Genomic DNA, 72,089 nt, shown 5'->3' on the forward strand with positions numbered 1-72,089 from the left:
ATAAAGCTTTTGAAATTATGCCAAGTAAAAGTCTCAACTCCATTAACCTCTCATGTAATTGAAAGTATTTAAAGTTTAAGGTTTCACTCATGGAGTTGGAAAAGAAGTAAGCACTCATCAAATGGTTATATATTTAGGACAAACTCATAAATAATTATTGAAACGAAGATAGGAAATAAACTATTTGGACAACCACCATAAAGAGTACCACAAAACCAGTTTTTCGGGATTTTAAGTTAAATAGACATTCTTTACATTTATTCTAAGAGCCATAAAATAAAACATGAAATTAATAAACACACTTTTTTATTTTTTTTTGGACACAAGAGACAACATAATTGAAAATGATAGAAATATTGCTTTGGTGTCTTTCTCCTTTTTTTTATATATATATTTTTTTTCTTCTTTTTTTTTTCTTTTCTCTTTTCTTCTTTTTTTTTTTCTTTTTCATTTTTTTTTTCATGAACAACATAATAAAAGGCTCTCTAATAAGATTTGTCTATAGAAAATATTATCCCTAAAACATCATCCATTCATACCACAATACCTTGTCCAAATAATTATAACCATCTCTAAGAATCAATCAAAATTTAAAAGTTGTTTTCTCAAGTCTCACTTCTCACACAAAAGAATGAATTACTTAAACATGGCAAATTTCTAAGCAAATATGTGCTAACAACCATCTTACCACAACAATTGGCATGTGCATTAGGTAACTCTAGAGAAACTCTTAGTAATACAGATAACAAAAATTGACTCAAAAGTAACATTTTGCAAAAATAAATAAGTAATTTTTTAAAAAAAATTGGCCGTGAAAATATTATTATGACAAAAATCAACATGAACGTGCATGAATATGCTCACCACCCCCAACCAAAATCTGACAGTGTCCTCAATGTCTCAAAAGATAATAAATGTAAAAGAGCAGGGAAAGAGAACACCTGGATAGCGAGCGTCGAGTGATAGAGCGAATATTGATTCTCTAAAACATGAAAAACTGAAAACACAAAATGATAACAAATAAAATAAAATGACAAAAGGGAAATAAACAGAAAACAAACCTATGTACAAACAATTTGGAACACTACTGAGACTTGGTAAACCGGTTCCACGAGAGTGACTTCTTCAGGCTGGGTCACCCTCTCTATGTAGTGTTTCAGTCGTTGGCCATTTACTTTGAATTCTCTCCCATCAGTTGGGTCTATGACCTCAACAGCACCGTTGGGAAAGGCAGATTTCACAACATATGGGCCAGTCCACCTTGATCTCAGCTTGCCAGGGTGGATATGCAGACGAGAGTCATAAAGATGCACTCGTTGGTTTGGCTCAAATTCTTTTCTTAGGATTTGCTTGTCATGGGTCGCTTTCATTTTAGCCTTGTAAATCCTAGAGTTGTCATAAGAATCGTTCCTTAACTCTTCAATTTCTGACAACTGAAGTTTACGATTGAGTCCTTCCGCCTTGAGATCAAAATTTAGGCTTTTAACTGCCCAATAAGCTTTGTGTTCCAGCTCAACAGGTAGGTGGCAGGCTTTACCATAGACTAGCCTATAAGGAGACATACCAAGTTGAGTTTTGTAAGCAGTGCGGTATGCCCAGAGAGCATCAAGAAGTCGTGAGGACCAATCTTTGCGGTCAGGATTAACTGTCTTTTCTAAAATTTGTTTAATTTCTCGGTTGGCTAACTCAGCTTGGCCATTTGTCTGTGGGTGATAAGGCAATGCAACCTTATGAATTACACCATATTTTTGCATTAAGGTCTCGAAAGAATAGTTGCAAAAATGGGTGCCTTGATCACTTATGATAGCGCAAGGTGTGCCAAACCTAGATAACACATTTTCCTTTAAGAATTTCACAATAGTTGTGTTATTATTATTTTGACAAGGCACGGCTTCCACCCATTTTGAGACATAGTCTATGGTGAGAAGAATGTAAAGGTAGCCAGAAGAAGGTGGAAATGGTCCCATAAAGTCTATCCCCCAACAATCGAATATTTCTATCACAAGAATTGGGTTTAATGGCATCATATGTCGTCGGGATAGGGCACCTAATTTCTGACACCTTTCACATGATCGACAGAAATTGTTAATGTCTTTGAACAAAGTGGGCCAATAAAGACCACACTGTAAGATTTTTGCAGCAATCTTTTTCATAGAAAAATGATCACCACAAGCTTCATTATGACAAAAGTTCAAAACACTAAAAGTTTCATCATCTGGAATGCAACGTCTCATAATTTGGTCGGGGCAATACTTGAAAAGATATGGGTCGTCCCAATAAAAGTTACGAACCTCGACCAAAAATTTATGTTTATCTTGTGCACTCCATGCAGTTGGAAGTTCGCCAGTCGCTAAGTAATTGACGATATGAGCGTACCATGGCAACTTAGTGATTGCGAAGAGATGTTCATCAGGGAAGTCATCTCGAATGGCTGGGCCATCAGCGGAATCAGAAAATTCAAGACGAGATAAGTGGTCTGCTACCACATTTTCAACTCCTTTCTTGTCTTTTATGGTCAGATCAAATTCCTGTAACAGAAGGATCCACCTAATTAAATGTGCCTTAGCATCCTTTTTGGAAAGGAGGTATTTTAAGGCAGAATGGTCTGTAAAGACTGTTACAGGTGAACCAATTAGGTAGGAATGAAACTTGTCAAGTATGAATACTACAGCAAGTATGTAACGCCCTGGTTACCCCAGAACTGTTACGGTGAACGGTGAACCGGAAATTTGACCCGCTACCCGAGTCCTTTGGTTAAAAACGTGATCTAAGTGTTAATATCAGGTTAAGGTGAAAAACCAGCAAAAAGGAAATGGGACATTTCGTTAAGTAAACAAACTGCTCATGAGCCTTTCAAAATGTTTAAAAGTAGTTTGTAATACAAAAGAGTCGCTACAGTTCCAAATTTACAAACTCCGCCGGCCTAAGCGGCAAAAATAGGGTAAACCCCTAGTCCCTCTGAGAACTCCTTGACCGTGGCGGTCAAGCGACCCTGTATGTACACAACATCGCCCAAGCTCTCCACTCAGGGCTGGTTAAGCTTTTCCTTCCCTTTACCTGCACCACGTAGCACCCATGAGCCGAGGCCCAGCAAGAAAACACAATAAAACGTGATGTAATATCAACAGCGATCATAATAACCATTCAGGTCTATCAGTCCAGCAAATAGGTGACAATAGCCAAAAGTCACAATAATGAGCATCGCTCCCTCTAGCCATGTGAGGATAGGGTCACCAGGGCTTAACTGGTAAGTGATTCTTTCATAAGCTTGTTTAGGACAGGTGCATGGTGATTGGTCACCAACATAACCTTCCTTACGACTCTAGAGTCGAAACTATGGACAACGTCCCTTAGCCACGTGACAAACGGTCACCGGGGTCATATACCTTGGCTATAGTCTTCTGGTCGTAGACCAGGCAAGCGCTTATAAGTTCTTCGACCTTAGGGTCGATCCTGCATTAATGCCATAGAGCCATTCAATGCGTGATCATCGACTTTAGAGTCGGTCCCTGACTAGTCAGTGTCTCAAACAGGTAATCAGCATTCATTAGCATTTAATATGCAATCCACGTTCACATATATCAACCAACATGCCTCAATATCAAACCATGCATGTCATGTACCTGTACAGGGTGCAACTGTATCCATACACTGTTTTCTTACCTCAAGTTCGAGCGAGAAGTATGATAAAGACGACCCCCGAGAACGATCGATCTTTTAGTTCCTTAGCGGTTACCTAATCACAACCAATTATAACCTCCATTAATGAGAATCCACAATAATAGGGTCTTAACCTAAGCACCACCGTCGGGACCTCGAAACATGCCCATGTGGTGAGTAGATTCGATCCCGGGACTTAAGGATTGAAACCCCAATTCAAAAACCCTTAAAAACACTCAAAACGGGGTTTGGAAGGAACAGGGTAGCGCTACAGCACTTAACCCCTAGCGCCACAGCGCTCTACTCAGAACCTCCCAAGCGCCAGAAAGCCTCCTAAGGAGTGCTATAGCGCCCTAGGGTGGGCGCTGTAGCACTACCTCCAGGCCCAAACTCCCCTGAACCGACCTTCTTCAACTCCTTCGATTCTAACTCGATTTCCAAGCTTCCAAATCCTATTCTTGATGCCAAATGAACCCAAAAACCATCCCAACACACCCCAAACATCACAAGCATGGGAACCCTAGCCAAAACTCCCCACAAAACCATGAATTCACCCTAAACATCTCAGCTACAAAATAACACCAGAACAGGGCAAACCAGAGAAAACCATGGTTAGAAACTTACCCAAAGCTTGGCTTATGATGGTCTTCAATGGTGGAACACACTCCCAAACTCCCAAGGCTTGCTTCCTAAGCTTGAATCCTCAAAATTGGTTCAAAAACCACAAAGAACAGTGAGGAGAAGAAGGTACGGGAGAACTCCTTGCATACTCTGTTTTTTTCCACTATTTTTCTCAGCTATCAAAGGTTATATCTATCCTAGGGGTGAAATGTCCATTTTACCCCTAGGTCAATTAATACTTTCTAAAGGCTCCCAAGGGAAAATTTTGTACTTTCCTCCTATCCCGTTAATCATAATTAACGCTCTCCAATTCCCACTATTCTCAATGTTCTCAAATACCAATAATTCACAACCCGTTACCCTCTATCTCCCGGTAACGCTCTAACCATTAAAATCACCCCGAGACTCAACCCAAGTCCCGACACTTACACCTGTTGTGACTAAACCGCTAATCAATATTCTACGATCGTCTCATGTCGAATAGCTCGAACAAACCCACATCATAATGTGGTCTCAACATATATCACCGACATGCATACAATTAACATTATATTATAACATAATTCTCATAAACACGCATAAACACATTAAATGGCATATTTAAACAATTATGGCCTTCCCGGCCTACAAATCCAGTCGTTAAACCACATTAGGGAATCCGGGGCATTACAAAGTAACTTTTTTTCAGTGGTAGAATAGTTCATCTGAGCACTATTAAGAGTTATACTTGCGTAATAAACAACGAAGGGCTTCCCTTCCCTTCTTTGACCTAAGACGGCCCTTATAGCATAATTGCTAGCATCACACATGATTTCGAACGGTAAGTTCCAATCTGGTGGCTGAATGATAGGGGCGGAAGTGAGTTTTGCAACGAGCGTTCGAAAAGATTCCTCACACTCAAGTGTCCAACTAACCACAACATCTTTTGCTAGGAGGTTTGACAAAGGGCGAGCGATTGTCGAAAAATTTTGTATGAACCTCCTATAGAATCCTGCATGCCCAAGAAAAGATCGAATGTCTTTAACAGTCTTGGGGGTGGGCAGCTTTGATATGAGTTCAATCTTTGATTGATCAACCTCAATTCCTAGTTCCGACACGACATGCCCCAAGACTATGCTTGATGGCACCATGAAATGACACTTTTCCGAGTTGAGTACCAAGCCTTTCTCTTTGCAACGTTTAAGCACAGACTCTAAATTGAGAAGGCTTGATTCAAAGGAATCTCCGAAGACTGTCAAATCATCCATGAATACCTCCATACATTTCTCGATCATATCACTAAATATGCTCATCATGCATCGCTGGAAAGTGGCTGGAGCATTGCACAGGCCAAATGGCATGCGCCGAAAGGAAAAAGTACCAAAAGGACAAGTGAATGTGGTCTTGTCCTGATCTTCTAAGGCAATCTCGATTTGGTAATACCCTGAATAACCATCGAGAAAACTATAGAAAGGATGACCTGCCACACGTTCCAATATTTGATCGATGAATGGAAGTGGAAAATGGTCTTTGCGGGTGGCTGGATTTAATTTTCTATAATCAATGCACATGCGCCACCCAATTGTGACCTTGGTAGGAACAAGTTCTCCTTTTTCATTTTGTACCACTGTTACCCCAGATTTCTTAGGAACAACCTGAGTTGGGCTGACCCATTTACTATCAGCAACAGGATAGATTATGCCAGAATCAAGAAGTTTCAAGACTTCCGTCTTAACTACTTCCTTCATCATTGGGTTCAATCTTCTTTGAGGGTCACCACGTGGTATAGCCCCTTCTTCCAATTGAATGTGATGGGAGTAAATTAAAGGACTAATACCTTTGATGTCAGCTATCGTCCATCCTAATGCATCTTTTTGTTCTTGCAACACATTGACGAGTTGACACTCTTGTGTGGCAGTGATCTTGGAGGATATTATGACAGGAAAAGTGTTGTCAGCTCCCAAGAAAACATGCTTAAGACCGTCAGGAAGTTGGCCCAACTTTGGTTTAGGAGCTTGTTCAATGGATGGTTTTGGTGTTTCTCGATCTTGAGGGAGTTCCTCAAAGATTGGATTCCAAAACATGGTTCTTCTGGCCTGTGAGTGTTTGATGATTTCAGGGTTGATTACAGACTCATCGGGCTCAGAACTTTCTGAAATTTGGAAGAGGTGATTAAAATGACTAGAAGTGTATTTCGATTCGACCTCTTCTGAAATAAGTGTATCGATCAGATAGGATTGGGAACACTCATCATTATCAGGTGGTTGTTGGCCGATGTGGAAAACATTCACTTCTAGAGTCATGTTCCCGAAAGAGATTTTCATGAGACCATTCCTACAGTTAATGAGTGCATTAGCTGTTGCGAGGAAAGGTCTACCAAGAATGATGGGAATTTTGGACTCTATACTCACTTCAGATTGAGTGTCCAAGATGAGAAAATCAACAGAGTAATAGAATTTTTCAATTTGAATCAAAACGTCTTCTACTATTCCCCGAGGTTTCTTAACTGATCGATCAGCCAGTTGTAGCACCATAGATGTGGGCTTGAGTTCTCCTAGACCTAATTACAAGTATATTGAATATGTCATGAGATTTACACTTACTCCTAAGTCTAGAAGTGCTTGACCAAATTCCTGTTCCCCTATTTGGCATGAGATGGTGGGACAACCAGGATCTTTGTACTTAGGCGGTGTTTTGCAGTCAATTACCGCGCTAGCTTGTTCTGCCAAGAATGCAGTTTTCTTGACATGGTACTTTCTTTTAATGGTGCACAAATCCTTGATAACCTTGGCATAAGCCGGCACTTGTTTGATCACATGGAACAATGGCAAATTGATCTTCACTTGTGTTAAAAGGTCTAGGATTTCACCATGATTTTCCAGTACCTTTCCAGTAGATTTCAAAGCTTGAGGAAATGGTGCCTTTACTGGAATGCTTATTGACAGATCATCATCTGGAGTGGGCATTGACGTACTCGTTGTCTTAGTTAACGGTGAAACCATTCTCTGACCACTTCGAGTAGTGATGGCATTAACCTCTTTAAAATTTGTATCTGCAGAGGAGGAGGTTTGTGCCATGTGTTGCCCTTTTTGATGGATTGGAGGTTGAGCGGGAAGTCTCCCATGCTCTTGAATCGCCAAAGTAGTGTTTAGCTTTGTCATTTGGATTTTCATGTCCTTCATTTCCTCTACCATTTGTGTGAAACAAGATTTGAGCTCTTGAGTTGAGGCTATCTGAGTTTGCGCAAGCATTTGCAAAGTATTCTCAAGAGAATTACTTGACTGCATGTTATTTTGAGGAGCGTTGTATGATTTTGGTGGTTGTTGCTGCTCAGGCCTCCATTGGCTTCCAGATGTTTGGTTCGAATCCTTCCAGCTGAAATTTGGATGGTTGCACCAACCAGGATTGTAAGTGTTTGAGAAAGGGTTATAAGGCTTCTTGTAATCCCCTAAAACATTGCAGTGTTCCTCATTTCCTCCTCTTAGCTCACCAAGAGTTGGGCACTCTTGCGGTTGATGTTCCGTCCCTCCACAGATGAAGCATGGATCTCGTGTCTCTACCTTTGCAGCCATGTGGATTCCTCTACCTTCTTGAGATTTGAAAGCACTACTACAAAACTGTACTTAGACGACATACATGAGACAACAGTTTTCGTAGAACTATCGTCTCGTGTCAGAAATTGGCATAACACAACAGTAGCCCTCGAACTATCGTGCCATGCAAAATAAAACATCCATGAGACGACAATTCTAGTAAGACTGTCGTAACATATCTACTTTTAACACAAAACAACATTTTTACGAAAACTGTTGTCTCATCCAATACAATTTTTTTAACCAAGTAATAATAAATTTTTTAACTTTTTAAATATAATTTAGTATAATATATAAATATATTCATAAAATGTATTAATTAATAATTTACGATATAGATTACTTATTAGTTAAAAAATATGTTTGTTTAATAATTTGTAATATTAATTGTTAATTCAATTAGTTATTATATATTTAGTAAAAGAAGTTTTTTTAAATAAAAATTCATTAATGTTACTTATTATGATGATGTTGTAGTATAAATTTTCTTCTAAATCTAATAAAATTTATTTTTTAATATTTTAATTATTTTATTTTAATTTAAAACAAATTAAATTTAAAATATGCTATGAATATTAAAAAACAATAATACATACTTAAAAAAAATTAAACAAACTAAATTTAAAATATGCTATAAATTTAAATATGAGTCATATTTTAAAGAAATACATCCTATAAATTAAATTTAAAAAAATTTAAAAAAATAAATTTAAAATATGCTTTAAATAAAATATGGGTCATATTCTAATTGGGGCTTAATTAGGATCAGGGATTCATTTTTTCTCTGCATAAAGAAGAAGAAAAGACTATGGATGGGTCCTCTGCACCCGTGCTTCTCACTGACGTCGCCTACTACAAACGGAGGTGAGGGTGAAGGCGACGACGACGACAATGACGCCTACTACAGAGGGAGGTGAATTCGACGACGACGTTGCTGGGGTTCTCCGCACCTGGGGTCCGTCAAAGTCACCTGTTCCGTTCTTCCCTTCCGTCGAAGTCAAGACCCAACAAGTATTGAATCCTCTCTCTCACGGTAAACTTATATCTCTGAAAGTTTTTGAAACTTTAATCTCTAAAACTTTTTGAAACATTAATCTCTAAAACTTTTTGAAAATTTGTTCATAGGGAACCTTTCTAACCTATGGCAGACTTACTCATTACTCAAAGCTTATTGTGCAAATCGAAATCGTGAAGTTCCAAAAATAAGAAGAGACTTTGATTGCATCTTTAATTCTTTATCATTATTTTCTTACGATATTTATAATCTATTTTCCTTCAATCAATGGCTTATTATTAAGAGAAGTCTTTTGCTCTGAATTAGATTCTTTTCTTCTCCAACTCTTTGGACCCAAGGAAAAAAAACCGTAGTTGTTGTCCTCCTCTCCTTCTCTCCTTCGATTTCCGATTTTCCCATTTTTGTAGAATTAATGATGCTTATTTTGTAGGTTAATTGCTTACTCTTTGATGTAGATCATTGCGATAGAACTATGTAAACTTATTGCTTTGTTCTTGTTTGTTTTGATTATGATTAGAAGTTGTTACTTGTTACAGACCTTGACTTGCTCTGTGTTGGTTTGGTTCTTGAATATGATTTCAGATAAAAGTTCACTAGAAAAGAAAATATCACTGACACCAACTCTTTTGTTAAGCTGGAAATGTGTCATTGGCAGTAACTTAAAGTTGGAAATGTAATCTTAAAATTAGGCCAAAGTTATCAGGTTTTCTTTGTAATTGGATTTTTTTGGCTTTAGGTAGGTTGTTTGTATAAAAGGTGTGTGTACGAATAAAAGAACTCATAATTTATAGGTGAATTATATTTTATTTTCAAGAATGAAAATATTAATTTTTTTTTATTCCTTAGGCTATGAAGGAAGGTGTGTGTACGAATAAAAGAACTCATAATTTATAGGTGAATTACATTTTATTTTCAAGAATGAAAATATTAATTTTTTTTTATTCCTTAGGCTATGAAGGAAAGAATGAGCGATCTTGCCCGGAGTTTAGGAATGCCTCAAGGCCTCAATGATGTGCTGAAGTAATTATTTCTCCCCCTTGTACTTGTCTAGTCAATTTTGTATACAAACCAGACATAAGTGATAACTTTGTAAGGGCGATAAGTTAAGCATTGTTTAATTTACTCTTTGAATGGAAAGATAGGTTTTTGAACTAATATATCTATGGTCTCAATACCAATAATGAATGTTTCATATTTTTTTCACTATTTTGAACTAACTTGATCATCAGCAGTAGCACCATACAACTTAGAAAGAACACAGTAGAGTGGATGTGAGCAAGAAATTGCCAATGGCTTTTCCTCCTCTCCTGGTAGTTCATTTTGACTAATTAGATTTTCTTTTATTTTTGTGACGTAAGAAGTGAATTATATATTTATTTGGTACTGAAATACTACTTTTTCTGCCTATGCACATTACTCTTGATTATTACCATTTCACGGACGCTATACTTTCTGCATTCGAATGTGGTGTGGGCATTTTTGGTGATTGAAAAATGTCTTGCATTGAAGAATTTTTCTAATGTTTGAATTTAAATTTCTGTCTTGCATTCCCAGTTTATCATAATATACAAGACAGAAGTGAATTACATGAGAATATAATTACTGAACTTGAATGAATGGTCACGAATCATTCACAAACTTGAGGTCAAGGGGTTCAGGGTTATGTGATATTGCAATTTTGGTTGTGGATATTATGCACGACTTAGAACCACAAACAATCGAGTCATTGAATCTTTTGAAAATGAGGAATACTGAGTTTATTGTGGCATTGAACAAGGTGCACACTATAGCTGACCAGTACTGGGTGTCTTCCTTCACCATTTGCTTCACATTTTACTCATGTTTTTTTATTCAATTTTTAAATTTGCAGGTAGACAGACTCTATGGGTGGAAAATCACCTACAAGCACCAATTGTAAAGGCAAAGAAGCAACAATCTAAGGATGTCCAAAATGAGTTCAACATGAGGCTCACTCAGGTCAGAAGCTTTCCAATTTCTTTTTCTTTTATACTTTGTTTGTTCGATTGTACTAATAAATTTCTTAAATTTGATCGGCTCATCAGATTGTTACCCAGTTCAAGGAACAAGGCTTAAATAATGAGCTCTACTACAAAAACAAAGAAATGGGAGAGACAAACAACATTGTACCTACAAGTGCCATTACATATGATTTACTAACTCTGGGTTCATATTTCAATGTAACTTTTTATTCTCTTTGGACTGTCTGTTTTTGCTTCCTTGTCTGATGTTTTGTGTTTGGGGTAACTATTTCAGTGGTGATGGCATTCCAGATATGTTGTTACTATTGGTTCAATGGACTCAGAAAACTATGGTTGAAAAGCTTACTTTCAGCAATGAAGTGCAGGTTTTCTTTATTTTCACCATACCATTACTCAACTCTCAGACAGTTAAAACTAGTTTAATCTGATTAAATCCCGTTCTTTTTGCCAGTGTATTGTATTAGAGGTTAAGGTCATTGAAGGTCATGGGACAACTATTGACGTTTTACTAGTCAACGGAGTGCTTCATGAAGGAGATCAAATTGTTGTTTATGGCATGAAAGTAAGCATCTTTAATCCTTCTTCAAAATCCAGCCTAGAGTCTGAGTTTGTAGTTTGTGTAATTCATTATTTTTTCTTTCGATTCATTATTCATATGAAAAGTTATAGATATTACATTAAGATTTTCACTAATTATTTTCAATATGTATTCTATTTTGAAGGGACCAATTGTTGCTAGCATTCGAGCATTGTTAACACCCCATCCCATGAAAGAGCTCCGTGTCAAGGTAATCTTTTTCCTGAGAAACTAATATTATTCTTGGAGAATCTTCCAGAAGAAATTCAATTACTAATTTTATATTGTGTCTTTCATAGAAGCCTCACCTAAAGTCTTTCTCCACTTGGAAAACTAACTAAAGTAAATCTAATGTGAAGAAACTAAATAGAGAAAAATTGCAAGGAAATTTACATTTGGGCTCTAACATGTGCTGCCAATTTTCCTCCAAGGGTTTTTCTTTACTTTACATTTAGGAATTCTTGTTGTCTATACTGATATAAGCTTTCCATGATTTACTAATTACTCCCAATTAACAAAATTGTTATTGTTTAGAGGCCACCAAAGGTGACAAGGTGGAACATTTCATTAAACTTGAATTGCACAATGTCTTGCACAGAGATAATTTTTATGGATTGGGCTGGCGAACTTTAAATCATTAAATATGTTTTTTTTACCGTTTTGTGTGGATATTGTGATGTCCTTGTGTCCCTTAATCATAGTTCTAAAATATTTTGATTTTGATTTATCGTTTGTTTGATGTTTAGGGAACATATCTACATCACAAGGAAATCAAGGCTGCACAGGGTATAAAGATCACAGCACAGGTGATTATTCTTGCTAATCCTCCATGCTTTTTAAGCCCTAAGCTCTTTGGAATTGAACTGGTTACTGATGAGGTCCACATCTGAATTGAGATTTCTTAATTTTCTAATAAATGTTTTATGCTGGGCCTTGAGCATGCTATTGCTGGTACTAGTCTATATGTGGTGGGCCCTAATGATGACTTGGAAGATATCAAGGAAACAACTATGGAGGATATGAAGTCTGTCATGAGCAGGGTCGACAAGAGTGATGAAGGAGTTTGTGTGCAAGCATCTACTCTTGGTTCCTTGGAAGCATTGCTGGAGTTTCTTAAAACCCCATAAGTAAATATTCCTGTTGGTGGTATAAGCATAAGCCCTGTACACAAGAAAGATGTCATGAAGGCCAGTGTGATGCTAGAAAAGAAAAAGGAGTTTGCGAGAATTTTAGCTTTTGACGTCAGAAGGTGGCCATTAAGGTAATATTTAATGTGATGTTTGATGCATGTATTAGTCAAGTTGAATTTGTTGTCTGTTGTGTAGCAAGTATGGATTTCATGCGTTGTCAACATTATCAATTAAGTAAAATATCAGGTTTATGGCTTGGTGAACCTTTCTTGAAAGTTAACTGGGCTGGCCAATCTTGATTTCTCTCTTAAAATTAAAAGTGAAATTGTGAAGTTGATCGTATGAAAAATGATACGCCCAATTCAAATTTTCACATTTATTTGGGATGTGCAAATTGTTGTTTAATTTTTGTGCACCATAGATTTGTAATCAATATTTATGTATGCTTCTTGTTGCGCTTTAGTCTGAAAGTGAGAATGATGAGTCTGGAGAATGATAAGAAGATTTTTGTGCATTTATGGCCTCATCAAATCGTTAGGATGAAAGTGAGAATGATGAGTCTGGAGAATCTGACGTGGAAAGTCTGGATCAACAATCTGCTTATGAACAAATGTATGATCAATGGGTGACTATGATCAAGAAGGTAAAGTAGGTTGAAGGAAGAAATCAAGAATTAATTATGATTAATAAAAATCTTGAGGAAAAGTCAAAAGATTGCTAAGGGAGATTGCCGATAAGAATGTGCAGTTGCAGGGCTTACGATTTGAAGCTTTGAAAGTTAAAAAACCACATGATGAATCAGGATCAGAGGGGCTTCGAACAAAGGTAAGGCTTCTAAATAAATGTGGAAAGGAGATTCTGATTGATGATCCCTCGTCTTCCAAAAGTCATCAGTCAAATGCAGTTTTATCTACAAATTTTCAGACTCAAGAAGATGAATCCTGGAGTAGGCCAAGTTTGCAAAAAAATTTCACTAGTGGAAGATTTGTTCCAGTCTGTCACTTCTGCAACAAACGTGGTCATATACGCCCAAAGTGCTTCAAGTTACAGAACTATCTCCAAAAGTTAGTTGAGAGAAAGGAGGGATTGAAGTCTTCAGAGAAGATTGTTCATGTTCCTTTTGACATTTGTCCTAACACAAGTTCTGAGGATACAAAAGTTTGTGTGGCTCATATATCTCTATCTGCATTTAAGGATGACCAGTGGTATTTTGATATTGGTTGTTCACGACACATGACTGGAAACCGGCACCTATTGATCAACTACCAAGATAAGATAGAAGGAGCTGTTACGTTTGGTGATGGAAACAAGGGTGCTATCCAAGGAAAAGGGGAACTTCTTTTGAAGATTCTTCCATCTTTGAAGGATGTTCTGTACGTTGAGGGGTTGAAAGCAAACTTGATCAGTATAAGTCAGCTGTGTGATTCGGGTTATTTGGTTAATTTTTCTAACAATTGTTGTTCTGTTGTTTCGTCAGATGGAAGTACAGTCTTAACAGGCAAAAGATCAATTGACAATTGCTATAAGCTAGACAGTGAAGTTCTGTGTAATAGAACTGTTCTGGAAAAATTAGATTTGTGGCATCATAGAATGGGTCATCTAAACTATCGAGATCTTCAGAAACTGATCAAGCTCAAGGCAGTTAGGGGAGTTCCAGAGTATAAAATCAGTCGAGAAAAGGTATGTGGGCCGTGGCAATTAGGTAAACAAACAAGAGTCTCTCATCCTACAGTGAAGTTTCTGTAGACTTCAAGAGTTTTAGAACTATTACATGTGGACTTGATGGGACCCATGCAGACAGAGAGCATTAGTGGGAAAAGATATGTGATGGTGTGTGTAGATGACTATTCCAGATACTCATGGGTAAATTTTATCAGAGAAAAGTCTGATACGTTTGGAGTTTTTTCTGCTCTTGTCCTGAAACTTCAAAATGAAAAACTCCAAAAGGTTATGAAAGTTTACAGGGTACGAAGTGATCATGGGAAGGAATTTGAGAATAGTCTTTTTGCTGAATTTTGTGATCATCTTGGTATTGCTCATGAGTTCTCCGCTCCTAAAACTCCTCAACAAAACGGTGTGGTTGAAAGGAAAAATAGAACTCTTCAAGAAATGGCTCGGGTGATGCTCTGTGGAAAGAAGATTGCCACTCGTTTTTGGGCAGAAGCAGTAAATACCGCTTGTTATATTAGCAACCGAGTTCATCTCAGAACAGGAACAACTCAGACAGCCTATGAACTTTGGAAGAGTAAGACTCCAAATCTAGCTCACCTTCATATCTTTGGATGTAAGTGCTTTATTCTGAATGACAGAGATCATCTGGCCAAATTTGAACCAAGGAGTGATGAAGGAATATTTCTAGGGTATGTAGTAAACAGTAGAGCCTATCGAATCTTCAACAAGCGCACTCATACCGTCATGGAGTCTGTAAATGTGAGAATTTATGAATCTGAGGATAAAGTTGCATCTAGTGAAGATGATGACCCACCTGTCCTATCTGTTCCACCAGTTGTTCCCACTGAAGAAATTGCTTCCCCTTCCCAGTCAGTTGGATCATCTTCGTCTGATCAATCTAATAATATTGGAGATGAATCTCCTCCCAGTTCTTATCCTCAAAAGTCTACTAATTTAGATACAGTGGTCCCATCTCATGCTCCGTTGTACAAAAATGGTCCTCCTTCATGGATTCCAAAAGCTCATCCTCCATCAGTCATTATTGGTAATCCAGCTGACCGCATGGTGACTAGGCGAAAAGCTGCAAGTGAAATTAGTCATTCATGTTATCTATCCTTGTTAGAACCAAAATCTTCCAAGGAAGCCTTGCTAGATGAACATTGGATCAGTGCAATGCAGGAAGAACTTGAACAATTCAAGAGAAATGATGTCTGGGAGCTAGTTCCTCAGCCTGTAGAGTCCAATATAGTGGGGACCAAGTGGATCTTTAAAAACAAATCAGATGAGTTTGGAAATATTACTAGAAATAAGGCTCGTCTAGTAGCTCAAGGATATAATCAAGTGGAGGGTCTTGATTTTGACGAAACATTTGCTCCTGTAGCTCGTCTTGAATCCATTCGCATGCTTCTGGCTATTGCATGTCACCTCAAAATGAAGCTACATCAAATGGATGTTAAAAGTGCCTTTTTGAATGGGATTCTTCAAGAAGAAGTTTTTGTGGAACAACCAGTGGGCTTTACTAATCCTCATTTACCAAATCATGTCTACAAATTAAAAAAGGCATTATATGGACTAAAACAGGCACCCAGAGCTTGGTATGACAGGTTAACCTCTTTTCTTCTCAGCAATGGTTTTGTCAGGGGAAATGCAGATCAAACTCTATTTATCAAACATTTGCATCCAGGTATATTCGTAGCTCAAATTTATGTAGATGATATCATTTTCGGATCTACTTGCCCTATTGCTATAAATCATTTTGTTGAGTTAATGCAGTCCGAATTTGAGATGAGCATGATAGGTGTTCTTTCATTTTTCCTAAGATTACAGATCAAACAGTTATCCACTGGAATCTTTATTTCCCAGTCGAAATATACTCTTAACATGTTAAAAAAATTTGGTCTAGATCATTCTAAGCATGCTAGAACTCCTATAGGCACAACCTCTAAGCTTACTAAAGACATGTCAGGCAAACCTGTAGATCCAACACTTTTTCGTAGTATGATAGGGAGTCTTCTTTATTTGACCGCTAGTAGACCTAACATTTGTTTTAGTGTTGGTTTGTGTGCTAGATATCAGTCCACTCCCACTGAGTCTCATCTTACAGTTGTTAAGAGAATAATGAAATATGTGGCTGGTACAGTTGACTTTGGTCTATGGTACACAAATGATTCCAATATGTCATTAGTAGGATATAGTGACTCAGATTGGGCTGGAAATTTAGATGATTGTAAGAGTACATCTGGAGGGTGTTTTTATCTGGGAAACAACCTTGTATCTTGGCACAGCAAGAAACAAAACTCTATTTCTCTTTCCACTGCTGAAGCCGAATATATTGCAGCAGGCAGCTGTTGCACTCAATTACTCTGGATGAATAAGATGCTAGCTGATTATGGTTACCCTCAAAACTCTTTACTCATGTATTGTGATAATACTAGTGCCATTAATATTTCAAAAAATCCTGTGCAACATTCTAGGACTAAACATATTGACATTCGGTATCATTTTATTCGAGAATTGGTAGAATCAAAATCTGTTGTGATATCTCATGTGTCTTCTGAAGCTCAATATGCTGATTTGTTCACCAAAGCTTTAAACTCTAAGACCTTTGTTCATTTACGTAAATGCATTGGAGTTTGCTCTATTTGAGTTTCTTTATCTATAACACTCTTATTTCATTTCTGTTTCCAGGATTGGTTGTTCATCTGAACCAGTTTTTTTCTTGCTAAAAAGGCTACCTTGTCAGGTGCAATGGGAAGAGCTTTCTCTTAAGATTTACTCTTGAGTAGTTTGCTCCTTCTTCTTGAGTATTTTCTGCCTTAGAGAAGACGGCTACATCCCTGGTCAAGAGTGAAAGCCATAGCTGGTTGTTTTTTTATAAAAAATCAAAAAATAAAAAAAAATTCAAAAAAAAAAATCAATATAATAAAAAAAAAGAAATTCTTTTGAGAGTTTTTGAGAGAGTGAGTCGTTTGACTCACATGAGGACACTTTTTCACACACTCATGAAAAATTCTGGTTCAGCATCCTGTTGAAATTTTTATGTTATGAGTGTTGTTTTGTTCTAGTCATTTGGTTAAAGAGCTCTCTGTTGCTTATTTTTTTTCTCTCATCTGGTTTGAGTATTTTTTTTTTGTCTGTCTGTCATATCTCAGAATCATCTTGATATATCACAATTGGTTTGGGTCTACTCATCTTCTCTTTCTTGTTTTTGGGCCGAGCCTTTTATTAGTTTGTTGCTCAGTGACTTTTTGGCTTATTTTTTATATTGATTTAGGGTTTTGTGGCTCTATAAATACATACTATTCTTCCAGGCATCTTATTCATCTTTGTTTTTTAGTCTCATCTTTTGCTGTTGCTCATTCGATGGCTTCTAACATTGTGGGCTCTCCTAGAAAGGTTCTTGCTGTTCCCGTTGGGTCCCCGTTGGCTTCTTCGCCTGTCTCTCAGACTCCTCCTTCTGTGATCGTCCATGATGATGGTTCAAATGTGGCTGTTGCGGTTGGTCCCTCTTCAGGTAAATCATCCGTCTCTGTTCTCCCTAGTATTCCTCTGTTTTCATCTGAGGTTGCGCCTGTTAAATCTGCTGTTGGGTCTGTTAAATCAGTGCGTAGAAACATTAAGTCTATAGCCCATAAACCCTCGTCTAAATCCCTTCCTCCTAGGCATGTCACCCGGTCCCAGTCGTCCACCCCTGTCCGTGTGTCTTCCTCTCCTTCCCCATCTATCCCTTCTCAACCTTCGTCGTCCAAAGGTTCTTCCAAAAAGAGGTCTTTATATCCTGAGTCGCTTCTCCCTCGGAAAAAGCTTACGTAGCCCTCTACATCTCATTCTCCTTCTCCTTCGGTCCAACATAAAAAATCGGGGTCTTCTATGGGTTCTAAAAAACCTCATTCTTCTCCTGCGGTTAAAAAGAAAAATGCATCTTTGCCCAAGTCTCCTACTCCTTCCGTGTCTGCTCCACCTAGTGGTAGTTCTGACCTTCCCCCATTAATGTTCTTTTTCAACACTAGGAAGTTTCAGAAGTATAAAGATCGTATGTCGTTTCGACTGTTAAATGTGGAATCAAATGTCGTTTTAGATGATTTTCCTCGCTTTAAAGATTCCATGCTTTCTAGGGGTTGGATTAATTCGATCTCTAATCTACTCATGCCATCTCAGAATCTTGTTCGTGAAATTTATTCTAATATTGACAAACATATTTTGGAATCTTCTAATCCTAATCAGTTTAAAGTGTTTTTTCGGGGCAAGTGGTTTCGTTTTTCTCCATCTACTATTGCTAAAGTTCTGAATTTGCCTGTGGTTAAATCTCCTATTTTTTGATTTGATTTTTCCCCTGACTTAAACTTGGTTGCTGCTGAGTTAACTGGTACCCTTGATTTTAAATGGCCTGATAGTAAGGGTGCCATTCCTGCTACTGAACTTACATCATTTTATAGACTTCTTTTTCGGGTTGCTCTCACAAATTGGTTGCCTAATACTCACAAGTCTACTGTTGGTACTTCACTAGCTTGATTTATGTTTGTTGTTGGCACTGGAGTTTCTATTGACTTGTCTACCCCTATATTTGATCGAATTTATAATGAGGTTGTTGCTCGTGGCACAAGGTCTTTTTTACCATTTCCTTTTCTGCTTCATCGTCTGGCTCTGTCCATCTCTCCAGAGTTTACTGCTCAAGAAGTCTTTTTATCTGTTCCTGAAATTGACAGCAATCTTCGCAGTCTTAAGGTTCCTCAGGTTTTCCCTTCCACTGACCCAGCCTCTGATCATGTGTTGCCTAGTTTTCCAACTTCTGGCTGGCGATTTATGCTATTTGACTATATGCATCAGTTTCGAGCAAGTTTCAATGATTTTGTGACTACTTACAAAAAGGATAGACAGCGCACATTGCAATTTGAGAGAAGGGTCTTGGCTCAGTTGGCTCAAATTCGTGCTTCATCTCAGGGGGAGTCCATTGTTCCTAGCGGATCTGTGCAGGGGGAGTCTCCAGATAGACCTTCGTCTCAGTAAAATGGGCTGAAATTATGATCACTGAGGGGGAGATGTTTTAATATTTTCAGTTGTTTAGTTTTTCTATGCAAACTTTTGGATACTGTTGGGTATATGTCTTTGAAGGGTATGGCTGTGTTTGAAAAGTTGGTGGTGTAATCTTTGTTTTGTTTTTTTGTTTTGTTTTGTGTTTTGTGGCTGTTTTACTGACTCTATTTCTGCACTGATCATAATTTTTGTCAAAGGGGGAGATTGTTAATGTTAACTTTTAGTTCTTGCTGTATGTTGTCAAAAATTATGCATCTTGTCTTGTCTAGGTTTCGATCTGTTTTATCTCAATATTATAAAGGGTTAACACTGTTTTCACAGGTTAGTTGTTAGTTAAAATAATAATGATTTTTTCTAGCTGGCAGTCCACGTGACAAGCTGTTGTCACTTGATTCTGTCCTTTCTATATATAGATCATTGTGCTAAACAGAGCAACTAACCCTTTTGAGAAAAAAACCCTAGATATTGTAGATCTTGTGTCTTGGACTTTTCTTTGTGGTGCAGAGATAACTGTGGAGAAGAAGCTGGTGATCTACTTGGGCTTTTGAAGAGGAGCAGCTAAAGCTTGGTACAGACATTCACTGAAGGGAGTTCAGTCGATTCTTTGAAGGGAGTTCAAAGAAAGTTCTCTGTCAAGTTTTTGCTGTAGATCTTAATTGGTTACTAATTGGTGTACATAGATTGATTGGAGTGTGCATTCAATCTATATTCTGTATTTCTGTTTGTAAGTTGTTTTTGTAAACTTTGTTTGAAAGATTTCAGATCTATAATACATCTTCTTGAAAGATTACAAGTGTTTCATGTTCGATCAACAATTGAGTTCATTGAGTATAAGGTTCTTTGATTACTGTAAGAAATTTGAAATAATCATTAGAGTAGTAAACCTACTTTCACCCATGTTTCGTACTTTACACTATTTTTTTTAAAACAAAAACTGCAATAACATAATATTTATTTTAGGCGGATATTAAATGCAATATTTGAGAGTTATTTCATCATTTTTCTCTACATTTTTTATTTAAAGTTAAAAAAAAAAAGCGCTTATTTTTTATTTACAGTCAATCGAGCATGACTTATTCTCCAAATCACTTTACAAGGTGTAGATCTCAGGAATGTATGTATATATTTATATGCTTTAAACACTTTTTCTACATATATAAATATATCATTAGTAATATTACAGTTGTAATACTTGTCCTCTTGCATTGCATTGCATGTTGCTTTGTGGCATGAGGATCGCCACTAATTGCTACGTTGTGTCTATTAATTTGAAGTTATTTTTATCAACGGTCAGCAACAAGTGCCATATATATAATTGAAAATTTTACAATAATGAGATATGCATTTTTATTTTATAGGTAGGGTTTATTTTTGTTTTAGGCACGTAAATTAATTATAATTCAATTATTTTTAAGATGGTACTCATTCAAGTTATAGCATAATTTCTTTAAATTTTCAGAAAATTTTAAATAATTTACGGTGAATTTGTTGTATGTGTGTCTGGTTTTTTTATATACATAGTTAATAAACTTTTTAAATTCTGATTTTGGCCTTATAAATTATCTAGAGTTTCTTGAAAATTTTCAAATACTTATTATAACTACAATAATCACCATCACAAATAAAAAACTGAGATTATAATTGATTTTTGAGCCTAAAATAGGATCGTAAAGTAAAAGAGCATACCTACTGCATACTCTCCTTAATCTATACATATATATATTATTTTATTTTATTTTTTAAGTGGAAACAACCAATCATCGAAAACTATGGTTTAACCCACTAACTAGGGTTAAAAGATGTAAATTCTTATAGACACTGTTGAAATAGATCATAGAATCCAATTTTTATTTTTGTTGGTTGCTGATTAGAAATCATACTTGTTGTATGTGGTGCTTTTTTGGAGTGAAATGGAATAAGCTCATGCCCAACACTATGGACAGTGAACTAAATATAGAAGCTAGGCAGACAACAAAATATTCTCTTTTGAAATTTTACTATCCTTAGAAGATCATCAATAATATTATTGATTAATGAATATTTCTACATATATAATGACTTTTGGGACTTATTGTCCAGATTCCAACTCAAAACAACCTATAAAATATTTACCACAAACTAGGGGAAAAAAGGTTATAATTACCCTATTAAAACCACAAAATTTCTAGCATGACTAGCAACTAATTATTTTTCTAGCTAAATGTCTCCGAATGAGACTTTTGTACAGTGTATAGCATTGCTTGCGTTGTGGAATTTTTTATTTTATTTTTTGTTTAATGCTTGTATTGTTTTGTGAATTTCATCGTGATCAGGAAAACACAAATAAATAAATCACTTGCTTCTTGAAGTTGGTCACGAAACTAATACTTGACTTAAGTTGCTTGGCCTTTAGGGGTTTAAGGGATTCCATATTTATATGCATGGTTTGTCAAGTTTTGTTATGAGAATATGATCAAATATTTATCAGTTTCAATACTTTCTCTCTTTTTTTTTGGGCCTACAATCGCCAGGTAGTACTTTCTCAGATTATGATCAGGTGTACACTATTTGGATTCCATTATCATAAGCATATATATATATATATATCGTTCTAAAGTATATTTATATATTTATTTAGTGTTCTTGATTATGTCATCAAGATGCAGGTTATCGACGAATAGGTACTAGTATTTTACCAAAGAGTGTGTTGATTTAATTTTTGGCATATATATACGTTATAAATAAAAATGCTTTCATCATTCAAGAGAAATAATTGCAATTCTTGATTGTCTTAAGTCGGTTGAAACTTAAGCGTTCCCAATTTCCAAGGTAGACATACACATTAGTTTCTTGTAATTGGGTCGATAATATTTACATTTATATAAAATTTCATAGACCTATAGGCAGATTCCTCTCTTCGTCACATATCCACCTATTAAGTGATGCCGACACATAACTACCTAGCGTGAATAAAATAAAAAATGCATATAAATATATCTGTGAACAGTTTTCGGCATGATTTTTTTTATTACCGTGTATATTATAGCTAATTAGATCATCTTACAAATTTTTAGAAAATTCTGGATAGTTTACAGTACTGAAAACTAGGTTCAAACATATTACACTCGTGACTAATTTTTTTTATGCGCGTGGAAAACAACTTGTTTGAACCTAATTTTCGGTACTATAAACTATTCGGAATTTTCTGAAAATTTGCAGGATGCTCTAAATAGTTACAATATACACGGTCATAAAAAAAATCGCGCCGAAAACTATTCACGAGTCGAGAAACATTGAGAGCCCCACCGATATGCTCAAAGTGAAGCCCCTATAAAAGAATTGCCCTATAAATATAAGTAATACAATAATAAATTATATTAATTTGAGTAATCATTGAGACACACTCAAATTATACATACCATTTACACATATTAATGTATAATTAATCTTAACCACACAATTAAAGTAATATGGTACTCACTTAAAATTATCTATGGTTAAAATTTAACACACATCATTGTGTGTAAAAAGTGTGTACAATTTGAGTGTGTTTCTAGCATTACTCTATTAATTTAGAATATATGTGTAAAAAATTCTTAGTTTTTCTCTCTTAGAGCATCTTCAATGGAGTACAAAAAATGTGGTGCATTATTATATTTAACACATTTTAATAAAAGTATAACTCTAATGGTGTTCTAAAAAGTGTGTCGAATTTGACACATGCTAAAAATTATGCCAAATTTCTCACAAGATATAGCATGGACCAAATTTGGCCTAACAATTAATATCACTTTTGTTTACTATATTGCCACTTATTTATTAATTAACAATTAATGACTAACTATATTATTTTTTTATTCACTTTTTCTACAATGAAAAATTGAAAAAATAAATAATTTGTGTATATTATCAATAAATATTAAATGAATTGTTGACTTTTTTTTTTTTGTTAATTTGCATCTTGTGCATTGAAGCACAATTACAAATATAACATTGATTCATTTTTTGTGTCAAATTTAGCACAAAATCATTGAAGATGGTGTTAATAAACACTCTCTCTCCCTAGACATTTACTAAATTTTTTGCTTTCCGATTGGTCAATTTTTACTTTCTTGGGTTAGGATTCTTGAGAGGAAAAATCACTTTCAAGAGATTCTTACAGTTGTGATGTTTTTCAAAGTCTCCAAAAGGAGGAAAATGGTGTGTAATCCTATTATTAGCTATAGCATCTCTCAAAGACTTTTTTAGCTTTTATTATTGATTGGGTGAATAAAGAAGAGATACCCCACTTTCTCCATTCTCTTATTATTTTCATGCCACCCCACAAAAAATATTCATCTCTCTAGCATATATTTACTTACAATTCCATAGTTTAATTAAAAATAAATAAAAAAATAATGCTCAACTACTGTAGTGCATTCTGTATATGGTGGGCACAAGATTCTGTGTGGTAAATATATAATTAATACCAAAGGTCACACGTATAGGTATTTGAACTTTATTGCATTGCCTTAGGATGGTTTATATTAGACCATATCATGAAGGTCTAATATATATGGTACTAATAGAAAAAAGCGAAACCTCAACATGATGGTTTTATTCCTTACAAGCTTATAGAATGTTGCAATACATATCATATTATATATATATGATGCTGGTAAGCATTGAATTCTCAACTGCATGTCCTCCTCAGAGAGGATTCAGTTTTGTACTTTTTCCATACATAAAACACATACACAATTATGCAGCCAAACCTCTTGAAAGAGAAGCTCTGGCCACCCTCAAAAAGAAAATAAGAGACAAAGAAATACAAATTTATGTATGATACTACTCGAAGGATTGACTAGTTTAGACTTGTTTACTATTTCTTTTTTCATTATCTTCTTCTTCTTTTTGCTGTAATTAATTTGTTAATTAAGGTCGGCTTCACAGTGAAAAACCTCCCTTGTTTAGGGAACAAGGCAGAACTCAGTTGACAAGCAAGAGTATATCTGCAAAAAATTGTAGTTCAAAGCATTCTCGAGGAAAACCAAAAGAGGATATTAATTAATGGTTAAGGTAAGTTACTTTTGCCCAACTTCTACTTGAGGTTCAGTATATGTATATGGATATGAATGCATTATATATATATACATATGGTATGCCAGTCTTATAAACATATACTATATTCGTATATGCATAACAACATGAAATCATTATACCTCTTACCTAAATCCCTTCTAATATGTACCATTAATCAATAATTGTTTGAAATTGTTTGTCTTTTCACAAATTGTTGAGTTATAATTAAGTTCCCAAAACTGCTACTTTGTCCTGGCTTTTTGCTTTGGGTAAATTTTTTAATTTTGGGCGGCTTCAACTTGTTAACAAAGGGCAATCGAGTAATTTCAAATGGAATGAGCGATTACGTGGCAAATTTGATTGGTTGAGTTGTATAGTAAAAAGGATACTGGGAGTTGTGCTTACACAAACATTGAAAAGCAACATTATTAGCCCATGGAGGGATCTTCCCAATTAATTGGAGAATCAATTCCCTGTTCATTATGCAGTTCCCTTTGTAACACAATAAGAGTTTAGAGAGAGAGAGAGAGAGAGAAAGAAGAGAACAAATTGCACTTTCCATTTGGTCATTCTCTTGTAAAGCCTGTAAAGCTAGGAAAACAATGCTTATACACTCCCTTTGGTCAATCTCTTGTTGGGTTTCTTGTGTCTTCCTAATTTGCTTACACACATGGGTATGTTATTCAGTTCAAGTTACCCGCTTTCATGGGTAAAGAAGGAAAACGACAAAAATAAAATAAAATATCCTAACTTGAATGCTTCTTTGCCTTTACTGTTTAATGGGTTTTTTCCTTTGTTGCCTTGGTTTTTCAGTTCTTGATAATATCGTTTTACTTCGATGAAAATGATGATGGGTTTATTTTTACTTTTTCAGTGATGGGTAATGCCAGAGGTGGAAAAGATGGAGAAGGTCCATCGGGAAGTAAAAGCTTTGAAGATACTGATGATGTTGGGTATGTAGTAGAATCTGAAGCAGATGGGGTGTTTTCAGATTCCATGGCCATGGCTGGCTCACCTTCTCACAACCCAAGTGGGTTCCACCCTTATAACTTGTTCAATCATCACCCTGTGAGTTCTTTCTTCTGTATGTGCTGTGTCTGTTTAGGGTTGAAATATAACATTGTTGCCTTTGGTTTATTCCAATTTTGCAGCTTTTAGATTTATCATGGTTTTGTACTGTTTTATCTTTTGGACGACTAGACCAAGATTGAGGAATCCATTTGTTGTCGGATCTTTTAGCTGAATTTTCTTAATGTTCTCATTAGAATTCTGAGTAAATATGGACAATTTTCAATTATGAATGATTTTAGAAAGAAAATAACAAAGTTACATCAAATCTGTGTTTGTTTCCATGCCTTTCTTATCTGCTATTTCTGGTATGCATCTTGACATGTGGTGGTGAAATTCAATGACCCTTTTGAATAAAGTGTTTAGTTGTTACTTTTAAATTACATGACATAGAGGCAACGGAAGGGCGAGTGGTGATTATTCATTATCTTAAACTCCAGTACCATTGGCATTGCTTATGATTGTTTTCCTCAAAAACTCCTCTTATTAACTTTACATCTTTATATCAGAACCCGTTAGAAGGCCATCAAATGCCCGAACAGCACGTCCAAGCTCAAAATCGAGCTTCTCTTCAACATTCAATGCCTAATCATGTTATGTCCAATGAAAATTTGACTCGTGTGAAGCTATCTTGGAATTGTGGTGCCAAGCAAGTAGCTGTAATGGGATCGTGGGACAACTGGGAAACCAGGTACTTAAGATTATAAAGTGGTTTAATTTAAGGACCAAGTTCTTTTTTTTTCTGATTAATTTGATATGAAAAATGTACCACTTTTCAGAGAGATTTTGCAGAGTTTAGGAAATGGCTTCACTGTTGTAAAGACACTCCCACCAGGTGAATATCAGTACCTGTTTATAGTAGATGGCTATTTGAGGTGGGCTCCAGACTTGCCATGGATCTGTGATGATTTAGGGAATGCTTACAATGTTTTGGATTTGCAGGTAATTTTTTATGACTTCTATAATGTTCCTCACTAATCTATCAGGTTATTGCTGCTATTACCCTTCTCTTTCTCTCTCTCTCTCCCCGCATATATATATATATACATATACATATAGACATATATACATGTAGGTGTTTCTCTTTTTCTTCTAGTACATAGCATGTACTCGTAAGAAATATAATTCTTGACACATTAGACAAGTGATCTCTCTCTCTCTCTGGGGTAGGATGTTGGTCCCTTCTTGAATCTGAGTTTGTGATTGGAATTTATTATTGATTGAACAAATGTGTGTCAAGATTAGGTTATCAAGATTTAAATCATGAAGCATGTATTTCCTTAATTTAACTAGTTGTTTTAGTATTTCCTGATAAATTTGCTTGCACATCATCAGTTTTCTTGGCAACTAAATTTAAAGAAACCTGAAATTGAAATTTACTTGTATATGTATATATATGTATACGCACAATCTGGTATGAAACTTATAATTGTACACAGTTCCACAATATCTTTACACCCTGTATGAACTTGAAAGGAAAAACAGAGGACTTCTATCCCTTTGTCTTCAAAAAATCTCCACAACTACGTAGAAAATTTGTATCCGCATAAACATGTCATATATACCCTTTTATCTGTGGGATTGAGTTACAAAGAAAATAATCAGAAGAAACGTTGGGAGTTACAAATGGTTACACACTTCTGAGTTACTGTACGGAATTCCATAACAATGTATGTGAATGAATTTTAATGAAACGGTTCTTTTATTTAGTTTTTGAAACTGCTAGATGAGGTCTCTTTGTTATGCAGGTGTGTGAGTCCGAATTGCCAGAAAGTCTATCTGAATTCAGATCTCCTCCGTCCCCTCCTTCGAGCTATGATAACCAATTCTTAAACGAAGATGATTTTAGTAGGCCTCCACCGGAGACACCTTCTCAACTACAATCTACAATTCTAAATAATAAGTCATCATCTTCAAACGATGGTCAGCAGCCTCAACACACACAGTTGAACCATTTATACATTCAAAACCATTTTGAAGGTCAGTTCATGGCGCTTGGTTCCACTCGTAGGTTTCGCCAAAAATATGTTACAATGGTATTGTACAAGCCCCTTAGAAGAACAAATTGATTATGGTTTGGTTTTCATTATTGTGGGAGCAAAAATTATTTGAATGTGTGATATTGGAATTTAAGAAGGTTTGGTTATGGTTTCAGGGGTTTTGGAAAGCAGTTTGTGTAAGTAATGGTAGGACTTCTTCTTGTCAAATATACTTCATTGATGCAATCCTTTTTCATAATCATTAAAACAAGTTTCAGATTCCTGTCCAAAGAAACTAGTGGATGAAAACCCATTTTTTCAAAATTTATCAGATATCATCTTAAACCAGATTATTAGGTTCTATAAATGCAACAGAAAGAAATAGCAAAAGTCCAAATGACCAACCTCAAGATAACACACTAAGAATCAAGTATTGATTCATATATGAGAGAACCACATACATACATATCTGAAACAAATGTGAAGGTGAAAAGAAAAAATATCCATTGAAGATATCAAAAGGTGGCAATTAAGGTGGTTATTAAAATACACTATAATTAATTTCAAAAACTCATCATGATGGCTCTGCTGATATTTTTGGTGCCGCAATTTTAACCAAATCATCTAATAGGTACCTTAATCCAACCATTAGCAAAACCAATGGCTAGGATTACAAAAGGGGTTGACATACCAAAGATGATTATGTAAGGTAGTGGGGTTTTCATAGGATTTTCCCCTTCTCTTTCTCCTGCTGTTTGCCAATACCTGCGATTCATTTGACCAAACCCCATTTGTACAAGTGACAAACTGATCAATACGAGCCTAAGAAACAATTAACAAAGTGGGAATAAAGCTAGTTTACTTACTGTTCAGGCTCTTGTTCTCTAGTTATAAATTTCTTCTTCCCTTCTTTCTTGACATCTCCATCGCCACTACCTTAAAAACCATTATCTAAGCAAATTATTCACTTGGAATTATCATTTCCTTCATTTTTACCACTACTTAAGAAATAAAACCTACATATTAAAAATTTCAAAATATAAATGTAAAGGAGTATTTACCTAGTTCTGCATGGATTTTGAAACGATTAGTTCTCCTCCTTGGAGAAATGGCAGAGTGAGGAAGAGGAGCGAGCAGTGATGAGAAGGATGGAAGTGGGAGTCTGGTGGTGGGAGAATAAGAGAGAGCCAGAGTGGCTGCCATGTTTGTGGTATTTGAATTCTCTGTTTGGCCATGCCTTGACCATAGCACATATATGTATGTATGTGGTTGGGATATATGGATGTGGTGGTGCTGATATTTGGAGTGCCGAACCTTATCTATATAACATATGACAAACATGTCCCCAAGTTACCTGTTTTCCTCCTATATATTTTTGTGGTGTCGAAGCACATGGAGACTCTATTAAATGGGCAAATTAACAACAAAATGCTATTACTATTCAGCACATGACTTATTTGCCTCGTGTTTTAGTATACAGAGAGGAATTCACATATTATTTATGTTTTTTTTTAATCACTTTCCGAAAGTTGTTCAGTAACTTTTTAATCTGGCTAGTTAATTTTTGAGGAAAACTTAAAAAAGAAAGAAAAATTTGTTGTGAAAACCAGCAAGTAATCTAAGCTTACACTCAACTTAGTTTTTTTATTTAAGTCAGTGAGTAGTAAAAAAAAGTTAAACGTAAGTCACTAATTAATTTTTTCGGTGGGAAAAGCCAGTAAATTTTGAAATGTTGCACTAAAGTTATATTTTATACTAATTTTATCTCAATTTTAATTAATTAGTAAAAACCTAAAATATATATTTTTAATATTAAAAAATTATTTGAAATCTATTTTAAAAATAAAAAATAATTTAAAATTTCTAACATTAAAAAATATTTATTTTTACTTAAATATTATAACTTAGTTTAATTAAAATTAAATATATATTTTTCATGTTAGAACTTTTAAATTATTTTTTTGTGTTTAAAATAAAATTGAAATAATTTTTCAATGTTAGAAATATATATTTTTAGGTTTTTATTAAATAATTAAAATTGAGACAAATTTGTTGTAAAATGTGATTTTTGCAACAAAAAAAAAAGCTGCTTAATGACTTACGTGCTACATTTCAAATCACTTACTGACTTTTGTTGTAAAAAAAAACTATTAGATACCTAAGTGCAACCTTTCATATTACTCATTGATTTTTGTCAAAAAAAAAACTATTTGTTGACTTAAGTGCAACCTTTAATACTACTTACTAATATTTACCACAAATTTAAAAATATACCCAATTTAAAACTGAATTAACTATATTTGCCCATCTAATTCTACCCACCTTCAAATATGAACTTACCAAATTACTTTCATTATGTTCGTCACGATTCACCATCTTTTTACAAAAGTAAGGTTTATATTACAGGTGCACACGGGTTAGGTTTTCGGGTGTAGCTGGTTTGGGTTGTGCGAGTTTCGGATGGGAAAATGAGGTATCGAACCTGCCCAAAAAAATTTCGGATTTCAAGAAATTTTCGAGTTTCAGATTTAGGTGGATCGGGTTTTGGGTGTTTTTGGGCCGCCGATGGATTTTGGGCCTTGGTAGCATTTTTTCAAAAATACTAATTTTTTCACTTTTGACATGTTTTCTTGCCAAAAAAAATATATAGTTTAGTTCAATTGTTTTTTTACAAGTTTTTTTTATTTCATTAAAAAAATTATGAAAAATGCATAATCTCTAAACTCTTGATTAGTTGATTTTAAAAGAAAATTCATGAAACAAAATTATAGAAATGTGACTTAATGCATTTCAAGAAACAAACTAATTAAGAAATATAGTTGAACTTAAACATATTAATCAATCCCTCCTTAATGTCCAAAGTCCAAATTACAAACATAAAAATGTCTTAAGTCCCAAAATACAACCATAAACATAAAGTCTATAACTACAACCATAAAGTCCATAAAATTCCAAATATACAAGTCCATAAAATCCAGCCAAAGATAACTATAGCAAATATAGGTTCCAAAAAACCCTTCACCAAAGACAACTAACCATAGTAAATAAATCTATGTTTCAAAATACAAAGAAAGATATTAGTAGTATGTCAACTCCTTCCTTCCAAGTGTTCAATGTCCAATTGCAAACCTTTTGAAAATAAAAAAATATATTAAAGAAACTAAAGAAATAAATAACAAAACATTAAGTAAAATAAGAAATTAAGAAACTCTTACAACTAATCTTTCAATTCCCAAATTGTTGAGGTTGAAGACGGAACATTGATAGAGGGTGAGGCTGGCCCAACACTAGTATCATCAGTCATCTCTGCAAATATTATTAATATAAAAATAAATATTAGATTATAAAACATTCACACACTTAAAATAAATATTAGAAGTTACAAGTTAGACCATGAAAATCCAAATAAATATTTAATAAATTACCGAACTCAAGACACTCCAATGTTTGAAGCACTTCTTCTTCATCCATATAGTCTCGAACAATGATGGGTTGATGTGTGTTCTGCTCCACCAATTTTTCAGAAAAATTAATGCTTCAACAATCTTTGGGCTTAGTGAGCTCCTAAAGGATATAAAATTCGACTCCCAATAAAAAATGCTACCTCAAAAACAACGGTAGTAATCGTTATAGCTAACACATCACAAGCCATGAGTTATAGGATCTTGTATTTGCACCCACTACTAGCCCACCGTCCCCAAATATTAAAATTATCACTCGGTGATAAGTATCGAATTTGTCTATTTTTAATTCATTATTCTTCTATTATTATGCACTTGATTATTTATTTATATATGTTTAATTAGTTTATTTTGTGTTTTTAGGATTTTCAAGACATTTGGGTGAAAGTGAATGAATTTGGGATGTTTTACAAGCAATGGTTAAGCTCGGAATTACAAGTCTAAAACTTCACACTTAATTTTGATTACTTTCCGATATTGTTTTGGAAATATACCTAGAAATAGAATTTTTCTTATCTTTCTATATCTTTTTGAATCGTCTAATTCCGAGTTATATCGAGGAAGTTATGCTTAAAATACTTTTGGTCACTATAGCAGAAGAAAACCGAAAAACGGGAAAACTTGCTACGGCTGTGGCCAGCCTTATTCCAGGCCGCAGCCTGGGGGACAGAACGTAGTGGCCGCGGCCAACAATGTCCCAGGCCGCAGCCGGAGCCCGATTTTCTGGAAAATACATTTTTCTAGTGGCCGCGGCCACCAAGAATCATTGGCCGCGCTCAGCAATCGATTTTTTCTTAAATTTCAAATTTTAAATGAAATTTTGGGGGGGCTATAAAAGGGATTAGGGTTAACTTTTATTATAACTTTGGATTGTGATTTTTAGAGGCTAGAGCAGCAAAGGAGGAGGAAAAACCATCATCATCTATATTCTTCAATCTAGTTTCTCTTTCTTCTCAAAACTCTTTTATTTTCATTGAATATTTATGTTTATGAATATGAATATGATTATGGAGTAGTTTTCTTTATAGTTAAGGGTTATTTCAAAACTCTAGACATGATATCTTGAATGTATTGATGAATTTGATTCCTTTCATTCCCTTATATTAAATTGCTTCTATTTTTCTATTTGAATGTCATGGATCTTGTAAAATCTTGTTTAGATGGCCACTAATTAAGGTTTTGCATTGTTCTACTATCATCTTAGGATTTCATTCACCTAATAGTTTAGGATTCTAAGTAAAGTGATAAATTACAATTAAGGTATTGTGATGGGTATTTTAATTGTGATGAGAAATAGAACCTAGGTTAGATGAATTGCATGCTTAATGAATTTGTTGCCTAGATTAACCTGTTTCCACAAAGTGTAATGCTTTTACTAGGTTAAATAGATTGCATGCTTAATGAGTTTATTGCTGGGTAAAAAGGGTTAATTAAGAGCGCTTAGCTTTAATTAATTATATTAGGGAAACTGGGATAATTGACTGCTTAAGTGTTATCTGCGGGGTTAATAGTTTAATTGGGAATAGGGAATATTATTCATCATTGTTGATAGATTGATTGTTGAAGGTGGAGAGTAATTCTTGACTATTTCTTTAATATCGTTATATCCTTAGTCATTAAATCGTTGATATTTATTTCATTTTATGTTTTCAGCTATTAAAACTAAAACCCATTTTTAATTTCAGTCTAATATTATTTTGAATAATAATTTGATCATAGTCCTCGTGGGTTCGACCCTTATTTACAACTATACTGAAGTAGTTGGTGTAAGTGAATAAAAAAATATATATTTAAATTTGATACGGCATACGACATGCATCGCTTGGTCGCTCAGCTTCCTCTTCCAAATATTTATCGACCTTATTTTTTGTCATTCCATCATATTTCTCCAATCTTCGTGCCACAAACTCATCATGCAAATTACGTGACTTCTTGGCAGTAAGTCAACCAGGCATGACGAACGTGGAGGAACCACTAACAATAGACTGAGACTGTGGCTGAGTCATTGATGTTGATGGATGAAGACTTGATGTTGTCTCATTATATTATTCAAACATTGCCCGTATTGTCTGCTCTACCCATTTCACAGTTTGAGTGCACGCCATCTCATCATAAGTAGCACTAAAGCAGTGATTAAGATACTCAAGCTTGTATCTTGGGTCAAGAACCAAGGCAATGAATGAGAAATGCCACATTACAATCATCAAGCTTTCCCCAATACTTGACATACTTTAGTTTCATGCTCTTTTCCATTGTCCTCAACAACTCATTCTCATCAGCATCAAGTGCTAAGTCATTCAACTCATATTGCATATTGCAGATCTCACTAAAGTACTTATTAGCAGTAACATAAATAGACCCACTAAAGTTTAATATCACTTCATAAGAAGTCTCCAAAAATCTCACAAACACTAAAGCATTATCCCAATCAACATCAGTGGGGGGGTCCCTCCTTTGGCTTTCCATCTTTGTCAACTTCTTCAAAATATTTCATATAATTTGCATCTGATTCTATTCTCTTAGATGCCTTTTGAAATTTCATTGAACAATTAAGTATTAGGAATGTGGAGTTCCACCTTGTTGGGACATCTAAACACAGAAGTATTTTACATTCAATCATTTCCTCCGTCACACACTCCTTAAACTTTTTAAGCTTAGAAGGGGAAGACCTAACAAACCTCACAACATTTCTAATTGCTACAATTGACCCATATTTTTGTTAGTAAAACTTATACAAGATCTTTATTTATTTTCATGTATATATAATATTAAACAAATTAATACCAGATAGCCTAAAACATGTTTCTAAAATTGAATTCAAAGAGAAAAAAAGAATAGAATACTTACAGTATATGCAGCAGAATTAAAGAGTCATTCCTACAATTTCTCTAACTCTTGTATCTTCTCTGTCGCAGAGTATTACCAAGAAACTGAACCGATCTTCTATTTTCTTCACAGCCTTCCAATGTATACTTAGAACTACCTAGACTAGTGTGGGCAATTCTCAACACATGAGATAGATATAGAGAGAAGAAGAGAAAATAACAAAGAGGCTTAGAAAAGGACTTGTGTTTAGAGAGAATCTAAAACTATCAGAAAACCAATGATTAAACTTATCTGTCGTCTCAGAAATCTTAATTGATGACTTCTCTCTAAGCACTCCTTTTATAGACTCAATTAGGCCATTTAATTTAATTAAAAAATAAATAAAATAATATCCATTTTGAAGCCCTAAGTTGAAATTATCATGGGCTATAGGCCCGTGAAATTTCTCATTTGATTATAAGCCCATTGGACTTAAAATCAAGGCCTATATTATTTTCTATTGATTTAATTAATTGAATAATTATTTAAATCATTTATCAAATTAATTATTTATAATTTGAACCTTGATTTAAACTTATTTATTAATTTAGATACCAATTTATCTTAATTAATAAATCTGCCATAATTTCTCTTTTCTTCTCAAAATTACACAACTCTATGAAACTATCCAAAATTGACCTGGTCAACTTTGATAATTCTAATTGATGATTAAATCAATTAATTGAGACTATCTAGATGATTTTATCCAAGGTACAATGGGGACCATGGGCCTATGAAATCAAGCTCCAATAAGTTATCATAAATTTAACGAATAAATTTACTAACTTATTAATTCCTCATGACTCCACTATAGACTTAGAATTGCACTCTTATATTCATAGAATGCTCTATAACAAATATAGATACGCTATTAATTATCCATTGTTACAACCATAATTGTCACTCAATCCTCTATAGACGGTCTATAATGAGATAGGAATAAAATACCGTTTTACCCCTCATTGTATTTTATCCTTAAAACACTTAGTTCCTTGTAAATGATATTTCAGTAAACTAATTTAATTACTGAAATGAGATCTCTATCATTTAACACCTTGAACCAAACTAAAAGGAAACCATCGTTTCACTTCTTCATCAGAAGCTATAGATGTTCATATCTATGATTAACACTCTCACTCAATTATACTACCGAGTTCCCAAGATGTAAGTATGGGCTAGTCCGTAGGGTAAGCTGGTAACGAACAAGTCAAAGAACTCAAATAATAAAATCAGTTAGAATACTAACCACTCAGGATTAAGATTGAATTGACTTATAGTCAACTATATGATATGACTAGAATAAATAATAACGGTTTGTTTACTTATCTTATCAACTGTCAATATCGGTCCTGTCCGATGTAACAAATACATCCGATCTTATCTACTTTGCTAATGTTTTGGAAAGAACATAACACTGTAATGTATAAGTAGATCATATCGTAGATTGGCAAGTCAGTATAAATCCGGTGCACTGACTAATCATAGGACTAACTTATTTTGAACATATAGTCATATTTATATTCCACTGTGATTACGTCACTATAAATAAGATTAGCTATATGCTCGGGATTTAACAGAAGTTTATATTAAACAAATAATCATGAAAATAAAACATGTGAGCAAAGTGATTAACCAAGTCAAAAAATGATTTCTATTCTTTTATTGATAATAAAATGAGATTAAAAAGAATTTGGGTTTTAATTAGGGCATAAAACCCCAACAAACTCCCACTTGCACTAATTGAAACTAATGCCTTAATTCTACTAATCCCATTTCCTTGATATGCTTATCAAATGTAGCTTCTGGTAGTGTCTTTGTAAACGGATCCGCAAGATTGTCTTCAGTTGCAATCTTCATAACCTTCACATCTCCCCTGGCCACATATTCTTGAATAATGTGATACTTCCTTTCTATATGCTTACTCCTCTTGTGACTTCAAGGTTCTTTCAAGTTGGCTATCACTCCTGTATTGTCACAAAACAACACAAGCCATTTATCCATTTTTGGAATAACACCAAGATATGAATAGAACTTCTTTAGCCATGCTATTTCCTTAGCTGCTTCCGACGCAGCTATGTACTCAGCCTCCATGGTGGAATCTGAGATTGCAGACTGCTTTACGCTTCTCCAAATCACAGCTCCACCCCCAAGAGTAAACACCATTCTAGAAGTAGACTTCCTGTCATCGACATCAGTCTGAAAATCTGAATCGGTGTAGCCTACAGAGTTCAGAACACCACCCTTGTAGACTAACATATAATCCCTAGTCCGTCTCAAATACTTCAGGATATTCTTAACTACTATCCAATGTTCCAGTCCTGGGTTTGACTGATACCTGCTCACTACTCCCACTGCATAGCAGATATCTGGTCTAGTACGCAACATGGCATACATCAGACTTCCAACTGCAGATGCGTAAGGAAATTTTCTCATTGCATCTTCCTCTTCAAGAGTCTGGGGAGACTGCTTCTTTGAAAGATGAATTCCATGGTGGGACGGTAGACGCCCTTTCTTGGAATTTTTCATTGAGAAACGTTCAAGCACTTTATCTATGTAAGTTGCTTGAGATAGAGCTAAGAATCTGTTCTTTCTATCCCTGATGATCTGGATAACTAGAACATAACTCGCTTCACCAAAATCCTTCATCTGGAATTGAGTGCTCAGCCAATTCTTCACATCTGATAATTTATTAACAGTGTTTCCAATGAGTAAGATATCATCTACATAAAGAACCAGGAATACCACTATTTGATTTGCCTTCAGTTGGTAAACACAGGGCTCATCAATATTTTGTTCAAAGCCATAGGTTTTGATTGTTTCATCAAACCTAAGATTCCAGGAATGAGAAGCTTGCTTAAGTCCATAGATGGACCTATTCAACTTGTAAACTTTTCCTTCTTGTCCAGATTCTTTAAATCCTTCTGGCTGATCCATATAAATGACTTCGTCAAGCTTTCCATTAAGAAAAGCTGTCTTGACATCCATTTTCCAGATCTCATAGTCGAGAGCGGCTGTTATGGATAGGAGGATGCGAATGGATTTGAGCATGGCTATTGGCCTAAAAGTTTCCTCATAGTCCACGCTTTCTCTTTGGGTATAACCCTTTTCCACTAATCGAGCTTTATAAGTCTCGATATTTCCATCAACACCTCGTTTCTTCTTGTAGATCCAATTGCATCCAATGGCCCTAAAGTCATTAGGTGCTTCCACAAGATCCCAGACGAAATTTGAGTACATGGACTCCATTTCCTGTTTCAAGGCTTCGAGCCATAGTTCCTTTTCAGGGCTAGCCATTGCCTGTTTGAAAGACAATGGATCATCATCACTAGTGCCACAAACAACCATATTGGTTTCACCATCCAAACCATAGCGATCTGGGTTCCTAGAAACCCTCCCACTATGATGAGGCTCCGTGACTGTTTGCTCAGGAACAGTGGTACTTTCTTCATTTAAATCGACTTGCGTCGGTTGGACATGAAGAGTGGGAATTGCATCATCAACTCACGTTGATGACGATAGAACATTGGTTGGAGTCAATTCCTTAACCATCTCCTCTAAAAATACTTTGCTGCGAGGTTTAAAGTTCTGGACATAGTCATTTTCCAGAAAAGTAGCATTTGTAGAAGTAAACACTTTCTTTTCTGAATGACTATGTAATGCCCCAAATTTCCTAATAAGGTTTAGGACCTTGATTAGGAGGCCGGGAGGGCCATAATTGATTTATTATGCTATTTAATGATTATATGCATGTTTATGTGAATTATATTATTATATGATGATAAATGCATGCATATGGGTCCACATTTAATTATAAGGGCATTTTGGTAATTTGGCTCGTTGAGGGCGTGATTGTGTATTTTCATGCATGTAGGTGGATTATAAATAATACCACATTATGTGTGGATTGGTTCGAGCCATTCGGCATGAGACGATCATGGAATGCAAGTTTTCGGTCTAGTCATAACGGGATTAAGTTCGGGGCTCGGAGTGAGTCTCGGGGTAATTTGGTGATTAGAACGTTGCCGAGAATTAAAGGGTAACAGGGTAAGAATTATTGGTATTTGAGAATATTGATAATAGCGGGAATTGGAGGGTGTTAATTATAATTAACGAGATAGGTGAGAAATGACGATTTTACCCTTGGGAGTCTTTAGAAGCCTTTATCTGACCTAGGGGCAAAATGGTCTTTTCACCCCTAAGATATATATATATATATATCAGCCCTTTGAGTTTAGAAGGCTGTGGAATTATAAGAAAACAGAGCATCATCCTCATCTCTTTCTCTCCCTCCCGTACATGTTCTTCCCTCCTTCCTTTCAATTTTTTAGAGCCAACTTGAGGTAACAAGCTAGGAGATCAAAGGTGGGAGCTTAGAAACTTGGTTCAACCATTAAAGGGGATCTAAATCAAGCTTGAGGTAAGAAATTCAGCCATGAAAATCTTTGGTGTATACTCTGTTTTTCTGTTAGTTTTCAGTTGAGGATTTTGATGTGTTAGTTGGGAATTAATGGAAGTTCTTGAGGTGGTTGCTTGGGTTTTGATGAGGGTGTGATGTAGATGAGGTTTGGGGGTTGAATTTGATGTCTTGATGATGTTTGGGATTGGTTTTGAGGATTGGTTTCAGGGGGAAATCGCAAGGGAGAAGACCATAAAAGTTTCTGGTCTGCTGTTGGCGCCCAGCGCTAGGCAGGGCAGATTCTGAGCCTCTCTGACTTTGGGGCAGTGCCCCAGCGCCACTACGCAGCGCCCCAGCGCTAGTGCATTTTCTAGTAACCTATTTTTAGGGCTCGGGAAGACTTTTAAGGCTCGGGAGTTGGCTCCTTTACCCCGTTTGGGTAGATTGAGAGTCCCGAGAGTGTGGGATGGATCCCGGGAGTGAGGTTTTAGATTATAAACCTTTTTATGATTTATTTTATTGATGGGATTCCATATTTGGTTATGACTAGGTGACCGCTAAAGGATCAAAGGATTGATCGTTCTCAAGGGTCATTCTTTTACTAATTCTTGCTCGAACTCGAGGTAAGAAAACTGCACCCCATTTGTGATATGCATGGTTATTCTTGATGCATGTTGGATGTTTAAATGTAAACGTTGATATCATATTGAATGCTGCAATCTTTCTCATTTGCATATGATTATTATTGGGGCATGCTGGATGATTAAGTGTGATGCACGAGAAACATGTGATTAGGGCATGCCATGAATATTGACTGTGAGATTGATCAGAGCTTGAGTCTCTGTGTTTGTGCATGATCATAATTGTGCTAGCAACTATTAAGTAAGCATGCTGTATGCCCTACATTTGAATATTCGACATATGACATATGTTTGGTAGCATTGCTTACTTGTGCATGGCACTGACTCATTAGTCAGAATTGGTAAAGGTGTCAGTATCAACTGTGAAGCTGTGACTCATTAGTCAGGTTCGGCAGTGGTACTGGGCACTGGTCACACGGTGCTGACTCATAAGTCAGGACGGCCTTAGCGTGTTCAACGCAAGCCAATAAAGATTAGATCTAATCGATATCTGCATTGAATGACTCAAAGACCATTAATGCCGGACCGACCTCAAGTTCGATGAATACTATAAGCGCTTGTCTAGCCAAAGGCTAGTCATTTAGAGCCACGATGACTATTTAGTCACATGGTTGTGGGTGTTGAGCCTGTGAGACTTACCCATCAGTCTCTCATCTGTTTAAGCTAGTGACTACCCATCAGTCACTCATCTGGTTAGAGCCATTGCAGGAAAGCCCAGGTAACGGTTTCGTTACACGGCTATGGGCACCGAGCCCCATGGTGACTTGTTTGACAATCACTCATTATGGTTTAACAGAACCTCAAAGTGATATTCATTCATCTGTTCAGAGCTATAAGCTCTGTATGATCATTTTGATCATCATATGCATGGCTTTGGGTGCTGAGCCCCATAGTGACTTGCTTGTTGGTCACTCAGCATGGTTTACCAGAACCTCAAGTGTCGAAACACTCATCTGATTAGGATTGAATTGATAGTCATCCAATCAAAAGGGAAGGATTTCTTATCCTGGATACCCCAGCATTGTCTGAATTCATTTGCATGCTTGAATAAAGTTATGTTTGCTAGGCATGCTAGATATGATTTGATATCATGATATGACTATTCATGAGCATATTGAGTTTTCTTGCTGGGCTTCGGCTCATGGGTGCAATGTGGTGCAGGTAAAGGCAAAAGAAAGCTGGACCATCCTTGAGTTGGAGAGCTTAGGTGACGATGTGTACATATGCAGCTGCTCGACCGCCACGGCCGAGGTTTGAAGGAAAGGAACTAGGGTTAAACCCTGTTTTTCCGTTTAGACCGACTGGTTGTAAATATTTTGTTGTAATAAACCTTTAAATTATATTTTTGGGATCCCAATGTATATATTAAACGTTCTAGTGAAATTTTAAATCTTAATCGGAAGTTTTAATCCCTAAACTGCTAATCATACTTAGTTACACGTTTATGGCCAAATGACTCGATTAGCGAGTTTAGCACTGTTTGCAATGTGTCGTAACGGTCCCTGGAGTTGGGGAGTTACAGGCTATAGAAAATTCCACCCCGAGTACCTTTAGGATAGCCAACAAACATGCAAAATTCAGTTCGCGATTCTAGCTTTCCCTCATTTTTCCTCAGGACGTGAGCGGGACACTCCCAGATTCTATAATTGTGTAAACTAGGTTCACGACCATTCCAGCCTTCTAAAGGTGTTTTGGGGATTGATTTTGACGGCACGACATTAAGAATGTCATTCGCAGTTTCAATTGCATGTCCCCAGAACAAAGTTGGTAGAGTTGAGTAACTAAGCATGGATCTAACCATTTCCAATAAAGTTCTATTTCGGCGTTCCGCTACACCATTTTGTTGCGGAGTACCTGGGGCAGTAAGTCGTGATAAAATCCTAAGTTCAGTTAAATGATCTTGGAACTGCATATTCAAATATTCTCCACCCCTATCAGATCGCAAGATCTTTAACGTTTTACCTAATTGGTTCTGAGCCATTGCTAGAAATTCCTGAAACTTTGAAAATGTTTATGATTTCCTATGCATTAGGTAATGACATGAGTATCTAGAGTAATCATCAATGAAAGTGACGAAATACTCAAAATCACCCCTGGCATGTACATTCAAAGGTCCACAAACATCTAAATGCACAAGACCAAGTGGTTCTTTGGCCCTATCACCCTTTGCAGAGAATGGATGCTTGGTAAGTTTGCCTTCTAGGCAAGATTCACAGACAGGTAATTCACCTAAGGTGAGTTCCCTCAAAGGTCCGTCCTTTGTAAGTCTTTGAATCCTATCATAGCCAATGTGACCTAGTCTCAAGTGCCATAAATACGTCATATTATTGTTATCGGTCTTTTGACGTTTATTGGTCCTAGGTTTAGCTACTTTGAATAAATCATTATTAAGAGCGAGGGATTCGTTAGGTCGCAGAATATAAAGCCTGTTTTCCAAACATGCAATACACAATTGTGATCCATTGAAAGAAATAGATTTATTAAAACTTGTGAAAGTCATAACAAAATGTTTTAATTGCAACATGGAAACTGAAATTAAATTTCTATTAAAATTCGGAATAAAAAATACATCTTTTAAAATTAAAAATTTATTTCCGAACTTCAGACGAGCTCTTCCTCTAGCTTGGACCGCAATGAACGCTCTGTTCCCAACTCTAAGCTTTAAGCCACATTCGTTCACTTCCTCCCACGATTCAAGAAGCTGTCAAGAATTACAAACATGGTTAGTAGATCCAGAATCAATAATCCAAACAGATTTATCATTCTCTAAAACACATGTTTCTAAGTTAAATGAACTATAATCATTACCTTTGTTTTTCGCTGCTAGAAACTTAGGGCAATCTCGTTTCCAATGCCCCTTCTCTTTGTAGTGAAAACACTTATCTTTACTTTTCTTGTTTTTCTTTTTTACCCCCTTAGCCGTCTGTGCACTTGGTTGTGCACTCGTCTTTGCAGCCTTTGTAGGCTTGGGGTTGTTTATTTTTCCACCTTTCCTCTTGTTTCTAGCTTTCAAAGACGAAGCTGGATGAGCTTCAACCTTAGCTAGATCAGCAGCAACATCAGTAGTCTTATTTTCACCTCCTTTACTAGGTCCACCCATGACAGGTTCAATAATCTGAAGCTCGTTCATGAGCTGCGTCAAACCATAGTTGAGTTGAGCACGAACGTGCAGACACGGTGCCATCCAAGAATTTACGGTGCCATCACGAACGTGCAAAGACTGTGCTATCCAAGCATTTATGGTACCATCACAACCATTGACGGTGTCATCACTAACGTGCGGACACGGTGCTCGTTCTGGGGATTCCTCAATCATGACGAATTCAGAGTTATCACCAATCAACTCTATGTTGATATTCTGCTTCCAATTAAGGAAGTTTTGTCCAGTGAGTTTCTCCATCGAAAGTTGAGAAGGATGGGAGTAGACATAGACACTACTTAGCTTAAAACTACAAATTACCAATAAAATAGAAATCAATCACATTTTCTCAATAAAACTTCTATTCACACAAATTTCAGGAAATAGCACAACATATACCAAAAATATGTAAGATATGAGAAAAAAATACCAACAACAATCATATCTCTATTTCTTTAGGTTTTTAACTAATCTATGATATCCTTGTCTCAGTTGGCGAGAGTAAAAAATACCACTAGTTAAATAGAGTTATAAACTCATTTAATAATGGACACCACTATTAACAACCTACTATTCGATCAAAATAAGAAAACAAAATCTCTTATTTTATGAGCTAGACCCACGGTTTCAATAATCATAGATTTAGTCCTAATAGTCACCGTAGGGGTGAGTCTAGTAGAATTTGACCTATAATTATCTATCTTTCGAAATCTAACCTTGTCAAAATAACTAATGAACATCTTCCATAGGGGGACGAATCAAAGCGCCTCGAGGCCCCATTAAGCTACTGACTATGTTAAACCAACGGTGGAGATCGAATAAAATTCTTAAAATAAGCTCATTATTAAGTTAAAAAAAAGTATTTTTATTATTTATTTTTAGAAAATTAATGACTATGGTTTTCCCAAAAAAAATTAAACAGATTAATTTTTTTTAAACCAAAGTCCTATAATTTCCTATTAATTCTAAAGTGTCACATTGAAACAAATTCAATTAATTTAGAATTAATTTGTTGCTAATCAATATTTAGGTTTAACTAATATAATGAACCTATACAATTAAGTCCAACTTAGGTAAATGGGCCTTAACAATTGGGCTTGTATGGAGGAGGGCTGGGTCTAGTATGTCGTTCCCACTACAAATGCCCCCTATCTTCCATACAAGGTCCAAAAGACAAGAATTTAAACCTTCGTTTTATTAATTGTTATTAATTGATTAGGCACACTATAGTCATGCAAAGCAAATGACCATTCACAAGTGGAATCACCCACAAGAGAGGAATTTAAACTTTACATTTTCTAATGGGCCCAAATAAAACCTATCATTTTATGAATATTTTATTTGGCAAAATACCATATATCTAACAAACATATGGGCCACTATATGCATCTAAGCCCAATTGCAAAAATATCACATATAGTGCAAACAAACATGTTATAATTGGATGGGCCTAATCATGTGACTATATGTTGCCATTCTATGAATTTATGCAAAAATACCACAATTTATTTCATTTGCAAAAAATACCACAATTAATTATCTAGAATTTATCAAAAAAAATCAAATTAATTAAATTTTTACAAAAAATAAGTCAATTTAAATGAAATTTATCAACAATTAACAATAATTAATTTAAATTTCATTTATCAACAATTAACTTGGTTTTAGGTTAATTTGAAGAAAAAAAAATAATTTAATGTAAATAGGATTTATCAACAATTAACCAAAGTTAATTTAAATCCCATTTATTAATTTTTTTTTTCTTAGTTGGCTGAAAAAAATGATATTTTTCAAAATTTAACCAATTTTAAATTTTAAAATCAATATCTAAACTATTTTCCAAAAATATCTTGTGTTGTTACAATTATTATGTAATATTTGAACCATTTAAAAATAAATAAAATATAAATAGTTATAACAACTCTAAAATATCTCAAAATAGTTAAACAAATTCAAATATCCACAAAAATATCTAACTAACAATATTCAAATTTCAAATAATTTAAATATTAAAAACTATAGAATAAAAATATATTTATATTTAAAAAAAAATCAAGAAATTAAATGAAATTATATCAAATATCTGATATCTTAATTCTAATATTTTAATATATTAAAAGATTTAAAATTAAGTTGTTAGTCTATTTTTAAATTTGATTTTCAATCTTTGTAGAAAATATCTAATTATTTAAATTTCAACTAACAAAAATATCTTATTTAAAAAAACAATTTTAAATACAAAACAAATCTGATATTTTTGGCTTTGATTATAAATAATAATTTTAAAAAAGTTTTAATTTTTTTTTGGATGAATAGTACCCGCGGGTGCGCACGCGGGCGTGGCGCGGGCATGCGCGCACGCGCATGGCAGCAAGGCAAAAATTTTCTAAATTTTTTTTTTGTGCAATTTTTCAACCAAAATAATTATCTAATTAATTTTTAACATGTTTTACACAAAATAAATCATATATAAAATTAATATCATAGAAAACACAACAAAATAACCTAAAAATTTCTAAAAATCACATAAAATCAATATGCTTCATAAAAACATGAAAACCATCCAATTAGTAAAACATATCAAATAATCCAATTTTAAATATGTTCATACATGAAAATAAAGTTACCAAAGTCTCTGATACCAATTGCTAGTAAAACTTATACATGATCTTTATTTATTTTCATGTATATCTAATATTAAACAAATTAATACGAGATAGCATAAAACATGTTTCGAAAATTGAATTCAAAGAGAAACAAAGAATAGAATACTTACAGTATACGCAGCTGAATTAAAGAGTCATTTCTTCAGTTTCTCTAACTCTTGTATCCTCTCTGTCGCAGAGTATTACCAAGAAACTGAACCGATCTTCTATTTTCTTCACAGCCTTCCAATGTATCCTTAGAACTACCTAGACTAGTGTGGTCAATTCTCAACACATGAGATAGATATAGAGAGAAGAAGAGAAAATAACAAAGAGGCTTAGAAAAGGACTTGTGTTTAGAGAGAATCTAAAACTATCAGAAAACCAGTGATTAAACTTATCCGTCGTCTCATAAATCTTAACTGATGACTTCTCTCTAAGCACTCCTTTTATAGACTCAATTAGGTCATTTAATTTAATTAAAAAATCAATAAAATAATAGCCATTTTGAAGCCCAAGGTTGAAATTATCATGGGCTATAGGCCCGTGAAATTTCTCATTTGATTATAAGCCCATTGGACTTAAAATCAATGCCTGTATTATTTTCTATTGATTTAATTAATTAAATAATTATTTAAATCCTTTATCAAATTAATTATTTATAATTTGAACCTTGATTCAAACTTATTTGTTAATTTAGATACCAATTTATCTTAATTAATAATTCTGCCATAATTTCTCTTTTCTTCTCAAAATTACACAACTCTGTGAAACTATCCAAAATTGACCTGGTCAACTTTGATAATTCTAATTGACGATTAAATAAATTAATTGAGACTATCTAGATGATTTTATCCAAGGTACAATGGGGACCATGGGCCTATGAAATCAAGCTCCAATAAGTTATCATAAATCTAACAAATAAATTTACTAACTTATAAATTCCTCGTGACTCCACTATAGACTCGGAATTGCACTCTTGAATTCATAGAACGCTCTATAACAAATATAGATACGCTATTAATAATCCATTGTTACAACTATAATTGTCACTCAATCCTCTATAGACGGTCTACAATGAGATAGGACTAAAATATCGTTTTACCCCTCATTGTATTTTATCCTTAAAACACTTAGTTCCTTGTAAATGATATTTTAGTAAACTAATTTAATTACTGAAAGGAGATCTCTATCATTTAACACCTTGAACCAAAAGGAAACCATCATTTCACTTCTTCATCAGAAGCTATAGATGTTCATATCTATGATTAACACTCCCACTCAATTATACTACAGAGTTCCCAAGATGTAAGTATGGGCTAGTCCATAGGGTAAGCTGGTAACGAACAAGTGAAAGAACTCAAATAATACAATCAGTTAGAATACTAACCACTCAGAATTAAGATTGAATTGACCTATGGTCAACTATATGATGTGATTAGAATAGATAATAACGGTATGTTTACCTATTTTATATACTGTCAATATCGGTCTTGTCCGATTTAACAATTACATCCGATCTTATCTACTTTGCTAATGTTCTGGAAAGAACATAACACTGTAATGTGTAAGTAGATCATATCGTAGATTGACGAGTCAGTGTAAATTCGGTGCACTGACTAATCATAGGTCTAACTTATTTTGAACATATAATCATATTTATATTCCACTGTGATAAGTCCATTTTTGTGTAAAGTTTGTTTCTTATTCTTTAGGGTTTCAGGTTAATAAGTAGTGTGTTTGAGGATGGTTAGAATTGTTTTGGTAATTTGTTTCATTTAAACTGAATTGTCATTTTTGAGGATAATGTATATATTTTTAATGAGTTTTTGGTTTGATGATAATATTTTAGGGTTCTAATCATTCGAGTAAAGTTAAAGAGGAGGAAAAAAAAAAAGAAAATCGAAAAAGAATGAAAGCATAATCAAGCAGAGAGCTCGCTGCTACAAGGAAAAATCCTTGCCGCTACGAGACAAGGCAGCAGAGTACTCGCCGCTACAGGGAAAAATCCTTGCCGCTACGAGTAAAACAGAGCGCTTCTTGCCGCGGCAAAGGAAAATCTCTTGCTGCGGCACGAGAACCCAGAAGTGCCATTCGTCATTCTTTGCCGCGGCAAGGGAAAATTCTTGCCGCGGCACGAGTTTAAATTTTGAATTCTTTTAGATTTTTATGATTATTTTAAGAGAGATATAAAAGGAGATTAGGGTGAGAATCGGGGGAGAGGTTTTGATTACTGTTTAGAGAGACAAAAAGACTGAAAGGAGGCTGAAGAAAAGACTACAAGACTACATTACTTTTGTTCATCAATCTAGTTCTTTTCTTCCCTTTATCTCTTTAATTTTAATTATAATTATGTTTGTGATTATGATTACAATTATGGAGTAGATTCTTTTTAGGTTAAGGGTTAATTCAAAACCCAAGACATGAATTCTTGATTATTAATAATGAATATTGTTCTTCAATTTCTCTCAATATTAGATTGTTTCTATTTTTCCAATTGAATGTTATGAATTTTGTAATTTCTTGTTAGGTGGCCAACTAATTAAGGTTTTACATTGTTCAATTGTCATCTTAGAATTACTACTCACCTAATAGTTTAGGATTCTAAGTGTGTATGATAAATTGCAATTGATAGTTAAGTCAAAAGAATTGTTGATTGTGATGAAAAATAGAACCTAGGTTAAATGAATTATATGCTTCATTAATTGATTGCCTAGATTAACTTGTTTCCATAGAACTTAATGCTTTATCTAAGTTAAATAGATTGTATGCTTCATAGATTTATTGCTTAGATAAAAGAGTTAATTATTGAGCGCTTCGCTTTGATTACTTATAATAGGGAGACTGGGATAATTGTCTGCTTTAGCGTTATCTGCGGGGTTAATAGTTTAATTGAGAAATTGGAATAATATTTATTATTAGTGATTAGGAATGATTTTCGAGGGTGGAGATTAACCTTTAACTGCTTTTTAATATCGTAATCCAAATCTTTATTTTGCTTTCTAATTTATGTTATTTAATTTTGCATAAAAAATCAAAATCCCCTTTTAAGTTTTAGTGTTAATTCTTGAATAATAAAGTGAACGATAGTCCTCGTGGGTTCGACCTGTACTTGCTATTATACTGAAATAATTGAAAGTATTGAAAGAAAAATTATTGTTAAATTTGTGTGGTATACGACAGCCATCACACTGTGATTACGTCACTATAAATAAGATTAACTATATGCTCGGGATTTAATAGAAGTTTATATTAAACAAATAATCATGAAAATAAAACATGTGAGCAAAGTGATTAACCAAGTCAAAAAAATGATTTGTATTCTTTTATTTATAATAAAATGAGATTACAACCTTTTCAACCCTAGTTCATTCATGATTAACCCCAACAATTTTTCTTCAACCCTTCAATGACAATTAGGTTTCACTATATGAGCGCAATAACTCATATGTAAGAACTTTCAATCCAAAATAAGTCCCTCTCTGTAATGCCCTGGATAGCCAAGACCGCTACACTGTGTACTTACAAAGGTGCAGGACTTGCTAATCAAGTCACTAATTTAAAAACGTGTCACTAAACATGAATGAACTAGGGTTAAAGAGGTTTTGGTCTCAAAAGTTACACTTTATATAATTAAACTGTCTTATACATGGGATCCCAAAAAGAAGCAGAGTTTTAAAGTTAGTTTACAGAATCTCCAAAATACAGACAACCATCAGCCATACTAAGGCAAAATAGACATTTCTGGTTCTCACGTCCCTGCCTAATCCCCAACCGTGGCGGCTGAGCAGCTGGTCATGTACATTCAGCTCACAAAGCTCTCCAAGTCAGGGCTGATCAAGCTTGCCCTTGCCTTTACCTGCACCAAGTAGCACCCGTGAGCCAAGGCCCAGCAAGAAAACATAATATGCAACACAAACAACAATAATAGATAATAAACTCTTTAAGCATGTTCAAACACTTAATACTCCACATTAACCACTCAGCACTTATACATAACCAATAATGCAACTAATCACAATTAACAATTAGGTCACATAATAGTCAGGGCCGACAACTTAGGCCACACCCTCTGTTTACCTCACTGACTCCGGCCTGCTTAAACCGAGCTCAGTGCATAATAAGCTGTCCTCGGCTACCAGTGGCCAAGCCGCGCCCTGTGCGCTAGTGTAACCCTTGGCACTCTTAGGCTATTGGTTCTCTATCTATATGGAATAATACCATCCTTTCAAGCATACATATTAAGGAACCCTTAGTCCCATTACAAATATACAACCGGGTGCAGTTTTCTTACCTTTAGTTTCTACGTTCACTGATTACGAGTGACGTTCCTCGAGCACGATCTGTTTCCCGAGCCCTAGCTTTAACACCTAGTCACAACCAAGGTATTGGATTCCATTAATATTCAAATAAAGGTTTCCAGGTACAATACGAGCTTCCGGGACATCGAATTCCATCAAGCACGGTGGCGAAATCGATCCCGAGCACCCTAGGCTAGATTCCCGCGCTTAAAATCCCCAAATGATAAAGAATGTACCTAAGGGCTGCAGCCCTTGAACCCTAGCCGTGACCCGCCCCTAAAACAGAGCCCAAGGCCCCCAGCAAGCAGACACGCGCTGCGGCCCTACCCAAGGGCGCCGCGGTGCTCTCCCCTGGCCGAGCCTCCCTGGCTATCTTGCTTCGTAGGGCCACAACGCTCTAGAACAGAGCCATGACCCTCCCCTTCGTGCCTAGAAAATCCACCATTTTTATCATCCTAACCCCATTCAAAACCATCTCAAAACACCCTAACTCAAAACCCATTAATCACAAAGCCTTTAATATGACTCTAACAACATAAACCAACAGAAATCCAGCCTAAAAACCAACTAAAATTCCATTTTTGATTTCTGAAACCCAACAACTCAAACACCAAAACTAGTCATGCAATACTCAAATTTAAACCTTTTAATTACGAGTTGAAGCTTACCTCTTTTGCTGAACCACTTTCTTGACAATCTCTGAGCGAACACCCAAGCACTTATCTTCAATTCAGCCCTTAAACATCCAAATCATAATCACCTTAATATTCAGCCAAAAACTTAGAGTTCTAACACCCAAAAACACAATTCAAATCTTACCTTAATCTTGATTGAGTGTCCCTTAGTCTGAACTAAGCTAAGCCTTCATGAATTCAGCTCAAACATAGAGTTTTCCCCAGCTGATTCCCTTTGGTTTTCTGTAGATTCTTGGGAGAGAAAGGAGAAGAGAAGAGGAGAGAGAGCATGGGTCAGTTTATGTTTTATGCCCCTGTTTTTCATTAACTTAGTCTAATCTTAGCCAGTTAAGTCAATCCTGAGGCTCGGGGTACCGGAAACGCCCCCGAGGGCAAAACAGTAAATTTCCCCAATATTCCCGCCTAAGCTTTCTAATCTCAAATATATCTCCATATATTTATTTCCATAACCCGGTAGCCTAAATAACTACCTGATACCTACAATATCCCTGACTTATCCAAAGTCAAATACTAAGCCCCGTTGTGACTTCCCACTAACTGGCTCCCTAGGATCGCCTCAAGTCACACGCTGCAGATTTACCCACATAATAATGTGGTTCACACAGATATTACATTTAACCACATTTACATTCATATGGTCATACAAACATGCCTATCATATAATCATGCATTAAATCAATTAATTCACTCATAAGCCAATTATGCCTTCCCGACACACTAATCAGGGCCCTTAAGCTATATTAGTGATTTTGGGTCGTTACACTCTCTTTCTCTTTTAACTTCCTCTTCAAGTATCTAATGACAACATCATTGTCTACCGTAATGGTAAACAAGTTAGAGATGCCCCATTCATTTAGACATAGCTCGATCTCTTTGCCAATGGTTTCCTCTATATGATTTAACCACTTGGCAAAAATTGATAATTCTTTTATGATACTCCCAAGCATTATCAATCCAATGAGCAGCGATGACCATGTAATTCCAATTTTGAATGGAAGTCCAAGTATCTGTAGTAATCGATATCCTTTCACGGCTCAAAATATTTTGCAATGATGCCTTCTCCTCCTTATATAACTTCAAAACATCCCTAGCAACAGTCATTCTAGAAAGGATCTCAAACCTAGGTTGCAGTGTTTCGACAAATCTTATGAAACTTTCACCCTTGACATGTCTAAATGGCAACTCATCTAACACAATATATTGTGTGGGGGCTACCCTACAAGCTTCTTTGTTATAAGCTACTGCTACTAGATTTATTTCCCCCTCATTTCCTCCATTTACAGGCTCAAATCTTAAAGTCTTTTGTTTATGCCCATCAATCTTAAACGGACTTAGCTCGCATACTTTCTTAAAACAGTTCCACAAATGACTAGTCCCATGTTTTCTAGTGTCACAGAAAAAGTCAAACCCACAACAATTACACATACACTTGGGGGGAAGAGGCTCTTCGTTAGGATCTGTCGGGGAGGGGGGGGGGGGGGAGATCTTCCTTAGTAAAATGTTATGAAACAGATGACATTTTCCCCTTTTTTTCCAGAAGGGAAGATAAGTTTACCCCTCTTTCTAGCCCTAGTTTTTCTACCCTAATCAGTCCGGTTTTTAGTTTGAGTGAAAGGTGGTTGATCATCTATTGGAGGAGGAGTTTCATCTACCTCATCAATATTCATTACCTAACACAGCATAATTAAGAAAAACCTAATCAAGAGAGCAGCACACAACAAGCCTAATATCCACTATAACAGGGCAGCACACAGCAAGCCTAATATCCACTACAACACAACATCACACAAGCCTAGTTTCCACTACAAAAGGACACCACACAACAATTAACTACAAGAAAAAGACTCTACAGCGACGACTTTTGTTGTCGCTGTAGATCAAAAAGTCGTCGCTGCAGGCCTATAGTGACAATCTTTCATTGCCAAAATAGCGCTGCTATAGGTTCGTATGTGTAGCGGCCTACAACAATGAAACAACATAGTTGTCACAGTAGGGTTTTACTACAGCGACGACATGTTGGTCGTAGTAGGAAATCCTTTTTTGTAGACTGGGATATTGCTATGACATGTCGTCGGCAAAATTTGAATTTCGTAAACTTCATGTCGTCGCTGTAGGTTCGTGGACCGCCAACATTGACACCGATGACATGTCATCACTGTAGAGTGTATGGGTTTATGTGCCTTCAGCGACGACATGTTGTCGCCGTAGGGTCACAAAATCTCAAATTTTCGTGTTCAGCGAGCACCCTACTGCGACGACAAGTCGTCACTATAGGTGTATAATTTCTTTTTTTAAATATATTAATTTAAATTTATTTCATAAAATATTAAATATTAATTAAATAAATAAATAGAACCAATTTATTTAATTAAATAATAAAACCAATTTATTAATTAGATAATGAAACCAATTAAAAATTAGTATAATATCCAAAATGTAAAAAATAAAACATAAGTAATATAATCTCCAAAATAAAAAAAAACACAAAATATTAATAAGTTCAAAAGAATAATATAACCAACTAAATTTCATCTAAATTAATCCCAAAGTCATCATCATCATCGTCGGGCTGTTGTAGTGGTTGTGGTGGATGTGGCTACTGTGGTGGTTGTGGCTGCTGTGGTGGAAATTGGCCTGAGCCTGGAAAGTTCGCCATCATGGAATGTATCATATTCATGTCCAAGTTGACAGGCTGAAATTGTGGAGCTTGGATGTTCAGATTTGTGGCTTGCATAATTTGTTGCATTTGCTGGAACTTGTTGTTCTGGATCATAATGGCTTGACTGAAGTGTTAAACCATGGACTGGAAAACCTCAACTGGTACCATTGGAGGGCCGACTATGGTGGACGAAAATGGTGATGCCTATGATTGTGAAGAAGATCTGGTGGCGCTTGAGGCAAAGGTGTTAGTGCCCTTCAACTTGCGTCCAATACCTCGGTTGTGGCCACAACGTTGACCAAGTACCTTTGAGACGACTTGTGTCTCATCGACTGAGGCACTTCTTGCTGAGGATTTAGATTGGGATTGGGATTGGGATTAGGATTGAGATTGGGATTGGAATTGTGTCTTGTAACGCCCTAGATAACCTAGACTGTTACACTGTGTATTTGAAATAGTGCAGGACTTGCTAATCAAGTCATTTGAGTAAAAATGTGATCCTAAAGTCAATAATCAGGTTAGGGTTAAAAAGATTTTGATCGTAAACGGTTAATTTTCATTAAAATATTTTCTTGGTACATGGGATCCCAAAAACAGGGTTTAAGAAACAATTTACAATTTTCAAAAGTATATGCAACCAGTGGCCATTCTAATGGAAAAATACAAATTTTAGGCTCTCTTCCTGTACTTTCCCTCGGCCATGGCGGACGAGCAGCTGACTATGTACTCCTCGCCCCCAGAACTCTCCAACTCATGGTTGGTCCAGCTTATCCTTACCTTTACTTGCACCATGTAGCACCCATGAACCAAGGCCTAGCAAGAAAACCATAACAACAAAAACATAATCAGTAATTACAACCAATCAATCAAAAGACAAGTATCCAGAAATTTAACAAGTTATAGGCATCAAACTAATAACAGTAAACATGTACGTTCAACAATATATTTCTATCAATATGCAAATGTTCAGGGTTGGCACCCTTAGGCCGAGCCCTCTGTTTACTCAACTGACTCTGGCTCGCTTAGGCCGAGTCTAGTGTTTATCTAGCTGACCCCGGCTCACAGTGTTCGAGTCGCGTCCTGTGCGCAAGTCATCAATCCCAGCTCTCTTAGGCTGTTCATTTCATGTTCGCATAAAAACATCACAGTTATACAATACATATACTCAGATACAGGGAATCTCAGTCCCAACACAACCACACAAGGGTGCAGTTTTCTTACCTTGAATTCCTAGCGGAAGTTACAGAACGGTCCTGAGCACAATCCTTAGTCCTGAGCCTTGGTGATAAACCTAGTCACAGTGGCCAATGGGTAATCATCAACTTCTAATCAAAATAAATACTTAGGAGACAAAAACTAGCCTCTGGGACCTCAATTTCTACTAAATCGGGTAGTAGAAATTGTCCTGAACGCCTAGGTTTGAGCCCTCGAGCCTCACCAATTCTAGAAACTAACCTAGGGCAAAAACCCCCAACCAGGTCGCGACTTGACCATAAGGGTCGCAGCGCCCCCCCAAGTCAAAGACTCCATCTTCAAGCATCAGGGGGAGGCAGGCCGCGACTTTCCCCTAGGGCCGCGGCACGCCCCCAAATTAGAGAGCAATCCCAGGCGTTCTGGGCACGCGAGCTGCAGCGTCCATGAGTTGGGTCGCGGCACGCCCCCTTGTGCCCAGAATTTTCTTGGTTTTCTCCACCTTTTTCTAGCCAAAACTTTTAAAATTCAAGCCAATTATACTCCCCACTTCCAACTAAAATACAAGGGCGAGTCTAGGACTCTAACCATAAATTTTAAGCATGTTATACCACAGAAACTCTATCAAAACTACCAGCAATTCACCAAGTGATCTTAACAAACACACTAAAGTTTATACCCCAACTCAGTAACAATTTTATCACCCAAATAACCAGAACTTCCTAACATATTCAGTGACAAGAACTTACATTAATTGGCTGATACACTTTCCAGCTTCAATCCTCACTCATCGAGCTTAATTCTCCTAAGTTCCCAGCTGAACTTCTTGGATAAATGCTTCAATTCCTCAAGACTTCCCAGCAGAATTTCCTTAAGCTGTAACCTTTAGTTCCACAAGAACTCCTCAAGCATGAGAGAGAGGTAGAGAGAATCGTAAGGGGGAAGGAAAGTGAGAACTGAGAGTTGCTACCACTTTCTGAGTTAATCCTAAGTGTTTTACTAATTATATCCTTTGCTTAACAAAAGACTCCTTTGCCCCTTAAGCTTATTAATCTTCTAAGGGTACTAAAGGGTAAAATGATAATTTCGCTCCTAGTTCTCGATAATTCATCAAGTGTTCCTACTATTAACCAATTAACCCATCATGTCCAACTAATTACTGATTACTTATTCAATATCTAATAAATCCCAAAAATACCCCTAGGCTCCCTCCGAGCTGGGTATTGAACCCTGCTGTGACTATTTCGCTAATCCGCTCACTAGGAGTGTCTCGAGCCATATACTGCAAATATATCCACATAATAATGTATTCTTAATATTTTATCACATATAATCACATTTATGCCATTAACGGGCCAAAATTTACAAATATGCCCTTATAAGCTATAAAGGGCCCACATGCATATAATATATCCATATATTCGTATTATTCATGCATGCCACATAATCATGCATTTAACCATTTAAACATTCATATACCAATTATGCCCTCCCGACACGCTAATCAAGGCACTTAAGTCTTATTAGTAATTTTGGGTCGTTATATGTCTGGACTTCTTGCTATAAGGCATCCTACTATTTTGAAACAAGATAATTAATACATAATATAATTACATACTAAACATATATAAAAAAACTTAGAAAGTTACTTACATATGCATCCTTAGCATTCGTGTTCACCCATCCACGTGTCGGATGATTGTGCATGTCGTGGAACGTATCAATAATGCTGGGAAGTTTCTTAGTCTGAAGATTCATCTTTAGAAAACAAAATATTAGTTAAATATTGATCTTATTATTAAGATAACTGAAAATATTTCAAATTATCTATATTTTTTTATTTACCTTCTTAGATCAAGTCGAAGCATAAGAGGTCGATTCATGGAGACTTGGATACTTCTGTTTTGCTCTGTTGGAAACATTTTCCTTTGAGCATGCCATGAGCTATGGAGTGATGAAAAGGTCAACCAACTTCTGGCAACTCTTGTTGTCCATGTCCTCCGGTGGATTCTTTCTGGCTGTCTCGATATCATCATACCATCCATGTTCATCAAAGTGTTTTTTCTTACGACCTTTCTATCCTTGTAGTGATCCTGAAACTCTCACTCAATCCTAGTCTCTATCAGTCGTCACTCAGGAGAGCTCAGGGAAGAATGAAAAATTCCTTAAAAAAAAGTTTAAACTTATTAGAATTTTGAAATTATAAAAAAACATTACATGTGGATAAGTGGATAAATTTACCTCAATCTTTTGCTTCAATCCCATCTTGTACTCATCCGGAACATTGTGCCACGAGTCATAATATAACGGGACATGGTGACCAATAAGGTTACCAATAAGTCTCCTGAACAATCTCCCAAAATCACCAACTGCTTTGTAGGTTCCCTCCTTCAGATCAAATTGTAGAGCCAATAGACCTTTATTGTCAATGATGAGCTGCTACAAATTTTTGGATCTAGACTGACCTCTTCTTTTCGCGGTAGCTGCTGCATATTTTTATTAAACAATAAAATAAAATAAAATAATAAAAATTTGTCATTTATTGATAAACACATAGATTAATTATACTATATTACCTGTCTCACAGGAAGTAGGCACTTGCGTAGGATCTGGAGGAAGATCCCCCGCTCCATCACCGCCATGAGAACGATCAACAGCAGCAGACATATCTTTATAGTTTATATAATTATTAACTTAAAATCAGTTATAGTTGCAAGTTAATTACATAACTTAAAATGTGGAACATTTTTCATTAAAATTTTGGTAATGCATTTGAAACTATTGAAAAGAAAACATTATTGAGGAAAGTTATATATTGATTGAAAAGTCTTGAAATAAAAACATACACATTAAACATACAATAGAAAATATTATTCCTCATCAGTGTCGATTCATACATCATCATCTGTACTTTCTAAATCATCTTCACTAATTTCATCATCATCATCATCATCGTCATTGATGAAATCATCATCCATATTTGGAACAGATTGAGACGTTTCCCCAATAATGCTGGTGTGACCAAGTTGATCCAAACACATAACCTCCAACTCTCCTTATTCTACAGTGAGTACAAAATTTGATGAAGTACTATCATGCACGACATCAACCTCTTTATCATCATCGATACTTGGATGATCCCAGATCTTTTGATGATTGACTTCTTCCACTACCTTCCAATTTTTGTCTCTTGAAGGATCTTCCAAGTAGAAAACTTGTTTTGCTTACGTGGCGGGAATAAAGTGCTCATTCTTGTACCATTTAGAATTAATCATGATACTAGTTATGTTATTCCCAGTCACATTTCGACCCTTGCTTGCATCAGTGTTGAACCATTTGCATCGAAACAATACTACCGAGTAACCATGGGAATAACATAACTCTATAATTTCCTCAAGTTAGCCATAGAAAGTGAAACCATCGATTCCTGGCACTGAAACTCCACTATTTTGAGTGGTATGTCTTTCATCACGACTATGTACCAAAAATTTCACACTATTAACAATGCAAGCAGTGTAGGAGTATGCATTCTAATTGGACCCGTTTTCTAAAGCAAATAATTCATCAGTACACTCAGTTGATTGTACTTGTCGCATACGACCCATATATAGAGTATGGCACATAAAAAGAAAACACAATGAGATGAGTATTAATTGATACAAATTTCATAAGAATTCTATAATTTCGATAATTTACCTTCAATTTATTCCAGCTAGGGAAATCTTTTTGAATATTTATGTTTGAATTTTCTTGAAGGCATTCACTGTATATCACAAAGGATTAATGTAAGATAATAGTTTGCTATGAATTAAATTTAATGAATTCATATATGTGTTGAGCTACTTACTCCATATATGGTTGAATTTCAGGGCAATTGCTGAGTACAAACCACTCCGCTTCTTTTTGATGAAGATAGTCCAGGGATATGCTTTTATTTTTGTTACTTAGACAACATTGTGATTCAAAAACTGGCAACTGTCTTTTAGGAATAACAATATCCGCATTTCTTTCTGGTCAATTAAATTTAGTCTTCACGCCTTGAAGATATTGCGAACAAAAAGTCAAAGCTTCATCGGCAACATAACCCTCCTCTATAGAACATTCAGGGCGCGCCTTATTCCTGACCTAATTTTTCAACTTCTTCATATATCGCTCAAACGGATACTTCCACCTCATGTAAACTGGTCCTCCGAGGATAGCTTCTTGCGGTAAATGAATCATTATGTCAAAAAAAGGTTGGAGGAAAAATTAACTCAAACTTGCACAAAATTTGTATCACTTGATCTTCTGCATTCTCCATGTCCTTAACAACCAATGTACGAGTACAAAACTTCTTAAAGAAATTGCAAAGCTCAATGATTGTCTTCGAAACAGACTTATCCAAGTAGCCTCGAACTCCTACCGGCAACAGACGTTGCACAAGAATGTAACAATCATGGGATTTCAACCCAACAATCTTGCCATCATTGTCAGTTACTTTATTAGAGAAATTTGAACCGAAGCCATCAGGAAGTCTAACACCTTTTACGAATTGATAAAAAAACCGTCTGTCATCCAGTGTGAAAGAGTACATAGGATGTGGTTCGATAAACTTCGTACTGTCTTCGTTGAGGTACAACTCTTCTCGGATACCCCAATTCTTCAAGTCTACTCGTGCGTTGGTGGCATCTTTAAATTTTTCATTCATAAGAAAAGTACCGAGTATACTGTCGCAAACATTTTTCTCTACATGCATCACATCTAAATTGTGCTTCAGTTCAAGTTCGGACGAGTAATCAATTTCAAAGAAAATACTCTTTTTACTCCAATTAAGCTCTTTTGGATCTCCCTTCTTTTCTCACCCCCGAAACTGACATATTTACCCGAAAAATGATCTGGAACATGCGTTAATTATTCGAGTATGTCTTGACTACTGAATTTTCTTGGAGGACATCTTTTTTCATAATTCCCATAAAACAAGCGACTCTTCCTCCACTTATGCGTAGAAGATAAGAATCTTCTATGACCAATATAAGCCGTCTTCCCAATTACCCGAAATGAAGGAGTGTCTTCGTTGCATGAAGGACATGCCATATGTCCTTAGCCACTCCAACCAGACAAACTACTATGGGCTGGAAAATCATTGATAGTCCATAATAATGGTGCACACATTCTGAATACACTGTTCATTGCAACGTCTCTGGTTTGAACTCTTTCATTCCACAACTCCTTCAATTCGTCTACCACAGGCCACAAGAAGACATCCATGTCCTTCCCAGGTGATTTCAGACCGTGAATCAATAAGGTCAACATGAATGATGACTCTTTCATGCACAACCAAGGAGGCATATTGTACATGCATAATATTACCGACCACATGCTATAAGATAGACTCATGTTATTAAATGGATTAAAACCATCAGCATCAAAACCCAATCGAACATTTCTGGGTTTTTTTTGGAAAAATTAGGATATCTGGAATCAAATTGTTTCCAAGCACCCCCCATCAACAGGATGGTGCATCACACCATCTTCTTTCGATCGTCCCATACTATGCCAGGTCATATCATTTGCTGTATGTCTTGAACCATAAAGACACTTCAGCCTAGGAGTCAAAGGGAAGTACCGCAATACTTTGTTGGCGACTTTTTTCCCCTTTGTGTCTTTGTCAACCCACAGGCTCTCACCACATATAGGACAACTTTGTTTTTTGGAATTATCCTTCCATAAAAAACAACAGTCGTACTTGCAAGCATGAATTGATTGATAACCTAACCCTAACTTTCTCATTTTTTCTTAGACTCATAGAATGATGCCGGAATCTTATTCTCCTTCGAGAATGCAAATTTCAAAAACCTCAATAGTTCATCAAATGAACTATTTGTCCATTTATTCATAACCTTCATGTGCATCATCTTCGCCAAGAAATTCAAGGAAGACAACCAAGTACAACCAGGGTATAACTCAGCTTCGACCTCTTGAAACAGGTCATCAAATTGATTCTCTGCACTATTGCCACCACCATTTGAAATTCCTTTATTTATGCCTTCTTCGTTAGTGTCTTGTTCACCAATAACATCATTGATGATGTCAATCATCTCATCAGTCACTGGAGCCCCGTCATCCACTACTGGAGGCATATCAACTTAATCGTGTTAGGTGCACTTCACGTATCGCTGCAGAAACCCATATATGTGTATGTGAGCCTCCACCACATCCAATTTCTAATTTAACATATTGACACACTAAACGCATGGGCATCTCACTTCTCCCAAAACATTCACATGATTCTTGGTCATTTGTATAAATGCTTGATGGGCATTCCAAAACTCATCAGAGTTATGTCGTCTATTAGTTATCCAACTCTTGTCAATTGTCATAAGTGATTCAAGTGGAAAATAAATTATCACAATGTGATAATCATAAAAAGAACTACCTTTATTTGCTAATACTTTTTTAATCACCAAAACACTAATTTTTTCAAGTAAATTGTGAAATCTTATGAATAAATTGTTAAATTTTATGAATATATATTTTTGTTAGTTATGAATGTATTATAAAGTTTTATTATATAATCAAATATTTAATTATAATTATTATTATGTTATTTAATAATTATCAATTTCTTAATATAATTTTCACTTTTTATTTTTTTTAAAAACAACAATAAAGTTTTATTATTTAAAAATTATTATTTTAATCTTAACTTAATTTTAATAGTAAAGTTAACTTAATTACCTATTTTATCTACATATATTATCAAATTTTATGAATATATTATAAAAGTAATTAAATAAATAAATATTTAATTACAAATTTATTAATTTACCATTAAATATTATTATTTTAATTTCTACTTATTGTATAAAAAAATATTGATAAATTTTTATAATTGTAAAATTATTATTTTAATTTACAATTTTTAATTTTTAATTAATTGAGTTAAAATTTATTAATTAAAAAATTTAATCACACTAACTTTAAAACTATTTTGTAATGTTTAGTTTTTCTAAATCTACAAAAATTTTGGCAGCATAACGACTGTAATCTAACCTATCTCAAAATTTAAAATTACCATAGCATACATAAAATTGCATAAAATCATTAAATTCTCATATCAACAATAGAAAAATATATTATAAATAAATAATACAAAATCTTAACATGATTTATCAATAGATTATCAACATTTATTTATAAACTATAATCTTAAATAACATTAAACATCTAACATGGATTTATCTAACCTACCATATAATTAAAAAAAATTATATCATCTAACCTAACATTTTTTTTATAACATACATTCATATTTTCTTAAAACTGATCTGTAAAATATGCGTGCAAATGTACGTGGTTGTGTCAAGTAATAAATTTCGGAAGAACGAATATTGTCCCACATAGACTATTGACTAATTACAAATAATTTTTCTTTACTTTCTATTTGGAAAGTAAAATCAAGATGAATAGATCCAACTATAAACACAATTTCAATAACTAAACACAAAACGATTAATCAAAGGATAAAAATCAATAATAAAAAAATCCTAGGGTATTAACTTCATCAATTTTTTATTCTATTAATTTATCAATCGGTTCTAAATTTCTTTCTTCCTATTCTAATAGCAGGTTAACATAAATCGATTCCTATTCTTTTTCTAGATATAAGATCTCAACCTATATGCAGATTTTTCACATCTCTGTGATAAACTTAAACATATAGCAAACATTAAGCATAGAAACCTAATTGCTACACAAGCCATACATGTACTTTTGTCCAATATGTAACCTATGTCTATATAACAATAGCATATTCAATTCTCATCTTTCGAATTTTGAATCATAATCATAAATCAAGCAAATATTGATAATGTATTTACTAGCATTATTCAAACATTATATAGATTAGAATAAAGAAGAAGAATGAATAGAACATCATAATAACATTAAATAGAAATCCAAGCGACTACATTAACCCCTAAATAGAGGTGTTTAGTTCATATCAGACATGACTAAAAAACCAAAATAATTATTCAGAAACATAAAATTCAAAGACTTGAAGAAGAAATAAAAAATATGAAAGTGCAGAAAAACTTGTCTCAGAATCAAATTTAATCTCTAAATTCGTAAATAAAATCTGACCACACCCTAATTAAACCCTAAAGTCTGAATTTATACTAACAAATACGAATTCCTCTCCTTCTTCTTTTTTTATAGGCGGGCCACGACTTGGTCTTTCCTAGGTTGCGACCTGTGTCTTTTTAAAGCTCTTCAAAATTTGGTTAGCCCTCCAGGCGTGTAATGCCCCAAATTTCCTAATAAGGTTCAGGACCTTGATTAGGAGGGCGGGAGGGCCATAATTGATTTATTATGTTATTAAATAATTGTATGCATGTTTAGGTGTATTAAATATGCATGTGAACCCATTTTTGAGTAATTGAGTGATTTTCATATTTTGGCCATTTCGGGCATATTTGGCATATATGTGATATCTGTGTGGTGCTTTATTATTAATTGGTTATGCCAGGGTTACCCAACATGAGACGATCCTAGGAGGTAAGCTAGTGGGAAAGTCACAACGGAATTTGTTCTTGACTCGGAGTAAAGGGGTATTTAGAGCATTACCGGGTTATTGGGTAATGGGAATAAGAATTTGATGATAAATTGGGAGTTAATAAGATCAGGGGGAAATTCTGGAGGTTTTGACTATTTTGTCCCCGGGGGTGTTTTCGGGACCCCGAGCATTAGGATTTGTTTGAGGCTACTTAAGCTTGAAGTAACCTTTTAAGAAATAAAAAGAATGTTCAGAACGTTCAGAACGTTCTCTCTCCCTCAAAGTTCCATTTTCGTTCATCAATCGCATTTTCGAAGGTTACTCGAGTTTTAGGACTCGGATTCAAGCGAGGATCGAGGCATAGCGATCCTAGGAAAGATTAGAAGTTTATTAGCCGGAGGATTTAGCTGGGAAACAACTCAATCGGAGGTAATTCAAGTCTTAAGTTCTAAGTATTTGAAAGTTTTTAAGCTTGAATTGGACTTTGATTTTTGATAAGTTTTTGTTAGATTTGAGACTTGGGTTTTATGGGTTTTGGATCATGGGGATGTTTGGGAACTTTGATTTTGGGATTTGGAGATTTTTGGATAGGTTTTTGGAAGGTTTTGAAAGTGGAAAAATGAGGAAAAGTGGTTGGTGCAAGGTTGGGCTGCAGCCCTGTTCTAGGGCGCCGCGGCCCTAGCTTGTTGAAGGTGGAGGAGGCTCTGCCAGGGGAGCAGGCCGCGACATGGTCCATGGAGGGCCGCGGCCCTTAATGGAAAAATTGCCAAAACTGAGTTTCTGTGATGGGAACTTAACTCTAAGGGCCTGGGATCGATCCTACTACCTAGTGGAGTGGGATTCGACATTGCAGAGGCTTGGGTTATGTTTGGAAGTATTTATTTACTCATTTTGATAAGGTTTTATATTATGGTTGTGACTAGGTTATCACTAGGGGCTTGGAGTCAGGATCGTGCTTGTGGCTCATTTATTGGTAACCTGTGCTTGGATCTAAGGTAAGAAAGCCGCACCCTGTGTATATGTGACATGCATGGTTATTCTTGATGCATTTTGGATATTTAAATGTGTCATGCATGGCTATTGTTGAGGCATGTCAAGTGATTAAATGCGATGCATGTGTTGCACGAGGAACATGTAGTTAGGGCATGCTATGAGTATTGAATATGAGATTGTTCAGAGCTTGAGCCTCTGTGTTTATGCATGGTTCTAATTATGCTAACAGTTGTTAAGTAAGCATGTTGAATGCCCTATATTTGGATATTTGACATATGATATATGTTTGGTAGCATTTCTTACTTATGTGTGGCACCAACTATTCAGGATTGGCACTGGTCGCGTATTACTGACATGAGAGTCAGAAACGACATAAGCATCATGAACGCAGAGCTGATAAAAGATTAGATCTAATTGATATCAGCATTGAATGACTCATATGGGGTATTAATGCTGGACCGACCCGAAGGTCGAAGAAAATTATAAGCGCTTGTCTAGTCTAAGACTAGTTACTCAGAGCCAAGGCCAAAGGTCTAGGTGACTGTTTTGTCACATGGATGAGGGAGCGGAATCCCATGTTAGTGACTCGATGATTAGTTACTCATTTAAAGGTATTGACCCCCTGTTAGTGACCTGGTAATTAGTCACTTGTTAAAAGGTACAGACCCCCTGTTAGTGACTTGGTAATTAGTCACTTGTTAAAAGGTACAGACCCCATGTGAGTGACTTGTTGATCAGTCACTCGTTCATTGTTTGAACTTATTTGCCTGCTTGAATAGGGTTGTATTGGCTAGGCATGTGCCTTATGATTTGATGACATGTTATTACTATTCATGAGGATATTGTGTTTTCTTGCTGGGCTTCGGCTCACGGGTGCTATGTGGTGCAGGTAAAGGCAAAAGAAAGCTGGACCATCCTTGAGTTGGAGAGCTTAGGTGACGATGTGTACACATGCGGCTGCTCGACCGCCACGGCCGAGGGTTTAAAGAGGAACTAGGGTTAAACCCTGTTTTTCGCTTAAATCGGCTGGTTGTAAATATTTTCTTGTAAGAGACCTTTAAATTATATTTTTGGGATCCCAATGTATATAGTAAAATTTTTAGTGAAACGTTATATCTTAACCAAAATTTTTAATCCCTAAACCACTAATCATACTTAGTTACACGTCATTTGGCCAAATGACTCGATTAGCGAGTTTAGCACTGTTTACAAGGCACACCGTAACGGTCCTTGGAGTTTAGGGCATTACAACTTGGTATCAGAGCGAGCGAAGGTTTATGGGTTCCTGAAGACAAGCTGGGCATGTAAACTCGTCACTGAAGATAGCTTCACTCAGGGAATGGTAACTATTTCCATAGTTATGTGCTTAATTGCTTAAATAGAATGTAAATGCTTTACCTGCACATTGTATTAGGGAGCATGAGATTCTGATAGAGCCTGATTCTTGACTATATGATTATATGCTCCGTGAATATATATATATATATATGAATGTGATCATATGATTACCTACTCCATAAATAGATAATTGTGATATTTGCATGCTGTAGTTGGAGGCATGGTGTGAATGATGGAAGAGCAGGGATTATGATTGATGTATGTATGCCATGGGCATGTGTTATAACATTGCAAGTGATTTGTGAATTTTGTGTGGTAAGATTATTCCCGTGGGGAAAGATCTTGATATGCTCATCATGTTTAATGGGTCAAGTTATTGAATGCAGATTCAATCAGCAGGTTTATAACCAAGGCAGATAATGAGGCCTGGTGGTGGTTACACGGAGGCTGGGAGTTATAGCCAAGGTATTAGTTCTTCATCTGCTCCTATGAATTTTTAGCAGATGTTTACAGATTTGCAATCAAGATTGCAGAGGCATGAGGAAGAGATTAGGTGTTTGAAGCAACAATAGAATCTGTTGGGGAGAACTTCTTCCTTGGTTATGCCAGGAGTGGCATCAGCTTTGGCTCAGACTAGGGTTGAGAACAGATGGGAATTTCTCTATGGAAGATTCCAGGAGTACTACCCTCCAGTCTTCGAGGGAGGCCTAGATCCATTCAGAGCTGAGCAATGGATGGGCATGATCAGTTCCATTCTTGATAGTATGGGGCTGGTAGGTCACGATAGGGTGATCTGCGCTACATGTGTACTGCAGGATGATGCCTGGACATGGTGGGAGGTAGTATCCCAGACACGAGACACAACTGTGATGAACTGGAAAGAATTTAGGCAGCTGTTAAATGAGAAGTATTATTGTGACGTAGCTAAGACTGCTAAGATGAATGAGTTTTTGAATCTCGTTCAGGGAAAGGCATCAGTGACCGAGTATGTTAACAGATTTTATGGGTTGGCCAAGTTTTCTTTTGACATGGTACCCACAGATGTAGCTTGGAAGGAAAGGTTTATTTAGGGGTTGAATCCTAGAATAGTTCAGGGCATTAGAGTTACTCCAGTGCATGAAGTCTCTACCTATGCTCAAGTGGTAGGGAAGGCTCTTGTTGTTGAGAGCGCAGGGCATCAGATTGGGCAGAAGAGTGCCAGAGAGCACGAAGCTCAGATAGTGGTACCTCCACTCATTGGAGCAAGTAAGAAGGAAAGCTGGAAGACTTACCCAGAATGCACTCGATGCAAGAGGCATCATCTAGGAGAATGCCGAGTAAGGGCATGTTTCTCATGTAGAATGTTTGGACATCGTAAGAAGGATTGCCCAAGGCTAAGGAAGGATGAGCATAGGGGATGGACAACTCAATTCCATCTCGAGTGTTTATTCCGAGGCAGTCAGAGTCTGAGACTGAGACTGAGACTGAGACTAGTTCAACCTAAAGTCTTTATCCAAAAACCATTTAACAATAAAGACTTGTAATTCATATCATAACTGATGATCATTTATAGATCAACCTAAATCCTGAGTGTTCATGAACTCATGTTCATGTTTATTAAATCTTTTGATTCATTCGTTAAGGTCTCTTCAAAGAATGAGGCTAATGACTTTTGTTTTGGAGATTTAATATCATGGATGGCTAGAAACATGTATCAACAATACGGAATCTAATCTTTCCTAACGGATCGTATATTAGTTCCCTTAAGGGTTAATTCTGGAACTGAATGATTTTGAGCTCAAATCTATAATTAGATTATAGATTAATTATTCACTAGTGAATTAATGGTACTTAAGGAATAAGAGGTAAATTAGAAGGTAAAATTGTAATTCTTCCATTCTAATTTATGAACTAATGAATTAGAGGGTTGAACTATTGTAAGATGGTTATATCAATGGACGACTTAAGAAAAGATTTATGTAAAAGTATATCTATAACATAAAGAGTGCAATTATGAATTTATAGTGGAGTAATATTAGAATTAATAAATTAACTATTATAATTAAAGAGTTTAATTATTTAGTTTCAATTTATTGGAACTTAATGTTATAGGTCCATGGTCCTCGAAATGGCTCAAACAATCACTAACAAAGGTAAATACAAAAATGGGCAAAAAGGACTTATGTGATAAGTAAAATATTTTTCTATGTATCAAACATAATTATTGTTTAATTATGTGTAATTAATAAATTAAGAATTAATTAATTATATTATTTAACAAAAATATAATTAATTTTGAATTAATTTATTTTTGGGATTTTTGGTATTTAAATAATAATAAAAATTGGGAAAAATCACATGCCATCACTGGCATGTGGTACACGTGTAGCACAGTGCACAGTCACTGTGCTACATGCATAAGAGACTGTGATCAGTTTCTAGGTTCCACAATTTTAGTTATTTAAATATTAAATAAATAATGAGATATTGTAATTTGATTAAAATATTATTATTTAAACAAAAATCTGATTACTGATTAGTTATTTTCAAATTTTTTAAAATAACTAAGATTTTATTTTAATATATTGGATATATTAAATATAGGATATCAGTTTTACAGAACGTAATTTTTCAGGGATAGAAAAATATCTAGATTTCTCTCTCAGAGAAAGAGAACAGTGATACAAACAAAAGTCACTGCTCTTCACAAAACCTAGGTCCAAACTTTATCAGATCTCATGTGTTGAGAACATCTGATAAATAGTTTTTTTGCCTATTGTTTGTATAGCGAGCCCACACTCGTTCTTTGTGTGCTGAGAACATTTTGGAAGATCTTGGTGTGAGATCTCAAGGATTTAGCCATACAAAAAGGTAGCAGCAAGGAAGGACCTGATGTAATTTTTCTATTCCTGTCTTTGATTCATTATATATATGCATATGAAGAAGTAGATCTAGAAATCTTATGGGATTAAATTAACAATTTGATTGTTGTTCCGCTACGTATAATCTCTGATTTGATCAATAAAAATCAACAGATTGAATTAGTGCCAAGGATGGAATCAGATTTATGATAGTGTGTTGAATGGCTCAGTAGAGTTGTAAGATTTGAAGGATTCAGTTATGGGATAAGATGGTATTCTCCAAGGTAGATCTTGGATTTGGTTATTACCAGCTAGAGATCAGGATGAAGGATGAGTAGAAGACTATTTTTATATTAGATAAGGGCACTGTGAGTGCTGAGTTATGATTTGAGAGTTTAATTAATGTTGAGTTGTCTTGATGAATTAGATGGGTAGAGCATTCAAAGGATTATTTGAATGAGATTTGTGATCATCTTGGACGATGGTATTGTGATGTATTTCTCTGCAAATATTTGCCAAGGTCAAGGAACGCCTCGATAGGCAAGAGTTTTCCTTGGTTGGGTAGGATATTATATGTGCCTTGGGAAAGAGTTCTGAGTCTTCTTGCAGATCAGAATCAATTAGTAGGTGGTTATGACACCTTAGTGACAGGGAAAAGGATTGCTTATGCAACAAGTTAGTTAGAGGATCTTACTAGAACTGGAATAGAGTTTCTGGTGGGCCAGGTGGCCAGTTTTATGTTTGAGATTATCATTTCGGAAAAAATCAAAAGGAAGACGATTAAGTGAACCACAGATAAGAAAGATTGAGTGGAAAGTCTTAGTTGGATTAGTTAAGAGTTAAATAGTGTCAAGTATGAATTTAGTGAGGTATCAGGATCAGATTTGGAATCCAACGGACACTGAGGTTACTTGGGAGATTCTGGATGAATCTAGTGCTACTCTTGTTTTCTCTTCATTCAGGCATCATGACAGTGTTCCAGAGCTTGAAAGTTTAATATTGATGGCCTGTGATGGAGAGGGACATAATGGAATACATGGTAAATTTTTTAACCAGTTAGCAGGTCAAGTCAGAGTATCAGAATCAGTAAGGCCATTGTAGCCTTTGAGTATTTTATAATGGAAATAAGAAAGCATTGCAATGGGTGAGGTGTTGATTTTTGATCCTGAGGTGGTTCAGGGGACCATTGAGATGTAATGACCCAACTACTCTAGACTTTTGGACCATTAACGAAACTATACATACAAATCCTTAATAAAACTCACATTGCGAAAATACCATAATTTTATTAGAAAACTTGTAAAAATAAGAGTTACTTACAAAAATATCAAGAAGGATATGGGATCCCATTGTCTTAAAAACAAAACATAATTTAAAATAAAGGAGTTACATAGAAAGTGCAGAAAAATTACACATAAACCCATAAATCAAAGACTACATCCTTGAAATCGAACTCTCGACTCCTTGAATCCATTCACCATCGATACACAATCCCAAGCATCCACGAACCTTACCGCCACTAAAGCTATTTTCCTGCACATAAAACAAAAAGGAATGAGCCTAATGCCCAGCAAGGAAAATCTAACACATACATCATGTACATAAATTTCATAATAAACATAAAGACATAACATAACACTTATTACATACACATACTATAATGGCTATTATTACTTGGGGTCCCATAGACTAAACAAGTCATATGCCCATGAGATTAGTGGGGTCCTACTAGCTAAGTAGGTCATATGCCCATAATCTATTTGGGGTCTTGTTAGTCATATGGGTCATATGCCCAAGCCTACAAACATACATATCATAACACTTATCATAACATAAGAAACATAAGATAACATATAGAACATATAACATATGCATTTCTATCCTATTTTCCTTACCAAAGTTACCGGGATAAGAGGACAGCGTTGGGACTTTTGGAACACTCCTAAAACCATATATAACAGGGTGAGTAGATTGAAGAAAAAGAAATGAAAAGAATGGAAGGAATGGAATGACTAAACCTTTGAGAAACATACTTACCAAAAACTTATGAGCAAGTTCTTAGATTTCCTAACCAAAATAAGAATGAGGTTAGAAGACTGAGTAGAAGACTATGAGAAAGAAAGTAACATAAAACCAATGAACTAGAGTGTGGAGATACCTTGAAGACTTGTAGACCAATCTAAACCTCGAACCGAAATACTATAGAACCTTACTTCCCAAAGTGTTTGATAAGCTTATGATGATCAAGCTTATGATTCCCCAACCCAGGTGTTTACACTCTCACACTTACTTAGCACTTGCAGCCTCTGAACTTAGAGAAAAAGATGAATAATGGCTAGGTACTAGATCTTATTTATAGAGTTTAGGAATGAAAGGATCTAAATTTTACTTGAATAAAAATAATAGCTTTTTAGGTGAAAATAATTTGAATAATCGTTCAGCAAAGGCTGAAGACTCGTTCAAAAAGGTGCTGGAATTATCAAGAGGTTGAATGGATGAAAGGAGAAAGAATTCAAAAACTTTTGAAATATACTGAAGGAGGCGATATATCGCCCCCTGTAGGCGATATATCGCCTGGGCCAGTATGCCCGAGGCTGTCGTGCATCGTCTCGTGTTTTCCGTATCTACGTGCTGCGATATATCGCCCCCTATAGCTGCGATATATCGGCACACGCTGATTAATTAAACACGAAATTACACATTTTTAGCTAAGTTTGAATGGAGTAAACAACCTTGACTAAGCCCTCAACGTATTCAAAGCTGCTGACTGACCTTATAGCATTCAAACTTTTACCCTTATTAAGTTAAATCCTCAAAATACTTAATCCTTAATCATCCATACATAACATGTGCTTAAAATCCTATTGGTCCTTATCTAAACCTTATAGTATAATAAATATTATCCTTAATATCAGTCATATTAATCAAACCTTAGGTTAACATTAATATTCTTAAACTATAGGTTAAACTTAGAAAATCTACAAGTACTACTATGATTGTCCAAATAATTCCCGGTCTGAACAAAAAATCCACAATTACAAAGATAATTCTATAAATACTATAATGCTACTATCTATCTTAGCTAAGTAAAGTTCTTGGACTCTACATGAGATTATTAGAGGTTGGAGCTTAGATGCTCACTTCTAAGAGTAAATGGAAAGGTTTTACTGAATTGAAAAGTAGGAACATGGAGTTCCAAGTAGAAGATTGTATCTCCCTTAAAGTATCACCATGGAAAGGGGTGATGAGTTAAGGGAAAGTTGAGCCCTAGAGTAGTATAATAGTTTGAATCCTGGATGGGACTGGTTAGGTTGACTTTGGATCGACCTTATCTTTGGCGCTGTTAGTTGTACACAGTGTATTGTGTACTTCCATGCTGAGGACATGGGTTAAAAGAAACTTATGAGTTGAGTTATGAGAATCTGGGGATTTGAGGCTAAGTTAGCCTGTAAGGAATAGCCAGTCCAGATATGAAACAGAAAGAATAAGGTTCAGAGGAGCAAAGTGTACTTGAGTTAAGGTAATGTTACAGAAACAGTGAGGTCGAGGGAACGACCTGGGAAACTGGAACCAGTTGTGCGAAATTCTTATTCCGGGCTGTTCAGATAAATTTTGAGGACAAAATTTCTATAAGGAGGGGATAGTTGTAATGCCCCAAATTTCCTAATAAGGTTTAGGACCTTGATTAGGAGGCTGGAAGGGCCATAATTGATTTATTGTGTTATTAAATGATTATATGCATGTTTAGGTGTATTTAAATATGCATGTGAACCCATTTTTGAGTAATTGGGTGATTTTCATATTTTGGAAATTTTGGGCATATTTGGCATATATGTGATATGTGTGTGGTGCTTTATTATTATTTGGTTATGCCAGGGTTACCCAGCATGAGACGATCCTAGGAGGTAAGCTAGTGGGAAAGTCACAACGGGATTTGTTCTTGACTCGGAGTAAGTCAAGGGGTATTTAGAGCATTACCGGGTTATTCGGTAATGGGAATAAGAATTTGATGATAAATTGGGAGGTAATAAGATCAGGGGGAAATTCTGGAGGTTTTGACTATTTTGTCCCCGGGGGTGTTTTCGAGACCTCGAGCGTTAGGATTTGTTTGAGGCTACTTAAGCTTGAAGTAACCTTTTAAGAAATAAAAAGAACGTTCAGAACGTTCTCTCTCCCTCAAAGTTCCATTTTCGTTCCCCGATCGCATTTTCGAAGGTAACTTGAGTTTTAGGACTCATATTCAAGCGAGGATTGAAGCATAGCGATCCTAGGAAATATTAGAAGCTTATTAGCCGGAGGATTTAGTTGGGAAACAACTCAATCGGAGGTAATTCAAGTTTTAAGTTCTATATTTTCTAAAGTTTTTAAGCTTGAATTGGACTTTGTGTTTTGATAAGTTTTTATTAGATTTGAGACTTGAGTTTTATGGGTTTTGGATCATGGGGATGATTGGGAACTTTGATTTTGGGATTTGGAGATTTTTGAATAGGTTTTTGGAAGGTTTTAAAAGTGGAAAAACGAGAAAAAGTGGCTGGTGCGAGGTTGGGCTGTGACCCTATTCTAGGGCACCGCGGCCCTAGCTTGCTGAAGGTGGAGGAGGCTGTGCCATGGGGGCAGGCCACGGCATGGTCCATGGAGGGTTGCGACCCTTAAGGGAAAAATTTCTAGAAATGAGTTTTTGTGATGGAAACTTAACTCTAAGGGCCTAGGATTAATCCTACTACCTAGTTGAGTGGGATTCGACGTTCCTGAGGCTTGGGTTAGGTTTGGAAGTATTTATTTACTCATTTTGATAAGGTTTCATATTATAGTTGTGACTAGGTTATCACTAGGGGCTTGGAATCAGGATCGTGCTTGTGGCTCATTTATTGGTAACCTGTGCTTGGATCAAAGGTAAGAAAACCGCACCTTGTGTATATGTGACATGCATGGTTATTCTTAATGCACGTTGGATGTTTAAATGTTACATGCATGGTTATTATTGAGGCATGTAAGTGATTAAATGTGATGCATGTGTTGCACGAT

The 72,089-nt window shown here is 35.5% G+C and overlaps 3 protein-coding genes across 3 annotated transcripts; 2 read left to right on the forward strand and 1 right to left on the reverse strand.

Annotated features, from left to right (window-relative positions):
• The first annotated feature begins 8,706 nt into the window (after positions 1–8,706).
• Positions 8,707–12,830, forward strand: LOC133818360 (eukaryotic translation initiation factor 5B-like). The gene is made up of 7 exons (XM_062251200.1): positions 8,707–8,886; positions 10,739–10,845; positions 10,932–11,066; positions 11,320–11,430; positions 11,591–11,656; positions 12,192–12,251; positions 12,384–12,830. Exons 1-7 carry the CDS (start codon positions 8,745–8,747, stop codon positions 12,570–12,572), a joined length of 810 nt encoding a protein of 269 aa, XP_062107184.1. The 5' UTR covers positions 8,707–8,744; the 3' UTR covers positions 12,573–12,830.
• An 11,915-nt stretch (positions 12,831–24,745) lies between these two features.
• LOC133818361 (SNF1-related protein kinase regulatory subunit beta-2-like) lies at positions 24,746–27,715 on the forward strand. The gene is made up of 5 exons (XM_062251202.1): positions 24,746–24,994; positions 25,195–25,388; positions 25,898–26,079; positions 26,168–26,330; positions 27,137–27,715. Exons 1-5 carry the CDS (start codon positions 24,991–24,993, stop codon positions 27,455–27,457), a joined length of 864 nt encoding a protein of 287 aa, XP_062107186.1. The 5' UTR covers positions 24,746–24,990; the 3' UTR covers positions 27,458–27,715.
• Positions 27,716–27,779: 64 nt separating this feature from the next.
• Positions 27,780–28,616, reverse strand: LOC133818362 (uncharacterized). Its single transcript, XM_062251203.1, has 3 exons — positions 28,429–28,616; positions 28,234–28,303; positions 27,780–28,132 (listed from the first exon to the last, which is right to left on the reverse strand). Exons 1-3 carry the CDS (start codon positions 28,568–28,570, stop codon positions 27,988–27,990), a joined length of 357 nt encoding a protein of 118 aa, XP_062107187.1. The 5' UTR covers positions 28,571–28,616; the 3' UTR covers positions 27,780–27,987.
• Positions 28,617–72,089: the final 43,473 nt, after the last annotated feature.

The sequence above is a fragment of the Humulus lupulus genome, chromosome 2 (genome assembly GCF_963169125.1).
Source record: "Humulus lupulus chromosome 2, drHumLupu1.1, whole genome shotgun sequence".
In the NCBI taxonomy this organism is placed as follows: domain Eukaryota; kingdom Viridiplantae; phylum Streptophyta; class Magnoliopsida; order Rosales; family Cannabaceae; genus Humulus; species Humulus lupulus.

Excerpts from the sequence above, each read along its gene's own strand:
- LOC133818360 (XM_062251200.1), top strand. The coding sequence starts at position 8,745 with ATGACGCCTACTACAGAGGGAGGTGAATTCGACGACGACGTTGCTGGG. Across the intron at positions 8,887-10,738 it reads ATTGAATCCTCTCTCTCACG|GTAGACAGACTCTATGGGTG; the intron begins GTAAACTTATAT and ends TTAAATTTGCAG. Across the intron at positions 12,252-12,383 it reads GTATAAAGATCACAGCACAG|CATGCTATTGCTGGTACTAG; the intron begins GTGATTATTCTT and ends CTGGGCCTTGAG.
- LOC133818361 (XM_062251202.1), top strand. Across the intron at positions 26,080-26,167 it reads TGGGACAACTGGGAAACCAG|AGAGATTTTGCAGAGTTTAG; the intron begins GTACTTAAGATT and ends ACCACTTTTCAG. Across the intron at positions 26,331-27,136 it reads ACAATGTTTTGGATTTGCAG|GTGTGTGAGTCCGAATTGCC; the intron begins GTAATTTTTTAT and ends TTTGTTATGCAG.
- LOC133818362 (XM_062251203.1), bottom strand. The coding sequence starts at position 28,570 with ATGGCAGCCACTCTGGCTCTCTCTTATTCTCCCACCACCAGACTCCCA. Across the intron at positions 28,304-28,428 it reads CAAAATCCATGCAGAACTAG|GTAGTGGCGATGGAGATGTC; the intron begins GTAAATACTCCT and ends ATGGTTTTTAAG. Across the intron at positions 28,133-28,233 it reads AGAGAACAAGAGCCTGAACA|GTATTGGCAAACAGCAGGAG; the intron begins GTAAGTAAACTA and ends AATGAATCGCAG.